Source organism: Schistocerca americana, chromosome 4 (genome assembly GCF_021461395.2).
Source record: "Schistocerca americana isolate TAMUIC-IGC-003095 chromosome 4, iqSchAmer2.1, whole genome shotgun sequence".
Taxonomy (NCBI): domain Eukaryota; kingdom Metazoa; phylum Arthropoda; class Insecta; order Orthoptera; family Acrididae; genus Schistocerca; species Schistocerca americana.
In genome coordinates this window covers 653868643-653940731 of record NC_060122.1, presented here as the reverse complement: position 1 = coordinate 653940731, position 72089 = coordinate 653868643, and positions in this window count along the sequence as shown.

The window sequence follows — 72089 nt, the reverse complement described above, 5'->3', positions numbered from 1 at the left end:
GGACAGTGTAGCTACTTACACACCACCATTTAACAGAGTGAAATTCAGAGCCCTCTAGCGCCAGAGGATTGCAACTTGCGTCATCGAGCCTTTAAATTCGACCAAATAATGTGCATTGCATTAAATATCTCAACCGATGGTGAGAAAAGAATAAAAAGCTGCGAGGCATGACTTTTCAGCACGCCCACGTAGACCATAGCCACTGGACTTAAAATGTTATAAGCGTAACTGCTGCTGTCGATAATATGTATCACAACTGATTTTGTTGTGTTCTGAATGGACCGTGACACCATCACATCAGGCACTGCGTCTATACGGCTATGAGAGTTTTAGTCTGACAATTTTCGCCAGCCTCAGAGGACATACGTCCATCACGATACTTCCGGAAGTCGTTTGGAAAGACGACTTGGTACCAGCCCGTGGTATAGAGCTGTAGACGGGCACACTAATATCAGTGCACCGGTTTTGGTTGTTGCACGAGGGAAGCCCTTACAAAGATCACCGTGGTGCTCCAGACGCCCTTTCAATGTCAGTGTCGATACTGCCTTGTTGCCAACAAGCCAATTTATCGTATAAGGCGATGTTTATGAACGATCCTACAGTCGCGTTAATACGAGGGCTGTTTGGAAAGGAAGGTCCGATCACTCTCAAAATGGTAACCACAGGATAAAGCTGACGAGGTTTCGCAAAGATGTTTCGGACAGTGTTTCTAGTGTGACCGTCAGTCGCGTAGTGTTACTCTTTTCAGTTCTGAGCGCACAGTGAGCACATAATGATGCCTAAAAAATACCGCCATCCGCCAAGTGTAAGTGTCTATGAGAGATTTTTCCTGATTTCATACAATCCACACAACTTAACTTTCATGACTTTCCTTCTTCATGACAGTTCTCGGAAACACACTGCAGGGGCACTGAAGAGGTTCTTGCAGCGTTTTAGATGGCAATGTATGATCACCCACCGTACAGCGCGGACTAGGCTCCCTCTACTTTTCGTCTCTGCTCACATTAACCGCCGGCTACGAAGTCAGAAGGTTGGCACAGACAACCAGCTGCAGTTATGCGTAGAGAATCGACAGAAAGCAGAGGTAGCTGCCTTCTATGACGAGTTGGAAAGCTGGTACAATACAACGACAGATTTCTGTTGAAGAAGCGAATATGTAGAGAAGTAGCTGAGAGCTGTAGCTAACTGCTGCAAAGAAAACGTTATTGATTTTCACTGTGGTTTCCAATTCGCGATCGATCAGACCTCACATTATGAATGACCCACGTATTGTATATGTCCCCTCTGACACTAGTCACCTCAATTGTTAAGAGCCTACACGGCGCTGAGCATGGTCGCCCTGAAACTATCGATCCCATATTCACTTGACAGTCGTGGGATCCCCACTAATCTGAAAAGCAATGTCCCAGAACCAAAAACCGCCGTCTCAATGGTTGACGATCCTGGTACTTCAGAATTCCCACACCTTCTGACAGACATTCCTGATAGGTAAAACTGAGCTATGGTGGTTTAGAAGGTGTCCCCAAATGAAAGGACTGGAATGCCCACATGGTTCCTATAGCTTTCAACAGGTTTAGAACACAAAACTGTTTTACGAAGACCATTACTAAACAAATACTATCCAAACAGTTGCCATTATTTTAATTAATTACAATCAAATAGACATCAGGGTAGAGACCTTCAACAAACAACCAGCACTGAGTGAATAGTCAGCTGTAGAGGTAAGTTTACAGAGAAGTTAACTGAATCCCTCAGACATAGCTGCTATTAATTATAAAATCACTTGTCATTACGTTGAAACCAAGAACAGTTTTTCCCTTCCTTTCTTTTCCTTTTCTTCGGGCAGCAAACGATAAAATTCACAGGGAGGCATGTAAAACAACAGCCTCCAATAAGGAGTTACAACCAATTAAATCACTTAATGCAAGTCACCTAAATGCACAGACGTTTAGGGGAAATTCTCATATACAGCTACCATTAGTGAGAGAGGACAAGCTACCCTCTCACCTATTTTTCGCATATGGAAAATTATTAAAGATTTCATTACAACCTGATGCACCTTGAGCAAGACTCTAGATAGTTAACGGCCTGAGCAGATGTTGATGGAGCCTCGTAGGGCGCTAAAACCATGAGATATTTTTATGATTCTTAGCTTGTAGAAACGGCTTCTTGGGAGTTGAAAGCAGTTGACAGCCAGCCCATCCCTTAGTTAATCTTGTGAGACAGGTCCACATCCGTACTGGGCAGACAGGGCAGCCCCATTGTCAAGACAGGTCTTCAGCAGAACAATGCCACACTACCTGTCACAGTGCCATCAGAAGCCTGGGCTGGGAAGACAGTCTGATGGTACGCATCTACACTGTGTAGTCATAAACAGGGCACTGTGTGAAGAGCCACGCATAATAAACATTCATTTGTCTTCATGTTTGCTAATAGTGCAAGTAGGCCAGTGAACCACTTTCCCCAGGCGCCTCGGTTGTATAAGAAAAATCCGGCGTCTGAGAAACATTTGGAGATATAATCTTTATTACACATCATAGCTAGGACTAACAAGCTCCAAGGAACAGGTGATTTAGATAAAGGTCTTTGAGACTGTATCTGTTCCCTTGTTGATGCAGGAAGAGACACAACTTCAGAAAAAATCAGCTCTTCCCCACCTGCGAAAAATTAAAAGAAGCCAGTAATTGGCTGTTTCCCTCTCTCTCTCTCTCTCTCTCTCTCTCTCTCTCTCTCTCTCTCTATACACTCCTGGAAATTGAAATAAGAACACCGTGAATTCATTGTCCCAGGAAGGGGAAACTTTATTGACACATTCCTGGGGTCAGATACATCACATGATCACACTGACAGAACCACAGGCACATAGACACAGGCAACAGAGCATGCACAATGTCGGCACTAGTACAGTGTATATCCACCTTTCGCAGCAATGCAGGCTGCTATTCTCCCATGGAGACGATCGTAGAGATGCTGGATGTAGTCCTGTGGAACGGCTTGCCATGCCATTTCCACCTGGCGCCTCAGTTGGACCAGCGTTCGTGCTGGACGTGCAGACCGCGTGAGACGACGCTTCATCCAGTCCCAAACATGCTCAATGGGGGACAGATCCGGAGATCTTGCTGGCCAGGGTAGTTGACTTACACCTTCTAGAGCACGTTGGGTGGCACGGAATACATGCGGACGTGCATTGTCCTGTTGGAACAGCAAGTTCCCTTGCCGGTCTAGGAATGGTAGAACGATGGGTTCGATGACGGTTTGGATGTACCGTGCACTATTCAGTGTCCCCTCGACGATCACCAGTGGTGTACGGCCAGTGTAGGAGATCGCTCCCCACACCATGATGCCGGGTGTTGGCCCTGTGTGCCTCGGTCGTATGCAGTCCTGATTGTGGCGCTCACCTGCACGGCGCCAAACACGCATACGACCATCATTGGCACCAAGGCAGAAGCGACTCTCATCGCTGAAGACGACACGTCTCCATTCGCCCCTCCATTCACGCCTGTCGCGACACCACTGAAGGCGGGCTGCACGATGTTGGGGCGTGAGCGGAAGACGGCCTAACGGTGTGCGGGACCATAGCCTAGCTTCATGGAGACGGTTGCGAATGGTCCTCGCCGATACCCCAGGAGCAACAGTGTCCCTAATTTGCTGGGAAGTGGCGTTGCGGTCCCCTACGGCACTGCGTAGTATCCTACGGTCTTGGCGTGCATCCGTGCGTCGCTGCGGTCCGGTCCCAGGTCGACGGGCAAGTGCACCTTCCGCCGACCACTGGCGACAACATCGATGTACTGTGGAGACCTCACGCCCCACGTGTTGAGCAATTCGGCGGTACGTCCACCCGGCCTCCCGCATGCCCACTATACGCCCTCGCCCAAAGTCCGTCAACTGCACATACGGTTCACGTCCACGCTGTCGCGGCATGCTACCAGTGTTAAAGACTGCGATGGAGCTCCGTATGCCACGGCAAACTGGCTGACACTGACGGCGGCGGTGCACAAATGCTGCGCAGCTAGCGCCATTCGACGGCCAACACCACGGTTCCTGGTGTGTCCGCTGTGCCGTGCGTGTGATCATTGCTTGTGCAGCCCTCTCGCAGGAGTGTATATATATATATATACTCCTGGAAATGGAAAAAAGAACACATTGACACCGGTGTGTCAGACCCACCATACTTGCTCCGGACACTGCAAGAGGGCTGTACAAGCAATGATCACACGCACGGCACAGCTGACACACCAGGAACCGCGGTGTTGGCCGTCGAATGGCGCTAGCTGCGCAGCATTTGTGCACCGCCGCCGTCAGTGTCAGCCAGTTTGCCGTGGCATACGGAGCTCCATCGCAGTCTTTAACACTGGTAGCATGCCGCGACAGCGTGGACGTGAACCGTATGTGCAGTTGACGGACTTTGAGCGAGGGCGTATAGTGGGCATGCGGGAGGCCGGGTGGACGTACCGCCGAATTGCTCAACACGTGGGGCGTGAGGTCTCCACAGTACATCGATGTTGTCGCCAGTGGTCGGCGGAAGGTGAACGTGCCCGTAGACCTGGGACCGGACCGCAGCGACGCACGGATGCACGCCAAGAACGTAGGATCCTACGCAGTGCCGTAGGGGACCGCACCGCCACTTCCCAGCAAATTAGAGACACTGTTGCTCCTGGGGTATCGGCGAGGACCATTCGCAACCGTCTCCATGAAGCTGGGCTACGGTCCCGCACACCGTTAGGCCGTTTTCCGCTCACGCCCCAACATCGTGCAGCCCGCCTCCAGTGGTGTCGCGACAGGCGTGAATGGAGGGACGAATGGAGACGTGTCGTCTTCAGCGATGAGAGTCGCTTCTGCCTTGGTGCCAATGATGGTCGTATGCGTGTTTGGCGCCGTGCAGGTGAGCGCCACAATCAGGACTGCATACGACCGAGGCACACAGGGCCAACACCCGGCATCATGGTGTGGGGAGCGATCTCCTACACTGGCCGTACACCACTGGTGATCGTCGAGGGGACACTGAATAGTGCACGGTACATCCAAACCGTCATCGAACCCATCGTTCTACCATTCCTAGACCGGCAAGGGAACTTGCTGTTCCAACAGGACAATGCACGTCCGCATGTATCCCGTGCCACCCAACGTGCTCTAGAAGGTGTAAGTCAACTACCCTGGCCAGCAAGATCTCCGGATCTGTCCCCCATTGAGCATGTTTGCGACTGGATGAAGCGTCGTCTCACGCGGTCTGCACGTCCAGCACGAACGCTGGTCCAACTGAGGCGCCAGGTGGAAATGGCATGGCAAGCCGTTCCACAGGACTACATCCAGCATCTCTACGATCGTCTCCATGGGAGAATAGCAGCCTGCATTGCTGCGAAAGGTGGATATACACTGTACTAGTGCCGACATTGTGCATGCTCTGTTGCCTGTGTCTATGTGACTGTGGTTCTGTCAGTGTGATCATGTGATGTATCTGACCCCAGGAATGTGTCAATAAAGTTTCCCCTTCCTGGGACAATGAATTCATGGTGTTCTTATTTCAATTTCCAGGAGTGTATATATATATATATATTTTATTATTTTTTTTTTTGGAGAGAGAGAAGCATGTTCCTTGTCTTTTGCGCTTGTCCGACATGAGTTTGTGCTGTCGTGTGAGAGGGGAGATTTAGTAGCACCTCTCAAGCCTTGTGACTGGCTCAAGATAGGGTGAAGGCAGTGTCGTTCGTGCACTTTGCGGGAAAACCGAAATTTTTTTTCTGGAGAGGTGCAAAGCACTCGGGTGGGGACTTTGGTCTGGCTGGTAAGCATTTCTGGTCGAAGCTCTGACATGTGTGGTTGGTACTTGGGACCTGTCCTGAGACTGACTTCATTTGCGAGTAGTGTGGACTGAGGAACCTGTGGTGAAGTTTTTACTGTACTGACAGTGTGACTTCAAACGTCTCGGACTTCTCGTTTGGCGAGGGCACCGTTATTCCTTTTTTGTGTACCAGTTTTGACGTTTGGTATCCTTGTGCGCTCTGATATATAAGTGAGCCAAATTTGTCCTTGATACGACCAGCGAACGGGTGTGTCACACACTGAAGAAATCTACTTTAATTTCAGGGCTCTGGTACAGAGTAAATTGCGGTCCGTCTGTCTGATCGCTAGACCGTGAGATTTTTGCATTTCTTTCATGGCGGCGATTTATTCACAGGTGCAGCCTCCCCGTCTCACCTCCTCCGCACACATCTCGCCAGCTACAAATTACATTGCCGCACGAAGTAAACATGGCAACGCACTGCCACTCTGGCACTGTCAGGGCGTACAGGTCTCAATCGCTACTTGTTCTCAGTTGCACCTATTTAGTGAAACTTCAATAGATTTGATCAGGCAAAGTCTGTACAGCGTCAGATCAATTCAGATTGCGTTATTCACATTTCTAGGGCCAGAGTACTTGACTCACTCCACTAGTGACAAACAAGTACTTTTAAATTTGCGGGGGAGGGGGGGGGGGTGGAGCAGGCGAGACAGCAGCCTCATATAAACAGTTGTAGAATATAAATTTATTGTAGTCGGATTCATTATGCGTGAAGATAACAAAAAACCAGGCAGAAGATGATAGAGGAGTAGGAAAGGTGAGAGGCAAAGATAATTCACTTAGTTTGGACAGGAAGGGGCCATTTTACCGCTCCGCCTCCGCTGGGTCGAACCGGTCAGCAACTCCAAGTAGCCGTCGGCTCCGAACAATGGTAATACGCTCGCTAACAGAAACCAGTTGGAGGGACAGACAGTCATCGCTTGTGAACCAAATGCTTCACCGTCTGAAAGCATGTGAACCAAATGCTCCACCATCGTCAGGCTTGACCCTGTGGCCTCGTAGCATTAAAAACCTCAAGCTGCTCACCCTTCCAAAGCAAACTCCAGTTCCTCATCGATCTCATCGATCACGAAGGCTTCCGACATCGCGCTCTTATCGTTAGTGAGGTCCCCGCTAGCGAGGTCCAAAGTTAAAAGGCAAAAGACGATCCTACAGGGAAGAAATCGACTGAGTATCGAGCCCACACTACTCATTCCTGCTTCTTAAAGAGTCATAACACGATGGTCTTACAAACAACGAGCACTGAAACGTAAGTTATCAATGAGAAACTCTCTCTTTAATCTTCAATTTTACACTTGAAAAACGGAAAGGTATTGGCATGAGAAGGATTAAAAGATAATGTGTTCTTTACCTTTATATCTATGGAGTCTGTTCGATTTAGCATGTCCGAAAGAAGAGACACCAAATATATAAATACTCTACTGACCATTAAAATTGCTACACCAAGAAGAAATGCAGATGATAAACGGGTATTCATTAGAGAAATATATTGTACTAGAACTGAAATGTCCCCAGAACAACCACCTCTGTCCGTAATAAGGGTCTTGATACGCCTGGGCATTCAGTCAAACAGCTTGGATGGCGTGTACACGTACAGCTGCCCATGCACCTTCAACACGATACCGCAGTTCATCGAGAGTAGTGACTGGCGTCTTGTGACGAGCCAGTTGCTGGGCCAGACGTTTTGAATTGGTGAGAGATCTGGAGAATGTGCTGGCCAGAGCAGCAGTCGAACATTTTCTGTTTCCAGAAAGGCCTGTACAGGACCTGCAACATGCGGTCGTGCATTATCCTGCTGACATGTAGGGTTTCGCAGGGATCGAATGAAGGGTAAAGCCACGGGTCGTCACACAGCTGAAATGTAACGTCCACTGTTCAAAGTGCCGTCATTGCGAACAAGAGGTGACCGAGACGTGTAACCAATGGCACCCCATACCATCACGCCGGGTGATAGGCCAGTATGGCGATGACGTATACACGCTTCCAATGTGCGTTCACCGCGATGTCGCCAAACACGGATACGACCATCATGTTGCTGTAAACAAATCCTGGATTCAACCGAAAATATGACTTTTTGCCATTTGTGCGCCCAGGTTCGTCGTTGAGTACACCATCGCAGGCGCCCCTGTCTCTGATGCAGCGTCAAGGGTAACCGCAGCCATGGTCTCCGAGGTGATAGTCAATGCTGCTGCAAACGTCGTCGAACTGTTCGTGCAGATAGTTGCTGTCTTGCAAACGTCCCCATTTGTGGACTCAGGGATCGAGACGTGGCTGAACGATCCGTTACAATCATGCGGATAAGATGCCTGTCACCTCGACTGCTACGAGGCGGTTGGGATCCAGCTCGGCGTTCCGTATTACGCTCCTGCACCCACCGATTCCATATTCTGCCAACAGTCACTGGATCTCAGCCAACGCGAGCAGCAGTGTCGCGATACGGTAAACCGCAGTCGCGATAGGCTACAATCCGACCTTTATCAAAGTCGGAAACGTGATGGTACGCATTTCTCCTCCTTACACGAGGCATCACAACAGCGTTTCACCAGGCAACGCCGGTCAACTGCTGTTTGTGTATGAGAAATCGGTTGTAAACTTTCCTCATGTCAGCACGTTGTAGGTGTCGTCACCGGCGCCAACCTTGAATGAATGCTCTGAAAAGCTAATCATTTGCATATCACAGCATCTTCTTCCTGTCAGTTAAATTTAGCGTCTGTAGCACGTCATCTTCGAGGTGTAGCAATTTTAATGGCCAGTAGTGTAATGCTCTTTGACAACCATGAAAGATCATAATGTCTGGATGAAAACGCTAGGTTAAGATCGCTAAACACGTTTACTGATTAGTAGTTTCAGCTCATTGACGAGTCCTCTTCAGACAACAGAAACTACTACTTAATTCCATGCCACCAGGCATTACGCATAGCTGAACTGCTCTCGTTCTGATGTACGCACTGTAGTGGGTCGTCATGATTACATTAATGTAAATTTCACATGGTATTCTGGATAGCTGCACTGGGACAGAGTTGGCGTCCGAGCTGGTGCCTCACATGTTCTACCGGGGACGGTATGGGGATGTTTCTGGCCAAAGGTTTACCTCAACGTCTTTGGAACAGTTCATAGAGGCACGTGCCATTCGTAGACGAGCTCTGTCCACTTCGAACGGAAACGTTTGTGTCATGCCAAATTCAGTGAAGAGCCGTCATGAGAAGTGAAACGCGATATCATGCGCCAGTATACCTCGTCGAGCTCAAAGGGTGCTGTATCGGCTTGTATGACAAGTCTCCGTGAAATGGATTTGTCAGTAGCGCCACGCTTCGGTTAGTATGAAATACAATGTTGGCCACTATCCTCTCCGAATGTGTATTATGGACAGGAGATTCGTCCACTGTGTTGGCTCGATGCAGATGTCGGAGCGAGATGTCGCAGTGCTAACACACTGGACTCATGTACAGTAGTACGGTGGTTGCGATCACCATTTGGCCGTCCAAGTTTTTGATTTCGTGGTCGTCTCTGAATTGTTTAAGTCAAGCGCAGGAATGGTTGCTTTGAACAGAACGGGGACAATGTCCTTCGGCAACCATCTCAAATCCCTCTCTATCTCTGGTCCGTTTCTAACAGCCTCGTGTTTGACGAACTTCCAGACTCTCTTCCTTCCTTTGAAGCAGATGAGCCAGGTAGTGCTGCTGTAAGTATATAACTCGGTCCATAGTGTTGTTCTAAGCGTATAACTCGGTCCAAGACTTCGTGTTGTATAGAACTGGTGGTAAGCACAGTAATATGTCGACTCTTAACGCTCGCCTGGTTCCCTGGTAAAGGAGACCATCAGAGAACTACGTACTGCAATGTTTCTAATGTCTGTGATGAAATATTATCTGACATTGCTTACGTCGTCCATCGTATGCCGATATAAATTCGAAATATTCTGACCGTCATCCGACACATTCAGTGAAATAGCCAGTACAAATTCTCGGACCCTAATGGCACAAGGTGATTCCATGGCGATGTTACAAACTTTCGGGGATGATGGAGAAGGTTGAATGTATGAATCTGAGGAAAGGACTCTGATCCGAAACGACAGGGTCTAAATTTGTGAGCGGAAATTGTTCTGCTACCTATAACAGTAGAATATCTATACCGGTGATGTTGTTGCTACAATTGTGAGGTAGGTAACTTTCAGAGGCGGTAGGAAGGACCAAAACAAGTACCAAATGGACACTAAACGTAGGTTTATAGATTATGAATGCCTTAGGAGCTTTGAGCGCTTGCTCATCTTCGATACTATGAAACACGTCTCTTCTACTGAACAGGTGCCTATAGCTCTCAAAGTAAACGATTTAGAGCCGATACATATGTGGAATATTTTTCCTCTTTTAATCCATACTACTTACTCCATAAACAAGGAAACAAAACACCTTGCAATAGATGAGATGCGTTTCACAGTATCGAAGACACACAGGTGCTGACAGCTCATATAGTATGCAGTTTGGATCATAGACATTCAGTTACTGTTTCATTCACACTATCATTTCTGAAACGTTCGTACTCCATAGTCTTAGCAACAACAGTACTGATGCATGTATTCCACTTGTAGGTCGCGGGTTCATCCGCGACCGCCGTTTTTGCAGTAAGTTTTGTTACGCTATGACAAACAGTATTAGAAGGCTGCAGTATCGTAGCATCCAGCGGCGGCCGACTTGTGGCCTGCCGATTGCGTCATCAGCCACCTGCCCCTCTGGCCGAGCGTGGGAATGCTTTTGTGTGCCACGTATATAGTCAACTTATTAACCTCACCTAAGAAACTAAATAACTATGTTAAATATTATCTCTTTTATTCCAAAAGTGGTACAAGACCTTTTGTTATTCAGACGAACAGTGCGTCAAAATTTGATACTGCTACTCTTAACAGTTTCGAAGATGTGAAAAATCCACTAAAAAGTACTTGACCGATACTTAAGAAAGTAAGTTCAGATAGGAACCATAACAGTTTATATTTCTTTTGTGATGTGAAAACAGTAATAGCACTCTCAGTGTACCAATTTATTTTATAAAGCTTTTCAATGCTAAACTTTCGATAATTTTTCTTTCGTAATGAAAATAACAGTTTAAAAGATAATATTTATGTTTTGTATTAGGGTGAGAGTAAATGAAAGTGAATGTTGGTGCGTATGGGAGACATACGTCAAATTTGAAATTTATATTGTAATACACCTTACGTAACCAGAAACTGTTACGCCACCAGGGTGCCATGAAAATTGTAAATCCCCGTAACTGGCGGATAATGTAGGTCTATAAGTGTTTGCTTATGTAATAAGGCAGACAGAAAGTCGGGAACAATATAATAAGTTTTCTAAAGTTATCTCAAGATTAATTTTCTTTTAGTTTCAATTAATAAACTTTACAGTAATAATTTGCTTGTCTAAGCGACGTCAATGAACCTGATGTAGTGATTAGCTCAGAACAGTTTTGGCGCGAGTAAGATCTAGGTGTGATCTGATTGGCTGGCCTTTTCGAACAGCCAATCGGAAGTCAGTATGGATCCCGCGCAATGCGAGATACTTAGGTAGCATCAGTAGGTGGAGGAGGGGAGTCGTGGACTCGCTTTTCAGAAGTGAAGGTCATGTTAAATGGGTCCGTCCGTAAAATGTGTAAGATGAAGAAATGTTCTGTCCTTCGCGTTCAGATGGATTTGAAATGGTTTCTTTTGTTGCTACGAACGTTTTGTAACTGTTTGAGAGTCGTGGGATACTTTGTTCGGGAGATATACGCGTGTGACGTCTTGGACTTTCAAAATTGCGCGTGGCGATGTTCTGTGTTCTACTACAGAATATATTCGGCGAGCAATCTTTGTGAAAGAAATCCACTGAATGACTTATGTAAGAAATCAACGTTATGTGTAGAAAATGACTGTATATTCGCGTCATAATTTTGGTAATGGACGTAGGAGAATTCTGGTTTCTTTGGTTCAAATGGCTCTGAACACTATGGGATTTAACATCTGAGGTCATCAGTCCCCTAGAACTTAGAAATACTTAAACCTAACAAACCAAATGATATCACACACATCCATGCCCGTGGTAGGATTCGAACCTGCGACCGTAGTGCTCGCGCGGTTCCAGACTGTAGCGCCTAGAGCCGCTCGGCCACACAGGCCGGCCCGGCTACTTTATGTGTGACAAAACTGGGAACTTATAATAGCAGCTTTGCATATTAAATGTGTGCTGATGACACACGTTTAAGCAAAGAAAATAAAACCTACTATTACGAGATTTCCGAACTTTCAATGAAGATCAGGACTCCGTTTTTCCACCCGAAAATTTATTATGAATATTTTCAGGAACAATCACAACGAGATTTACGCGGCCTCAGTAATTGTAGATATTAGGTGCTGTTTTCATCAACGCTGCTTTTTCATCACCTTGTAAGTACCTACGTTGCAGAGTGAAGAGACACTGAGCAGACGTCGATCTGAGGTAGGTGAAAATCAATTTGCAGCTTGCTTTAGTGAAAGAGGACTAAGTGACAGTTCCGTCACACACTGTCAGAGGTATGAGAACGATTTTCGCAGACGAATTTCGACTTCGTCGTTTCCGTAGTATGTTACCTTAGATCAAACTGAAAGTTTGTAACATCATCACTGAATCATTCTACATATTGCACCTCACCTTCTTTAGAGATAAGCAAGGATATTAATGAATATAATCTTTGCAAGGACAACAGCAGTCCTTTGCTCTGAAGTTGTTTGCTAAGGTTTACAAGCGTATTGACGTGCTAAAACTTCTAATTCAATTTGTACAACATTTAGACATTGTCAGAAAAATAATATGGAAGACCGCAGTCGAAGGAACAGAAAACAAGAAATTAGCGCGTTCCTCTACATCTACATCTTCATATACATGATTACTCTGCAATTGACATTTATGTGCTTGGCAGAGGGTTCGTCGAACCACAATCATACTATCTCCCTACCATTCCACTCCCGAACAGCGCGCGGGAAAAACGAACACCTAAACCTTTCTGTTCGAGCTCTGATTTCTCTTATTTTATTTTGATGATCATTCCTACCTATGTAGGCTGGGCTCAACAAAATATTTTCGCATTCGGAAGAGAAAGTTGGTGACTGAAATTTCGTAAATAGATCTCGCCGCGACGAACAACGTCTTTGCTTTAATGACTTCCATCCCAACTCTCGTATCATATCTGCCACATTCTCTGCCCTATTACGTGATAATACAAAACGAGCTGCCCTTTTTTGCACCCTTTCGATGTCTTCCGTCAATCCCACCTGGTAAGGATCCCACACCGCGCAGCAATATTCTAACAGAGGACGAACGAGTGTAGTGTAAGCTGTCTCTTTAGTGGACTTGTTGCATCTTCTAAGTGTCCTGCCAATGAAACGCAACCTTTGGCTCGCCTTCCCCACAATATTATCTATGTGGTCTTTCCAACTGAAGTTGTTCGTAATTTTTACACCCAGGTACTTATTTGAATTGACAACCTTGAGAATTGTACTATTTACCGATTAATCGAATTCCAACGTATTTCTTTTGGAACTCATGCGGATCACCTCACATTTTTCGTTATTTAGCGTCAACTGCCACCTGACACACCATACAGCAATCTTTTCTAAATCGCTTTGCAACTGATACTGGTCTTCGGATGACCTTACTAGACGGTAAATTACAGCATCATCTGCGAACAACCTAAAAGAACTGCTCAGATTGTCACCCAGGTCATTTATATAGATCAGGAACAGCAGAGGTCCCAGGACGCTTCCCTGGGGAACACCTGATATCACTTCAGTTTTACTTGATGATTTGCCGTCTATTACTACGAACTGCGACCTTCCTGACAGGAAATCACGAATCCAGCCGCACAACTGAGACGATACCGCATAGGCCCGCAGCTTGATTAGAAGTCGCTTGTGATGAACGGTGTCAAAAGCTTTCCGGATATCTAGAAATACGGAATCAACTTGAGATCCCCTGTCGATAGCGGCCATTACATCGTGCGAATAAAGAGCTAGCGGCGTTGCACAAGAACGATGTTTTCTGAAACCATGCTGATTGCGTATCAATAGATCGTTCCCTTCGAGGTGATTCATGTGTTATTGTCATAACGATAATTCGCTCTCCATTTCTTAAATGGAAACATTGGCTATACAAGTTGTTCCTTGGAAACACCGACGACATATTTGAAGAGTTATTCCAGAAATAACATCGAATACAAAAGGTGGATGAGAAAGCAACGTTACGCAGTTCATGTGCCTGACGTTCATTATTAATACTGAGTGAATTATTAAAAGATTCTGAACTGGACAACAACGAATTCGTTGAACTGCAACGGCTCGATTCTAGGCAGGTGCCTTAAAGTGAGCCACGTGCTGCAGAGGGCCTACCCAGCGTTGCGTCACGGCCCTCAACGGGCACCGACGCCCACTTACCGTTCAATGCCCCCGCCTAAAATTCAGTGCCCGGGCATTAGCAACGTTTTCCACTTGTCATACGAGACGTCTGCATCCCAGCATCACGGAAAACCCTTTTAATTCAAATAAATACTGGCCGTTCGGGCAGGCTGGGCATCTTTCGAAGCAGAGAGTCATCGAGTCGTCAAGCGCCATAGAGCCAATCTCCACAAAGATCTCACTTCTGCTCTGCCGTCTTCGTGACAGGATCGCCTGCTAAGGCGGTCCGGCAGCCGCCTTATTAGTCAGGGGTCGAACTGAAATCCTCCCAGACACCCAGCCACAGTGCACCTGCCAGAGCGAGTCGCCAAAAGCCACCCATGAGTCGAGGTTCTCTCACTGCATGCTTGCGCCGGTCACTTGCCACAGCCGGGCGGGACTCAGTGTCCATACTCAGCGGGCAGTGACAGCTGCCACGATGCAGCTCTGTCGCTATACAAGATTGTCTACGATGCAGGGTCACATCACGCCTGGCTGTGCTGAGCATGGCAGCGGCCGGTGTCCTATACAACGCTTCACTGTCACTGAGTATGCCGGTCAAGATTCATCTTCTGGGTGCCGCCGGATAGGACTTGAACTTGGCATAAACTAATAAAAAACATCTGCTGCCTTCGAGCGGCTTACGTACACTGCGAACCACCATATTCCACAGGAAATTCCCACTAAAACGCACTGGATGTTCAGAATGCAAGCTGTACGTGTTCATATACGGCTTGTAGCAAATTTCTCTTGGCATGCGCCTAGGAGAAACCAAACGTTCCCAACTAGTCCACGTATCACTCGAGGTGTGTATTATCTTACTCCATCGGTCCATGTTCATGTACGACTACGTGTCCGCTGTACTAACAATTTGCGTTCAGGAATACACCGGTTTTCAGTACACATTTTTAGTAAACCCTCTTCAGCGGAATTTCTAGTATTTGTCCTCTTCGACAATCTGGCAGACATAAATATGGGCGGTGATAAAATTTTCTTGTTGCTATTGTTGTTGTGGTGTTTAGTCTGAAGACTGATTTGGTGCAACTTTCCAAGCTACCCTATCCTATGCAAACTTCTTCATCTCTGAATAACTGCTGCAACATACATTCGTCTGAATCGGCTTCCTGTATTCATGTCTTGGTCTTCTTCTAGGGTTTTTACCATCCCTCTCCCTCACTTCTCTCCAACACTAAATTCACGATCCCTTGATGCCTCAGAATGACTCCTATCATCCGAGTCCTGCTTTTAGGCAAGCTGTGCCATAAATGTCTTGTCCCTGCAGTCCTACTCAGTGCCTCCTCATTACGCGATCTACCCATCATATGAGGGGAATTCTTCTCTAGTACCACAGTTCAAATGTTTCTGTTATCTTCTTGTCTAAATTGTTTATCGGCCATGTATAACTTCTAAACATGGCTCCATTCTAGACAGGTACTTGGAGAAAAGACTTCCTATCATTTAAATTTATATCAGATGTTAACAGATTTTTGTTCTTTAGAAGCGCTTTCTTGCCGTTGCCAGTCTACATTTTATATGCTCATTACTTCGGCCATCATTAGTTACTTTCACGGCAAAATAGCAAAACTCATCTACCACTTTACGTGTCTATTTTTCTAATCGAATTCCCACAGCATTACCTGATTTAATTAGATTGCATTCCATTATCATTTTTTTGCTCTTCTTGCTGTTCATCTTATGACCTTCTTCCAAGACACTTAACATTCCATTCAACTGATCTTGTAAGTCATTCGTTGTCCCTGACAGAATTACAATGTCATCGGTAATCCTCAAAGATTTTCTTTCTTCTCTGTACATCTGTTCCTGCTCCAAATGTTACTTGTCTTTCCTTTACTGCTTACTCTGTGTACAAATTTCATAGCGTCGGGGATAGGCAACAATTCTGTCTCACATCCTTCTCAGACCCGCTTTCATTTTATGCCCCTGGACTCTTGTAACTGCCGTCTCATCTCTATACAAGTTGTAAATAGCCTTTGGCTCCCTGTATTTTACCTTTGCTACTCTCATAATTTCAAAGAGACTATTCCACTCAACACTGCCAAAAGTTTTCCATATCTACCAGTGCTGTAAACGTAGCTTTGATTTTCCTTAACCTATAATGTAACAGAAGTCGTAGGGTTAATACCGGCTAGCAAGTTCCCATATTTCTCCGGAATCGAAAATGATCATCCCAGAGGCTGGCTTCTAAAAGATTTTCCATTCCTCTATAAATAAGTCGAGTTACTGTTTTGAAACCTTGACTTATTGAACTAATAGTTTGGTAATATTTACACCTGTCAGCACCTGCTTTCTTTCGAGTTGGAATTATGTCATTCTTCTTGAAGTCTGAGGCTATTTTTCCCGTCTCGGATAGCTTGCGCACAGACGGATAGTTCGATCATTGCAGGCTCTCAGAAAGCTGTCAGTAGTTTTGTCGTCTAGTCCAGGGGCCTTTCAGTGTTCTGTCAAATTCTTGTCGCAGTTTCATTTCACCTTCATCTATGTTGTATTGTCTTTGTTCTATATTGCCTTGAAGTTCGTCTCTGTCGTATAAATCCTGTATATATTCCTTCCACCTTCCTACTTTCCCTTCTTTGCTTAGGATTGTTTTTGATGTGGATTGGCAAGACAGCCAACCCACTATGAGAGGAAGCCGAAAGGCACGCGTTTTAGCTCACGCAGGCTGGCGTGAGGTCTGGAACAGGTCCAGGAAATGAGACTAACAAAAAACGTACGTAGCTGCTGGAATACTTAACTTTCACCCATAATTGGTGAACATCGCTCTTGATGGTACATGTTTTACAGCCTTGCTAGGTCGTAGCAAATGACCTAGCTGAAGGCTATGCTAACTATCGTCTCGGCAAATGAGAGCGTATATTGTCAGTGAACCATCGCTAGCAAAGTCGGCTGTACAACTGGGGCGAGTGCTAGGAAGTCTCTCTAGACCTGCCGTGTGGCGGCGCTCGGTCTGCAATCACTGATAGTGGCGACACGCGGGTCCGACGTATACTAACTGACCACGGCCGATTTAAGGGCTACCACCTAGCAAGTGTGGTGTCTGGCGGCGACACCACAGTTTTCCTACCTGAGCTCTAGTATATGCAGCTCCTTCTCTCTTCTACAAAGGCTTCATTAATTTTCCTGTTGGCAGTATCGATATTTTGTCTTACGAAAAATGCTTCTAGGTCCCTAGTCACTCGTGCTCAGCCATTTTGCGCTTCCTGCCAATCTCAATTTTAGTCGTTTGTATTCCCTCTCGCTTTGTTTATTTGATACACTTTTAGATTTTTTCCTGTCATCAATTAAATTCAATATCTTCTATGATAAATAAGGTTTTCTACTAGGCCTTTTTTGTTCACCTATTTGATCTTCTGCTCCCTTCACTATTTCAATTCAGAGGAATACTGTTTCCTGTCCCCAGTTCCAATCAATCGTTGCCTGATGGTCCATCTGAAACGCTCAACAACATCTGGTTCTGTCAACTTGTTCAAGTCCCATCTCCTTAGTCTCCTCCACTTTTGCAAACTGTTTCAGTTTTAATCTTCCGTTCATAACCAATAAATTGTCGTTAGAGTGCACTTCTGTCCATGTAAAAGTCTTACAATTTCAAATCTGCTTCCGAAACCAGTCTTACCAGTATATTATCAATCTGAAACATTTTCGTTGTTTCTTTCATGATTCTCTAAAGAAGTTTAACGGTGATTAAAAGAAGCTCTGGACCAAAATTCTACCAGGCGACTTCCTCTTTCATACCTTTCTTCCAGTCCATAATTACCTACTGTTGTCCTTTTCTTTCTTTAATTATTAACGAATTACAATCTCCCACCACAGTTAAATATTCGTCTCCCGTAACTCCCTGAATAATTTCTTTTAATTCAATATACTTTTATTGAATCTCTTTATCAGCTGCAAAACTAGTTGTCATATAACCTTGGACTATTGTATTGGGTGTGCGCTTAGCATCTATCTTAAATAAAACTATAGATCCTAGAATAAATCTGAGCACGGATGCAAACGAAATTGTTTAACTCTGTAGCACTGATAAAAATGCGCATTGCACTTTGTATATACATCCATTTCCATATATTCACGTATATTTTTGACTGAGGTATCGTCACAAATGGGATACCAGGAAATTAGCAAAACACGTTATTGCAACGAAAAGTAATTCAGTTTTTTTTAAATGAACGAATAATTACTGAAACGCAGACAAATGAAAACACTCTCTCATTCGACAGGAATGTAGTATTCGTTGGCTCATATTTCCTCTCTGTTCTCCTGAAAGCATCTGATACAGATACTTCTGCGATGAAATGGGTATTGTACGTCTCGGCGAATTGATCGAAAGCAGTCTTCCACCATAATTTTCACTGTGGAATCACAGAGACCATTTTCCCAATATATTGGCGTCTTCATGGTACAACGTACCTTAGGGCCGCTGATACCAACCAAATCTTTAGGGAAAAATATCTAAATGACACTTCCAGAAAGTGGATCATCAAGCTCATAAATCAGTTTATCTAAATTTCTCCAGTCTACAACAACAATGTAACGACGTTTTTTTTCCCGTTACCTAAGAGCTTAATAACAGTCTTTCTGAACAATATGCAAGGCTTCTTCCCATTCAGTTTTTTTATACAGTATTGACAACGAGCGTGATTTTTCCAATGTCAGGTACAACAAATACACCTTCTACGAATTTCACTTCTATATAAGACCGAAATTCTGGCAGAAAAACTTGAAGCATTCCCGATCCTTCAATAAGGGTTTCACAAACTGTTTAATTAGGCTCAGACTAACGTAAATGTAGACGAAGTAATATAACTGTTTTTGCACGTAACGCTCTTCTTTCCTGGCTTAATTTTTTTTTTTTTTTTTGCAAATCATTTAATGCTATCCCATACACAGATGATTCATATTGATTGAAATTTTATATGAAACATGTATCATTAAAACAATTAACATACACTTTTAAAAATATTGAGTATTAACTGCACAATATCGTGAGTGATTTTACTTCATTTCTGCAATATTTGAATTGAGTACAGTGAAAACCACAAGAAATAGAGACTTTCATTATAAATCTTCTTCTACATCTTTGATTTGTGTAATTAGCATTTGAAAGGCGTGACGACACACATTGGTCGAAATGATATGAATGGCGAAAACATATTGACTTGGGCATTCATCTCAAAGAAACTACCTGAAACGATATGTCATCGATGGACGTTTGCAAAAAGAGAGGGAGAGGAAATTGTCTGATAACACTAAATGACATTAGAAACGGACTAAGCTAGAAGCTAGCTAAGGGAAAGGTACAGCGAAGTGCAAGGTGGGGTGCGTCCTGTCGATAACTGTCATAAGGCAGGTGCACCAGCGAACAAGGAACAAGACAGTTGCTAATTTTATTTCTTGGAATAGGATAGTTTGCTTTTAATTACGCTGAGATAGCAGCTTAGATTCAATCAGACCACACAACGCAGACCCAACTGGCAATGGCGCGTAAATACACATGAGAGTGACAAAAATATGGAAAGAAGTGCAGGCTTCAACATAAATGCAGATTATAGCAAAGCCTGCAGAGTGCTCTGTTGTATCTGACCACGAACGGCACCTGGGCAATTTCCTCAATACGGCGCAAGCGTAATTTGTGTAGATGAGAGTGCCTTAAGACGGGGCTAAGTGAATTCGAACGTGGGAAAACTTTTGGTGCACGTATGGTGGGTGCTTCCATAACCAAGGCAGCCGAAGTGCTTGGTACATCTAGAAGCACCGTTTCGAAGATTTATACCGCATACGAAGCAAAGAAAGCTGAAAAACATAATACGGTTAGTCACAACGTGAACAGAAGTGCGCGTGTTGAGTGATTATGACAGACGGTTGTTGAGTATGCTGTATGCTGTAATTCCATAACTATTCCTCAGTGATTCAAATGCCATTAATAGGGAAACGTTGCCCCGAAGCCATAAAACCTGGGCTAAGGGGCAGTGGAAGATAATTGTTTGGTCTGATAAGTCTTGTTTCAAACTGTTTTTAGCTTCTGGTCAAGTATCCGCCTCAGGAGAGAAAATTGGCGCCGGTTCGATAATGATTTGAGCAGCCACATGGTGGTATTCCATGGGTCCCATGGTTCCTCTGGATGGTCGCATTATAGTACCAAGGATAATTTGATTATTTTCGTTTATAGAGGCCATCCATGGCACAATGTTTGTTCCCCAATGCAGATGTTGTGTTCCAAGACGACAAGACCCTCATTCATACAGTCTGCATAGTCCAGTACTGGTTTCGTGAACACGAGGATGAACTGCCGTATCTTCCCTGGTCATCACAGTCATCAGATCTGAACTTTATTGTCATCGCTACATCCTTCCATCATCGATATCTGCACTGGCCTTTATTTTTAAAAAGAATGAGATAAGGTTTCCTTGGAAACCATGTTACACTTGTATTTATTTATTCTGGGACGCCTGTATCGGGTTTCCTACACCGTCTTAGGTATGGTAACGTTTCGTCCTTTTGGTCTTTCCCCTGTATATAACGCATTCAGAATACCATTATGTCCCACGGACACTTCCTCTGTGCGAAAATGAAATCACCGCCCATCCTCTTAACTGAGCGGTATGTTAATAACAGGTCTCTATATTACATCATATTAAATCAATCATATTGCATATATTATACAGAAATAAATCTCTCCTGTTCCTGTAACATCTTTAAAAAAATCATGTACTCCTATTCTGAGCGGCTTCCTCTGAAGATTTTGGGCTGATATCAGCGACTCATATATTTTCCTCCAACTACAGACCTGCTAATCCAGGTTATATTGCATTACTCTTTTGCATTTGTTCTTCTGCTACCAATCTTTTACAGAGATGTCGCAACATCCCTTTCAGGGAACGTATGAAGACTACACGTAAAAAAGGCTTGATTCACATTTCTCATTGACTCTACAGTTTAGCAGATCATCTTTTCCCCGATATACATGCACGTCGAAAGCTGTTAGCTGTTGTGTAAAATCGATAGATAGGATTTAGAGGAAGCTAGACTTACTTAGGGTCTGTCTCAAACGGATCTCAGAATTAAGGGTAGGCCCAATTGAAAGCTTAGGCAAAGCTGATAAGCCGACACTGTGTCTTCCCAGCACAACTTCAACGGCTAATTGTGTAAATAAAGTACGCTTCTTTCGGTAGCAATTCTTGATCACTGTTGAATTGCCTATTTCACTTTTAACACCCATAGATGAAAGGATTATTCATTTAGGAGAATGAAAATGCTGGCAGTGAGGCTCGATGGTTGAACGGCTTGATAAATACACTGACTGCTGTCTGTCTGTAGTAACTCCAAACTCATACTAGATGTTGGTGTCTCTGTGAAGTGAGTTCCCAGAGAAAACAGTTTTACAGACTAATAGTAAATGTTAAAAAGCAGAACAAATTAATTTCTATATTTTTAAATTACCTTTGGCTGTAATCAGGCTTACAGCCTGTGCAGGAGCATTAACTTACTTCTTTAAACCTAAAGTGCGTGATTACCAAGTCAAGTTTGAGTTATTACAAAATGGGTCTGAGCACTATGGGACTTAACATCTAAGTTCATCAGTCCCCTAGAACTTAGACCTACTTAAACCTAACTAACCTAAAGACATCACACACATCCATGCCCGAGGAAGGATTCGAACCTGCGACCGTAGCGGTCGTGCGGTCCCAGACTGAAGCGCCTAGAACCGCTATGCCACTCCGGCCGGCAGTTATTACAGTCACAAACAGCTAACTCATTCTAACTCTCGTATTTCATCCTTTAACCATATTATAGCTGAAAGACCTGGCGCTGTATTTACAAAAACAGTGTCTTACACTACGTAATATCAAATCTTAATGGTAATCTACAGCTTCATATACACTCAACAAGCCACTGCACTTAGAATGAAGGAAGGCACATCGCACCAATGTCACCTACTTTTGACATAGTCTGTTCCCTACCCAAGCCGAAGAGAAATACCTACGGGCGTGTACTAGTTCCTCTTATACTCTAACTATACCCAATCGAGACATATGATGCTGGCTACATAATGTGTTATTTTTGTTGATATCTAAATTTCAACAATGGACCAGACGTTTTCCTATTGCAGATGTCTAACTTGCAATATAAACCGAACATTATCTGTACACTAACAAAAGCATGTTTTCCGGATATTTTCTATTTTCTTATTCGCTTGTATACTTGTTTTAATCACATTAGAATGTAATCCAAGAGTGTTAACTAAAAAGTGGCATTCATGTTAATATTAATAGTATAATAATGACATACTTTGCAAATACTTGTAAAATATGCTTACCTTTCAGGTATCAAAATAATTGTATATAAAACTGTTGGGTAATTCTTAAACATTTGACATACAATACGTTTCTTGTTCTTTCTGTCAAATTTAACTGTTAGTTGACACATACTCAAATCGTCGAATCACTTATTTTAGAATTTTCTGCATCTTGGATAAATTTCTGCGGCCGCCATCATTGGTACTGAGACAAAAGAAAAGATATCGGCACAGCATCTGCATCTAGATCTGCATAGATTCTGCGGAAGCCACCGTATGCTGCGTGGCGAAGGTCAGCCTGTATCACTACTTGTCATTTCCGTTTCTGTTCCAAGCGCAAATAGAGCGAGGGAAAAACGACTATCTGTACGCCTCCGTATGAGCCGCAATTTCTGTTATCTTATCTTCGTCGTCCTTACGCGCGATATATGTTGGTGGCAGCAGAATCGTTTGGCAGTGAGCTTCAAATGCCAGTTCTCTAAATTTTCTCAATAGTGTTTCGTGAAAAGAACATCACTTTCCCTGCAGGGATTTCCATTTGAGATCCCAAAGCACCACCGTAACACTTATATATTGTTCGAACCTGCCGGAAACTACTCTAGCTGCCCACTCTGAATTGCTTAGATGTCTTCATTTTATCCGACCTGGAACGGATCTCTAACATTCGAGCAGTACTCAAGAATAGCTCGCACCAGGGTCCTGTATGCGGTCTCCTTTCCAGGTGAATCACTCTTTCCTAAAATTTTCCCAATAAACCGAAATCGACCATCTGTTTTCTCTACCACAGTTTCCACATGCTCGTTCCGCCTCATATAGCTTTGAAACGTTACACCCAGATATTTAAGCAACGTTGTGTGTCAAGCAGGACACCAGTAATAGAGTATCCGAATACAACGGGTTTCTTCTTCCTACTCCTCCACATTAACTTACATTTTTCCATATTGAGGACTAGGTGCCATTCGTCACACCAATTGGAAATTTTGTCTGAGTCGTCTTGTATCTATCGACAGGCACTCAACTTCGACACCTGCCGTACACAACTGCATCATCAGTAAACAACCGCAGATTGCTCTCCACCCTGTCCACCAAATAATTTATGTATATAGAGAACAACAGTGGTCCTATCACAGCAAGACGTCTGAACCCATACTTCTAAAATAATAATCTCAGTTTCTACAGATATTTTGCAAAATTCATGGATTTAAGTAAAATTCCATAACATGTTTGGGATATGCGGCTCGGAATATACAAAAAATTGATGACCACATAGCGTTCTTTATTTCAGGTCCCAGCTGGTTGACTTCCTTCATTTTCTTCAAAAAATTATCCTACATCTTGCTTACGAAATACTATTTTTGACATGTTTCTATTCTGATTTCACCTAGTCTGTTATTTATTTGATTCAGCTTCGATGTGAGATTTGAATTCCTCGGTTGCATCTCAGCCCGTTTATCTTGAATGACAATTATTAGATGGAGGGTGATCTTTCATCAGATCGTCTAAGGACGCGTTGACTTCTCGTTAAAAACGACAGACTGTCACTCGATTTCCCAGTTGACTATGTTTCTACACCACACAAGTCTCTGTGGTCTGTGGCACGGTACCAGCAGTACGCGACGCTTGGCAGTTCAAGATGACTTCGAGTATTTCAGTTGGTGGTACCACTCTGCGTGTAACTTTGGCCTGGATTTTAACTGTTGTCATCCGTCTATTCGCAGGATGCGGCCGAACAAACCGTCGATCTTCTCGTGGTACAATCTTTTGTGGTGCACCCGTACCTACTCTTTTTGCCAGAATGTTGTAATGAGTCCATTTCCCCACCAATCCATAAGCAGTCTGCAACGTACCGTCGGGCTTCACTATTTAAACATCAGTGTTTATACAAAATGTTAATCGTACGTCAATCGGACACACAGCGCTATGCCACAGGACACACAACTGAGGCACACATTGTGGGAATACAGTACTGTGCTTTCGCGTGTGCATTTTTAAGTCAAATGAAGTCACATGATGTAAACAAGGTTGACGGTGGAGTTGTCAGTAATTTTATAATTTACTGCACTTACGAGGTGTGGCTAGAAAAAAACCGGACTAGTACTGGTGAAACAATAAAACGAATGCAATAAGGCTGAAAGTCGCGTGGCCTGTCACGTGACTCTCGCTCCGCCTACTGCTCGAGTTTCATCTGCCTCCTGCACTCAGTCTGCCCGTGGCGTCTGTTTTAAGTAGTTGACGTTTTGTCTGTGCGTCGGAAAATGCTGAGTGTACAGAAAGAACAGCGTGTTAACATCAAATTTTGTTTCAAACTAGGAAAAACTGCAAGTGAAACGTTTGTAATGTTACAACAAGTGTACGGCGATGATTGTTTATCGCGAACACAAGTGTTTGAGTGGTTTAAACGATTTAAAGATGGCCGCGAAGACACCAGTGATTACACTCGCACTGGCAGACTATTGTCAGCAAAAACTGATGCAAACATTGAAAAAATCGGTAAACTTGTTCGACAAGATCGCCGTTTAACAATCAGAGCAGTGTCTGAGTTAACAGGAGTTGACAAGGAAAGTGTTAGGCAGATTCTTCATGAAAGTTTCAACATGAACAAAGTGTGTTCAAAAATGGTTCCAAAGTGTCTCACAATTGAACAGAAGGAACGCCGAAGAATGATTTGTTCTGACATCCTGGAAAACATTGAAAGTGATCCCACCTTCTTACAAAATCGATGCATTGGAAAACTCCTGGTTCTCCACGACAAAAAAAAGCACGAATGTCAAAATCGAAATTCAAGGCAATGATGGTTGTTTTTTTTTTTTTTGGCATCAAAGGGATTGTGCACATTGATTGGGTACCAGAGGGACAAACAGTGAATCAGCATTACTACATTAGCGTCCTGGCTACCCTACGTGAGCGAGTACGGAGAAAACGGAACGATTTGTGGAGAAAAAAGTCATGGATCCTTCACCAAGACAATGCCACAGCTCACAGTGCGTTGTCAGTGAAGATGTTTTTGGGAAAACACAACATTCCCATCTTAGATCATCCACCCTACTCACCTGATTTGGCCCCCTGTGACTTTTCCCTAAAGTCAAGTCAGCTTTGAAAGGAACTAGATTTGAGACTGTTGAAGCAATAAAAGAAAAAGCGACGGAAGTAATGTATGGACTTACCGAAAATGATCTGCAGCATTGCTATGAACAGTGGAAAATTCGTATGGAGCGGTGTAGAGACCGAGGAGGAGAGTACATTGAAGGAGATAACATGAAATTGTAAATAATTGTAAATAAATGTTTTTTCCAGCATCAGTCCGGTTTTTTTCTAGCCGCACCTCGTACTTAACATGTAACTTGAAACAGCCACATGAAAGCCTTCATACACTCACTCATTAGGCATGCACAAGTATGACGTCATAAATTTTTAGTACAACACAATACCGAAATACTTATGCAGCTGGTGCAGTACCGTGGAAAGCTTAAGGTGACACTTAAATACCAAGTACTATTTCGTTAAGCGAAAATATGATCTCTCGAACGGGAGCTGTACTGTCAAATAGCATTACTGAGCCTACATGATACTACTCAAAATTACCATTTCATTTCATCGCAATAGGTAATTCCTTTTGCCACAATTCCAGTAGGGTATAACACCAAAAATCTTATTTTATCTTTGTGGGTATGAATGTCATTAAATCTCTGAACTACGGTTTTATCATTGCCAAAAGTTTCTTATAAAAATTAAAATCGTTTAAGAAACGTCAAAAGATAGCACTTCACAAAATTTTCAGCACTTACATGTGTTGCCAGACAAACGCATGTGTATGATAATTTAGGTGGCGAGGTGGCATTTTCCTCCCGCGCGGTGCCTCCAGTACACCTCTGTAGGTAATATTCAGTGGCATTAAAGGAATTTCTCCATCCTCACAACATACTGCCTCTTAATTTATAGCGAGCCAGCTCTCTTCCGCTGAGCACCGCCATTACACGCCACACCTGTTCTCAGACCTCACCACCCGCTGCTCAACAACAAACCATGTTTCTGTAGGCGGCGCTTACTAATGTTATCTAAATACAAATACTTTCTTTCGTACATACATTCTACTATTGGTGTACCGTTTAAATGTTTAACGCACATGTAAATCTGTAAGTCACAAATTTGCAAAGACAATACAAAAACAGAAATGTTCACCACGCCACTAACAGGGAGACTGGTTCTGAGTTTTGTAATACTTTGGCGTACATAATCATATGCTTCTCATTAAATTACATGATAAACTCAGAAAGAAGGGGCAGAGAAATGAGTTGTGCGTCTATTTCTCGAAATTACTGTGTCATTACCTGACGTCCCCCTAAAGCCAACAGTATGTGCGATTTGTCGATGTGATGCTCCCATGTCCCTCGTACTAGTGATTCAACCTTTCACCAGCTCCAGAAGCACTCACCGTCATATTATCAGATCCGAAAGCTGGCTCCACGTGGACGTCATCGGGCGTGATGTATTCCGGTTTCAACCTGAAGAGCATCAGTAACGTTAGACACACCCATTAGCCACCATGTACTCAGACCTTCTTTTCTCTGTATTCAGAATAGGCTCACATAGGAATGAAATTGTATTTGACTTGTTCCACAGGCGTGGAAGTGCTAGAGTACATGTTTTCTAACGTTCGCTCGAACTGTTCATGGTGTAACACTTTCTATCTCCGTCAGTGTAATATATCCATGTACGAATACATGTATGTATGAGAAACCCTGCCAGGATAGAAAGCTATTTGCCAAGAAAACTTCTGAGATTAATTTACGTGACAGGAGTCTATGTGAAGCCAATACTAGTAGACTTTGTGTCCTGTATAAGATTGGAATTTACCTTGACTATACGCCCTTAATGTTCAATGCCATTACTTATCCGAATCGAATTTCTATGTGTATGTTAATGTGCTACATTATTTCCATCATGTTGGGTCGTGGCCACATGGCTGACTTTCAGTTATATTCAGTTCTGCTGCTGTTCTGGAAAAGTTTTGTCCCGTACTTATCCACTGCTCTTCCTCTGCTGTCCAAGAGCTCTGTTTCATCATTGTCTGCAGTTGATCTCTGTATTAGTTTTGATGACTTGTGATACGAGTATAAAGCGAATCTCTTTCATCTAATCTATCTTCTCGTACGTCTTCTCCGTGATCCTAACACTTAACCTCTCTCTGTTACACGAGTAACAATTCCGACTACCAGCAGGAAGTGAGAGTCGATATACCTTTGCAGCCTGAATCATTAGTAGAATTCACGGTCTTCTTCAGTTTTGCTTCACTTTCCACAGAATGGACTGTAGTAATACGCCAATAGAGTCACAGCTACGTAAGAGGTTTCATTTTCAACGGCTTTCGTTTATTTCAGATAATATACATATTGAATATTAGTCAAAATTATAAAAGGTACCGTAAGTGCTCGCAGTCTCGTTTTACTCACAGAAAGTATAATAAAGAAGCAGAGATAACAGTCTTGTCTTCATCCCCGGTACGGGACTACAAGTCCCACTGCCACACCTTCACCTGCCCATGTTAGGCAAAATTTTTCTGCCTGACTCATGTAGTACTATCACCGTCAGAGGGTGGTACGGGACTACAAGTCCCACCGCCACACCTCCAAAGTGAATTGCAGAGACGCAGTCACTGCCCTGTGGAAATTTACTGCCTCACCGACACAGTTAGACCGCAATAGACCGGTGATGCTGTAATGTAACTTATCACCCCGGACTACAAGTCCATTTAAAAAAAAAAAAAAAAAAAAAAAAAAAAAAACAGTCTTGTAAAAGAGTACATCTACTGTCCCAGTAAAGTGTAATTAGAAAATTCCAACCAAATCTTTGTATAGTAAAACCTACGACTATTCCTAATGTCACTAAGTATCATGAAAATGATGTTAAACTCACAAAAGCTCACATTGTGGACTGTAAGCAATTATTTCTCAAAGACTCATTTAATTAAAGTGAGGTAAAAAAGGGTTAATGCACAGTACGACAGAAATTAGTCTTTTGAAGGCAGTTCATAATATTTTGCAGAGTGTAGACCAAAGTGTAGGTGCAGATTTGTAGTGTTCACCTTATTTGTCAGCACATTCGTGGTCTGAAATCTTCGAATCTCCGTTATTTAAATATAGGGGAAAAATATTTTTGTTTGTTAAACTGAAGAAATTCACATACAAACTGTGTAAACGTTATACCGACTGGTGCAAACTTAACTACATCTACAGCTATATTATTACTCTCTAATTCACAATTAAGTGCCTGATTGGAGGTTCATCGACTCCTCTCATCGAGAGATTTAAAAATTATTTTCGAAATTAAGCATCTCGCTTTTGATGACGGAGAAGGTTCTTTGTATATTCTACTTTGATAAAAGCAAATGAAAAAGAGGTATACAGTAGAAAGGTAATTAGAGTTGAGTTTATCTTCACAAAAGAAATGTTTCGCAAAACAGCAGTGGCTTTTTCCTACCACTATCATTTCCACCCTTCCCTCCTCCGTTTGCGAATAGTCTGTGGTAGACTCACTCGGGGTACACTCATAATTATCTTTACTTCTGTCAATTTTTCCCATTAGGAATGACGCGTTGAGGTTAATATACCAAGCGTTCGTACCTCTTTCTCTGCTTCTTGCTTCAATCTCAGTGCTATTCCAAGACTGGCATTTTTATGATCCATAATAAATTAAGCCGTGGAATGAAGTATATGTGTGCATAACGTTACAACAAAAGATCTCGGTAGCTTTTGGATCAATTTTATCTCTCTTTAAATGTAATAGATGTATAAGGAGGTATTTCCAGACACAAGGTATTTCTTTTTTTCTCTAGGTAAAACCTATAACATTAAATATATTCTTTGCAGCCTTCTCCACTCCAATTATCTACATTTATACGATTCTCAGGGTTTCTCCACGTAGTTCACTGATCGCAAGTTCTTTGATAATATTTTTCAGTTCTGTAACTCTTGATCGCTTTTATGCAGGGTGGATATCTATTGGTTTCTATAATTTCTGTAACGTTCACCAATCTCAAAAATTTCAAAACAGCTGATCTACTTTCCTTGTTTTTCAATTCGAGAGATCTGTTCTTTATTTTCAAACATAAAACTTTGTTTTTTGGTAGCGTAGTGGGCCCCCATTAAAAATAAGTCGTACTCGATGGTGTAACTTGTCTTGACGTCATTTTACTGTTTTAGCGAACCGTTTTCATTAAACCTACTTTATTCTCCTCTGCTGATCTATAGGGCGATTTACTTAAATTTGAACAAAGTTTTTCCATTTCTTCATAGATAAGTTAGAATATAGTTGCTTATTCTCTTGTTTGATAGGTTTCTCCTCAATTTCTATCTGTTTGACGACTACTACCTCCATACCTGGTTTCTTTCATGCTTCGCGTTTCTGTATCTTTCGTTTCGAAAATTTACAACATATTCCAATATACAGTTTCTAATCAAATTAATGTCTTTAATTTTTACCTATACGTTGTTAGAGGCGGAAGGGGTGGGAAGGTAATACCAATAATAGGTATGAACTTAAGCGTGAACTACTACTTACTGCGATAAAAATAAGGGACACAGAAAGTTTGCAAACCATAATTGAATGTGGATTGGCAAGAGGAGTAATGTTATATCAATGAAAAGGAAAATCGGGTACAGGAAATCAAGAAGACAGCAATAGCAAAGTGTTTATTGAACTAATCTTGAAAGTGAAGAGCAAGAGATCATAAATCTCTAGGTACAAAATTAACATTTTCTCTTAGTGTGTTCACTGTGCGGCTGGTCCCGGCGGAGGTTCGAGTCCTCCCTCGGGCATGGGTGTGTGTGTTCGTCCTTAAGATAATTTAGGTTAAGTAGTGTGTAAGCTTAGGGACTGATGACCTTAGCAGTTAAGTCCCATAAGATATCACACACATTTGAACATTTGAACATTTTTCTTAGTGTGTTCATTAAGCTTCGTTAGCAAGAGTGGCAATATAATTCCATGTAGTATACCTGGAGATTAATGAAGCTAGTTATGATAACATTACCACCACTTTACAAGCGGGTCACATAAAGCAGTTTAAAGTACCATACGATTTTGTATTTAATCATACAGTGGTACAAAAATCATTCTTCTAAAATTGGTTTAACTGGGAATTGTGGTAACTCTATAGCTATTTTCAAAAATGGCCCACAGACAGTAGTTTAATGGGAAGCAAGGGACAGTGATTAATATAACACGTATTTTGTAATTATTATAATTGTTTAAAAATCGCTGCTTCTGAAAGTATTAATACATTATATTGAAACATGTAAAAAAATTGTGTTTCTTCTTAGACTCTTCATTGTAACGGAAATCAACTGTATTCCTTTACTATTTTATGCGCTGTTGGCTGCAGTATGATCGTAGAGTACACTATGAAAATTTGAACTACATTTAACCCTAAGAGTCCAACAATATGAAAAATATATAACTTTAAACCTTTACATAAAATTAACCTTTACTGCGGTAATAAGCAACGAATTAAAGAAGAAATTGGAGAAAGTAATCAATAAGTTGTTTTAAGGAATGTTTGCACTTGGAATTATAAATGTAAAATTTTTCATAAAATTAATTTTTGTTATCGTAGTAAACAGAGAATACAGAATGAAATTGGCAAAAGAGAAACAATCAGTTGTTTTAATGGGGTGGTTTCACTTCGGAACCACTGGGAAATACAATTTTGAAACACCCATCACTCCATAATGTATATTTAGAAGTATTTTCGCATTTTTCCTAAACAGAACCCTATCTCTCGAAATGTCCCTGAACTCACACTGTCTAAAACACATTATAATGTCTAAATAACAAACAACAATAAATTCTGTATCAAGGCTACATACTGTCCCTGCAATTTTATTTCGGTAATACTCATAAGAGTAGTAGTACAAACTGAAAGCTACGTTACAGTAACACTATATATATTTCCTTTCTCTGTCAGTGATCTCCTCAGTATGGCAACTACAAAAAACCAGCATATCGGAATCTCCTACCACCACGAAGCACTATATCCGAGCGTACTGTTGCTTTGAACTCTATAAGTGTCTCCTAAAATCTACTACATTCGTAGAAGTACATCAGAGTGCCAGTAGAAGTATCTGCCTTGCAGTAGCATTAGTGGCTTCAAGTGAAAGGCACCGGTGCTTAGAAAAATTAAGAAGATGGTAGTTTCAGCCAGAAACAACTGGGACTCCAATGGTTAAAAAGCGCATTCATTTAGGAAATTGGATACTAGATATCCACTGCAGCTCCGTGTCTTACATCTTGAGCAGATACTCATCGTAACTGTTGCTTTAGGTGTGTAGTATGTAGTAAGAAAACTTGATGGAGAACAGAAAAATCTAGAGATTTTGTGAAGTAATTGAAATATGTGAGATGTGATGGCTGGGATAATGTTGGACGGAATACTGGCAGCAATAATAGTAAGCTTATATATGCAAGATATTTATCTAGCAAACAGCTTGAATATGAGAGTGATTAACCATTTTATTTTAACGAGCACTGTGTACTGTACAAGAGCTAGACAGTATTTTGTGTAATAAGACATGCAAAATTGTTACTATCAAAGAGTTATCAATGACCGAATGCACTGAAGCGTTCTACTACAGTTTTAAAAAGTGAACAATATTAAATTATCAATTTAACTGTGTGCTGAGATGGGGAGTGAAAATTATAATAGCTGGAAAACAGAGAAATGTGATACCTAAGATAACAATTAGTCGAATCATAGTGTTCGCTTTGTGCGTATATGTCATAAGGATGCTATCCGATTCTCTATGGGAGGTTAAGAAGAGAAGGAAAATAGGATGAGGGCTTTTAGGAAGCTGGAGACAACAGGTATTCACAAAACACTGTTGAACTGATGTAGAAATTAAATATTTCATTAAAAAATTTAGCAATTCACACAAAGGAATAAATTATGTTTTCCTACGCAGACAATTTCAGATAATACTTTCATCTGTCCTTCAACCAAATTTACTGACCACGTAATTTATACAAATTAATGACGATGTAGAACATTCCGTTTATTATAAGACGAACAAGGTAGAAACTTGTGTAGGTGGTCCGAAGCAACGGGACGGCTGTTGATACATGTAAGTATTATCTAGCCTTTCTTTTGTAATTTGCTGATTGTCATTAAATGCTATATTCGGGTACACAATAGTGCAAAGAGAAAAGTCAGTATAGAGTTTAGTGTGAAATCTGTAAGATATATTACCTCTCTGGACCGCCATATATGATTACACTGCAACGCCAGTTGTGCGTTAAATACACAGACTGAAATACTGAACGTAAAAGGCCCATCCATCACTTAAATGTTTACTACAATAAGCTGGTGCTATCAGTGATAGCTAAAAAATGTGTTCATCCCTAGGGGGCACTGCTGGAGATAAATCAAGCGCGAGCAATATCCGAAAAACCTGGCGGTCAGTTGTTTCAGATAGGCAATCGGTTGTGTGTTCACGTAATAACTATTTGGCGCCTAGGGTGGAGGAGGGGATTGTGAAGAATGGCCATAATACTCTTCCAGCCAATGGCTAGTGGCCTCTCCCGGACGTCCCCAATAAGCTTAATGGCTTGAAATACGAGAAGATGACACAGCGCTGAGACAACATTGCGATTGGTACTACGTTGTATTTTGTGAAGAATGTCATAGGACACTTACTTCTATTACAGAATGAAGAAGAGGCCATCACTGCAGGTCCTGTACAATGCCAACATCTTAGGGTATACATTCAATTTCCTGATTAGTTCTACGACGCCAGTGTTACCCTATGGTCTCAGTTTAGTGGATGAATTTGTATACTCAAAAGGTGCTGTCCCTTCGATTTTCAAACGACCCAAGAAACTGATGGAGGTACCAAACATCATACGAATGCACTATAAATGGCAGCTACCGCTTAAGTATTAGTGACACAGAACGCAATATATACTATTACAGTCTGCAACGTGCAGCATTACAAATAAAGGTAGAACAGAATTCTGTGGGAAGAACTGATTTGAGTTTCACTGCGCCGCGTGGAATATATTAGTTATAGAAATGAGATACTATAATCTTTGGTCACGATTTCCAAACACTCTCCAAAACACGAATTTCTTCCTAAATTGACGTCAGAGTGACCAGAAAAAATAGCACAGGACAAAATGTTACGAGCTATTTATATCTTTTTTATTTCTTTGCTCGTTTCACTGTTCCTGTTTAACATTGGTTTCTTTCTTTACAATTTCAGACTAATGCTTACATTAAATGAGTAGTTACAGCGCCATAATTAACTCACGTTATTTTATTCTAGTACCCTGTTTTGAAGATCAACCGTGGGCAAAAATTGCTGTCACCTTCATGAGATCGATGACGATGGCAATCAACTTCAACATGAGAAGCATCTAAGAAGGGTCCCGAAAATGGTGTATTGTAACGCCGGAACCGGATGCATATGAATATACCCAGTAAACACTTACAATGTATACGATAAAAGAATTTAATACAATTCCGAGAACAGAAAGCTTTACGAGACCAACCAACTCCAACGTGATACTGGATGTCTTTTACTCGTGTTTGGTATTTGAATATTAGGTATTAATTCTCGAGGACACCAGGGAAACATAGGAAATGAAAATGTTTCAATTCTTCGTGCTCGGATTACGAAACACTTCTCAAAATACGATTTAAAAAAAACTCTGAAATCAATAACTAGTGATTTTATCTCATATTCATCTGTTTTGCAAATCCTCAACCTTTTGGCATATCTCGATTCACTTGACTGTGTGACTGTACCTCTCTTCCTCAGAAGTAGCATTTTGTCCTATCAACTCCAATTCCAAATACAAGAAATTTGTACTAAATTGCCTAGAAGTGTAATTTTTTGAATTCTTTCTGTCTAACTATGTGTCTTGACCTTTCTGGAAACTGAGCTTCTCCATGTTCACTATTACGCAGTTCTCAGTTTTAACAGTGTCTACCCTTACACATGTGTGCAGAGTCCAGGCAATTCATAATAGCCATTCATCTCTGCCAACCCTTTCTCTAGCACATCGTACATGACACGCTTTTCCACTCACCGTGGATTATGTCGAGCGAAAGACGGAGTATCCCAGGGCAACGTACCGCACCTCGGTGCGACGAAATTCGTCACCTATCCAACTGTAAAGATTCATGTGTAAGCTTAAGACATCCGTGACGTTTTCCTTGCCGTATTGTTCCTAGTTACCCATGTTAACGATTTCACAGACACTCATTCATTTTAAAAGAACCTTCCGTGCATAGTATAATTACAAATATAGATACAACAGGTCTGTTGATATAGTTTATCACGTCAAACATCATTACTAAAAATAAAATTTAAAATAGATATAACTAGTCCATCTGTTACGTTATTGAGGCACTGTTCGCACAAACCAAAAACCGGTTAGTTTGTCACTGAGGTTTAGCAAATATCAGCTACTGTGCCAGCACGTTTAATATCTTCCACACAAAGTGATTCGCCCTGAGTCTTGTTGACACCCTTAGCGAACGAAAACCTCATGAGAAACTGCAATCGCTTTATATTGAAGGGCATATTTAACCACTGAATATCAGCTGAATGAAAGGAATGATTATGTCTTCACCTGCGGCATACTCCGTGAAGATGGTGGCCTCTATCACTTTCGGCAATAGATTGTTCAAGGCCAGCTCTGTTACTTTGCATATGTAACAACGACAACTAATCTACAAATAAGAGTTAACAATCGCGATTTTGTCATATTCTCAAGACTTCGCTTGAACTGCGATATATTGACGTCTGTTGGAACTATCTCCAAGATAGGTATTGCCGCTGCAATTTATTCTCGCGTTAGGAATTACAGCGAGTTTACCGCGACATATTTCGTTTGTTAGGCATTTAATTATTTTCTTCATTGTTCCGGCTGAATAGAGAAATTTCATGCAAGTCTTCCAAGAACGCTGAAGTAAATCTCTGAAGTCGTTTTCATGATGTTTGGTAACAACATTCCTCCTTTATATATTTCATATACACTGATCAGACAAAACATTTGGCCACTACCCCCGCGACTTTGGGTTGAAGGCACGTGACGCCGTAACAAAAGTATGTAAGTGGAGGAGACACGGACGGGGGATCACCCTATCGAAAGCATGGGATGCAAATGCGGGAATCCATTGAGATAGATTATTATCACGCAAGGCCCGTGAACGAGTATCTCGTAAACGGCGAAGTTGGTTGTATGTTCACGTGCTACTGTCGTGAGCATCTACGAAAAGAGGTAGAAGGACATTGAAACTACAACTAGGCGCTAAATGGTTGGACGTCCACGTCTCTTCACAAAATGTGTTTCTGAGGCTTATTTGCTAAGTAAAGTAGGACAAATGGTGATCTGTAGCATTTCTGCCGAAAGAGCACTATGCTGGTGCACACGTTAAGTGTTTGGAATTTCGCCGTTTATAGTACATTATTGAACATGGAGCTCCGCAGCAAACCACCCCTACGTGTTCACATATTGACTCAGCGACATCGTCAATTACGATTGGAGTGGGCACAGAACCATCGAGATTCGACAGTCGGTGGCTTTAAATGTGCAGCGCGCCACGGATTCTGCCTGATGGGAGCGGTATTATACTTGGGAGACATTCTCCTGCGCTTGCATGGGACATGTGGTGGTAACCGAAGACACGCTGAAGTTGCGTGCTATATGCATACCTTCACGCTTGATGACTTCCCCGACGGCGATGTATAACTGTCCGTATCTTACCACAGCGTCACAGTGAGCTCACGTTTATGTCCTGGGGCCCAAATTCGTCTGATGTAAAACCTATGGCACCCGTCGGTATCGGTACCGGGCGCCGTCACAGACTACGCGTATCAGGGGCCCGTTATTTACGCGAATTACGACATGTTCTCAGAAATCTACCTCCAAAAACCTACCAAAAAATTATCGGGTCCCTGATACGGAGTATCAGTCATGTATTTCATTCTAAAGACGGAGAAATTAGCTATTTAGCAGATGGTCATTTCGTTTTGGCTCATCAGTGTATTCTATACGTATACGTTTGTAGGCAGATTACGAAATCTTATGTAGACAGTGATCTTCCTCTTGTCGTGAAGAGAAAGTGTGCAAAATTCCATCAATGTCAGAATAAAATTGTAGATTTGTGCGAATTACAATCAGACAGACAATCTTGTATATTGTCTGTGGATAGATACACCATATACCATACGCCGTATTATCGTCTTGCCCGTATATTTCCCTTTGTTTGAACTTATATTACTGTTTCCCTAATAAGACAAATCCTCCAAATGCGTCCACCAATAGCAGCTAACTTCTGCTACTTTTTAAACTGGCAACGACTTACATCACCACGAACGTGTCCCCACTACAGCCAACAATTATGAAACTGCGAAGGCCGTATCGCAAGTAAGTTTCAATCATTGTTTTCCACACGGAAATTTTATTGCCTGAAACAAGTACACCACCGCACCATTAACTACACACCTTGGACAATTTTTCGACATAGTCGCCATCGAGATTGAGACATTTGTTGTAGCATGCAATTAGTTTGAAAAATCACTCTGATAAAACTCGGTGCCCTGTGACGCAGGCACTGTCTCACAGCCTGCTTCACCTCAGCACTGTATTGGTAGTGACGTTCCAAGAATGTGGCTTTCAGTGCAGGGAACAAGTCCGACGGCGCTATAACCAGGTGATCCAATCCCTCTCATCCGAAGTGGTGAATCTGTTCCTCTGTGATCCTTGCTGTGCGTTGTTTGGCGTTGTCGTCCTAGTGCACAACACTTTCACAACACCTCCACTCAAAAGCCCTAGTCTCTTTTGTCGAATGGCATATCTGATTTTGGTGGGGTGTCGCAGTAGCGTGCCGCATTGGTGATTCCTCGCTGGAGCAAATTGAGGAGAATCAGACATTGCGCATCCCAGAACACTGTGGCCATAATCTTTCCCTCGGAAGTGGAGCTTTCAAACTTTTCCTCATTGCTCTTTCCACATCACCGAGGCGGCCTCGGATTCGGGGTTGCAGTGGTGGACCCACATCTCATTGCCTGTGATGAGACTGAAGAAGAACTTATTCCCCTCTCACACGCATCTCATCATGTAATCGAGGCTGGTTTCCAGTCTCGCACTTGTGATCCGGCGTCAGGTTTCTCGCTATCCATCTTGCACTTCCCGGTGATGCAGCACATCATGGAGGATGTGATGGGCCTGATCCCGGTCAATACATGTTTACGCCACGTCTGACACAGTCTGCCTGTCTTCTAAACCATGTCCTGTACTCTAGCAATACTGATTTCACTACAGGATGTGGAGGGACGCCCACTTAGACCTTACATCTTCATCCTCCACACTCTGCCTTCGTCCTCCGAACTTGCAACACCAACAACCAGTCATTTGAGTATACACGAGCTCTTCACCATACACAGTCTATAGGCATTCTACACTAGCCCCACGTGCCTATTCACCGGAAAACCGTATACGATTTTGTCAGTACACGTCCGTCTGTCATCGTGAGGTGTACTCATATAAGCTCAGGCGCGCCAATCTGCTACTGCTCTCTCTTCTTTGGCGCTCTGCACGTGCGTCATTCCTGCTCCACTGAGTCCCCTTTTGTCGATGAACCAGGAACCGATATGGATTCATATGGCGTTCGCTTGTTTGACCTGGTGTACCAACTTCTTTTTCAAAAACAATAATGAAACTTACTAATACTTTCGGAACGTCCCTCGTACATTAATGTAAATTGCATCCCTGACACCACAGATACCCATAGAGAAAAATAGTGGACCTTTGATAGTATTCTGGGAAGTATTTTGGGAAGTAAATACTAACTCCCCTGTGTCTTGAGCTGCACAGTCATCCACGTTTAAATAATGTTCATAATACAAGTATCAAGATCTACTAGCGGATAATCTCCTGTTAGACGATGAAGAGCCCATATTTCTTCACGAATGGTGAAGTATAGGATTTAAAAGATTCACATTGAAAATTTTAGAAGAGACAAAAAGAAACACTTCAGTCAGGACACAATAAATGCCGCTGGAACAACGTATCCCGCGACGGGTCCTTGAAGAGTTTGATGCTGAAATTTCTTTAGGCTGGCTTTCACAGTTGTTTGGACTGTTTCGTTTAGAACACGTTGACACTGTAGCCTGATTGGTATGCAGTTCCATCGTACAGCTAGTAAGGGTAAGTTTTCATTACTTTTAATAGAGTCTACGACTGCGTTAAACAATTACATCGTTATTCATTACGTTTGGTGTGTTTACACGAAAGTTTCTGGTGATAGTTACAAGTTCTCGACGCCAGATTACACTCTAATGATATACAACTCAATTATGGACAGGCACGATGCAACTGTCAAACAGCAAAGCCTCTATTTTCAGAACGATTTCCTAGGAGAACACGTAGCTATAACTTGATGACTGTCTTCATGAAACAGAATCCATTACAACGGACCGACGAAAAACCTGAAAACGTCTTAGTATGCGAACTGTACAATTTGGCGAAGCTGTGGTACAGTGTACTGAGAACAATCCCGCTGCACAACACGATACATAACAAGGAACTAAATATTTCCAACACTTCACATGGGCGCCTTCCAACAGAAAGTACATGTCCTATCAGGTGATGACTCCGTGCGAGGAATTGTGTCAGTGGTGTCTGTACCGAACTGAAACTATCTCTGTGCAAATATGTGTTTTTATCACTGATGAGGCTGCCCTCAAAAGAAAATAAAGTTCGGTAGGCACAGAAGGCTTGTCTGGATATGGGAAAATGCTAAATCTACTCGAGTGTTCCGCCATAAATAGAGACGTACTATAAATATACGGGCCAGTAGTATTGTGACGACCATCTCCTGCCTGACACGCCAGTTGGCGGAAATTACCCTACCTTTTTCAGTAAAGTACTACTGGAAATGTTTCAGTGTGTCCCTCTAGCAGCCACGCAACGATTCCGTTTCCAGAATGACAGGATTAATCCACACTTTGCCGTTGAAGTCAGGTAATATTTAGACAACCTTTTTTCCCAATTTTGTTGTATTGGGAGCGGATGGCCAGTACAGTGGCCACGAAATTTTCCTGACTTCATTCCAATGGATTTCTTTTTGTGGGGGAAAGAGGAAGCATTACGTTTACGAGACACCGACAGACACTGCACAGTAGCTAGTCGCCTTTCTCACAGAAGCTGTAGGCATTATTCGTGGAACACTTGGTTGTTTTTGGAGTGTTAAACAGTCATCAGCATGCAGATGACATTTATTAAAGTAAACGAACGACGCATTCAACATCATCAAAATGATATTCATCACGCGCCAGTTTGAACATCGTCTCTGAATATTATCTGTGTCAAAATTTTCTTCGACCCCTAAAGGGAAAGGCTATCCATCTTGCATTTTTTAGCATCAAAATAATTTCTTTTTACCATCCCTAAACGCCCCACATTTTTGGGTACATAGCTTTTTTTCCATCTCATACACTGAAGCGCCAAAGAAACTGGTAAAGGTATGCGTATTCAAATATAGATATATGTAAACAGGCAGAATACGGCGCTGCGGTCGGAAACGCCTAAATAAGATAACAAGTGTCTGGCGCAGTTGTTACATCGGTTACTGCTACTACAATGGCAGGTTATCAAGATTTAAATGTGTCTGAACGTGGTGCTGTACTCGGCGCACGAGCGATGGGTCACAGCGTCTCTGAGGTACCGATGAAGTGGTGATCTTCCCGTACTACCATTTCACGAGTGTACCATGAATATCAGGAATCCTGTAAAACATCAAATCTCTGACATCGCTGCGGCTAGAGAAAGATCCTGAAAGATCGGGTCTAGCGACGACCAAAGAGAATCGTTTAACGTGGCAGAAGTGCAACCCTTCCGCAAATTACTGCAGATTTCAATGCTGGGCCAACAATAAGTGGCAGCGTGCGAAACATTCAACGAAAAAACATCATCTGTATGGGCTTTCAGAGCAGAGGGCCCACACGTATACCCTTGACAGCTGCACGACACAAAGCTTTACGCCTCGCCTGTGCCCGTCAACATCGACAATGGACTGTTGTGACTGGAAACATGTTGCTTGGTCAGACGAGTCTCGTGAATCCATGGACCCTGCATGTCAGCATGGGACTGTTAAGCTGGTGGATGCTCTGCAATGGCGTAGCGGGTATGAAGTTGGAGTGATATGGGACCCCTGATACATCTAGAGACGACTCTGACAGGTGACATGTACGTAAGCATCCCGCCTGAACACCTACAATTCCAGCAGACAATGTGACACCCCACACGTCGAGAATCGCTACTGGGTGGCTCCAAGAACACTCTTCTGAGTTCAGAGACTTCCGATGGCCACCAAACTCCCCAGACATGAACATTATTGAACATACCTGGGTTGCCTTGCAATGTGCCGTTCACAAGAGATCTCAGTCCCCTCATATACATACTGATTTATGGACAGTCCTATAGGATTCATGGTGTCAGTTCCCTCCAGTCGAGTCCATGACAAGTCGCATTGCACCTACACGATATTTGGCAGGTGTACCAGGTTCATTGGCTCTTAAATGAATAATGGCGTGGCTGATCACTTTTCTTGGTTATAGCTGGTGCTAGCGAAGCAGCCCTATCATGAATACGGGTTTTACTGCCAACATCCACAGTCCTAAGACTCGACTGTTAGACTACATCAAGAAAATTATTCCCCGCCATTGTGTAAGATTCGTATCATGCTTGCCTCAGAAAATTCACAAAGCACCTGCACTCATTAATTATGTTACTTGTTTTGTGTTCAGAGTAGAAACCGGGAAAATATAGTGATATGTGACCAAAACTGAATCTACGATTTCTCTTAGGGAAAACCACATACACTGCTGTTGTGAAAACCACAACACCAAGAACGAGACGTTGAGAATTCACTACGGTGTGAAGCCACCACGTGCTAGAATCAGAGCTCCTACATGTGAAGACACGCAACCAAACAGGGCGCAAATTGGATCATGGGGATCACATTGCCATGCAGTTCGTAGGCCCGTCCACAAAACACTGATAGTGATGGCAGGTGGACCACAACGAAAAAGTTATCGAGCGACCGTATATCCGCACCCATCGTCCTTAAAGGGAAACTTGCACATGGCTCGTCACATTTGACCGTTCAGTTTCATGCTGAAATGTGGCATGTGGAGCTGCCTGCAGGAAGTTTAGTGCCTCGGGCTCTAAAAACCCCCTGATGAGAGGCTGATGTTCAGACTGCTCTCACTACGCACGAGGCGAGATCGCATGTTATAGGCAATGGTGTCAGCTGCTAAGAAATGCAGTCTGCTCGAATGCGTTCACAATAGTAGCGTCTAAAACGTATGCGGGCTCCACTGTACGACTAGTTGGACCGGTACTCCTCCGAAAACACTACATTTTTGCCACTCAGTACACCAATGGAGGCGTTCACGAACGCACTGATAATTGCTGGTCATTGGTATGCGACGCAACGGCATTCGTGCCACCAATGGAGACCTCATTACATGGCGTCGAACTGTGGACTCATACGTGTCCACACCAGTTCCAGTGCTCCAGCGTCGAGCCAACTATGTGGACATTGTTGTTTCTTCGATTACAGCATGCGGGCAAGGTGGCGCTCATTGCTCGTTGCGATCACATTCTGTGGTCCATTACCCGCTCGTAACTGTGTGCGATCCTTTTGCTGGACACTGGTTCCACAAAGACACTGCTGTCGTTGCAGCGCGCCACATGCGAGCGGTACTGTCATGATATGAAAAAAGCATTTCTAGGAGCGTCATCATCACACCCTGTTCGAACTCACTGACATGGTCATATTGCGTTCTTTGACCTCGACGATTTCTCTGAAATAATATGACTTATTATGGTTCGGCTGTTCTACAAATGTTAGGACTGGTTCAAACATTCCTCTGGTCATTGCAATTTTCATAAACAGCGTATGTTAGAAAATGGGTCAGATGATTTTGACTGGAATATACTCTGACATTCTGAAGATTTTAAAATTTTTAAATGTAGGGACAGGTAAGTTCCCTACAACTTGTAAAGGAACCCAAGTGCAATTATAAGAGACGAATGTTATTGAAGGAATATCGATACACAGCAAGGGAATTCAGATGGCGATCACAATAAAGACACTTCGACTGTCAACATTTTATCAGTAAACAGTCGAAGCATTCTTAATAAGGTTCCTGAATCTACTGCTCTCCTCGAAAGGTATCGCCCTCAGATTACTCTTGGAACCAAGAGATATCTGTAATCCGAAGTAGAAAAGCCTGAGATGTTTAGCGAGTCGTGGAAAGTACATCGGAAAGAAAGGTTAGAGACCACAGGAGGGAGCAAATGATTCTGGAATAGTCCCCCATTCGGATTTCCGAAAGGGGACTGCCAAGGGGGAGGTGAACATGAGAAAAAGTTTGAATAACCAACGAAAGATAACGTTTTTCGAGTAGGGGCGTGGAATGTCAGAAGCTTGAACGTGGTAGGAAAACTAGAAAATCTGAAAAGGGAAATGCAAAGCCTCAGTCTAAATATAGTAGGTGTCAGTGAAGTGAAATAGAAAGAAGACAAGGATTTCTGCCCGGATGAGTATAAGGTAATATCAACAGCACCAGAAAGTGGCATAACGGGAGTAGGTTTCGTTATGAATAGGAAGGTAGGGCAGAGAGTGTGTTACAGTGAAGAGTTCAGTGATAGTTATTATCAGAATCGATGGCAAACGAACACCAACGATAGTTCAGGTGATAGAGAAAGTGTATGAGGACATTGAAAGGGTAGTATAGTATGTAAAGGGATATGAAAATCTAATGGTCATGGGGGACTGGTGTGCAGTTGTAGGGGAAGGAGTAGAACAAAAGGTTACAGAAGAATATGGGCTTGGGACAAGGAATGAGAGAGGAGAAAGACTGAGTTCTGAAATAAATTTCAGCTAGTATTGGAGAATACTCTGTTCAAGAATCACAAAAGGAGGAGGTATACAATGAAATGACCGGATGTTACGGAAGGATTTCATTTCGATTACATCATGGTCAGACAGAGATTCCGAAATCATATACTGGATTGTAAGCCGTACACTGGAGTAGGTATAGACACAGATCATTATGTTGTGGTGGTGAAGAGTAGGCTTAAATTTAAGAGATTTGTCAGGAAGAATGAATATATAAAGAAGTGGGATACGGAAGTGCCAAAGAGCGACGGTACACGCTTGACGTTCTAAGCTGTAGATACGGCAGTAAAGAATAGCTCAGTAGGCAGTACAGTCGAAGAAGAAAGGACATCTCTAAACAGGGCAATCATAGAGGTTGGAAAGAAAAAACGAAGAAAGTAACCGCGAAGAAGCCATGGGTAACAGAAGAAATACTTAAGTTGATCGATGAAAGAAGGGTAATTCAGGGATACAAAAATACAAGTCGCCAAGGAATCAAATAAATATGAAATTTAGGGAAGCTAAGACGGAATGGCCGTATGAAAAATGTGAAGAAATCGAAAAATAAATGATATTCGAAAGGACTGTCTCAGAATATAGGAAAATCAAAACAACCTTCGGCGAAAGCAAAAGCAAGAGTGGTAACATGAAGAGTGAAACGGGAATTCCACTGTTAAATGCAGAGGAGACAGCGGATGGGTTGAGAAAGTAAACTGAACCCCTTTATGAGGTGGAGGCTTTGTCTGACATGATAGAAGAAGAAACAGGAGTCGATTTGGAAGAGTCAGGGGATCCAGTATTAGAATTTAAGAGAGCTTTGGTGGACTTAAATAAGGCAGAAGGGATAGATAACATTTCATCAGAATTTCTAAAATAATTGAGAGAAGTGGCAACAAAACGACTATTCACGGTAGTTTGTAGAATGTATGAGTCTGGCGTTATACCATCTGACTCTCGTAAAAATATCATCCACACAGTACTGAAGATTGCAGGATCTGACAAATGCGAGAATTATCTTGCAATCAGATTAACAGCTCATACATCAAAGATGCTGACAAGAATAATAGACAGAGGAATGGAAAGAAAATTGAGGATGTGTTTGATGGCGATCGGCTCGGCTTTAGAAAAGGTAAAGGCATGAAGAACCAATTCTGAGGTTGATGTTGATAGTGGAAGCAAGACTAGACAAATATCAAGACACGTGCACTGGATTTGTCTACCTCGATACAGCGTTCGACAGTGTAAAATAGTGTGAATTCTCGAAATTCTGAGAGAAATGGGGGTACCTATAGGAAAAGACTGGTAATGTGCAATATGTGCAGGAGCCAAGAGGAAATAAGAGTGGACGACCAAGAACGAAGTGCTCCAATTGAAAAGAGTGTAAGACAGGGACGTAGTCTTTCATCCCTACTGTTCAATATGTACATCGAAGAAGCAATCATGGAAATAAAAGAAAGGTTCAGGAGTGGAATTAAAATTCAAGGTGAGAAGATGTCAATGGTACGATTCGCTGATGACATTGCTACTCTGAATGCAAGGGAAGAAGAATTACACGATCTATGAATGGAGTGAACAGTGTAATGAGTACAGTATAAGGACTGAGAGTAAATCGAAGAAAGACGATTGTAATCAGAAGTAGGAGAAACGAGAACAGTGAGAACCGTAACATCAAGATCGATGGTCACGATGTAGATGAAGTTAAGAAATTCTGCTACCTAGACACCAAAATAACCAACGACAGACGGAGGAAGGAGGACATCAAAAGCAGACTAGCTTTGCAAAAAAGTCATTCCCGGCCAAGAGCAGTCTAGTAGTATCAAACATAGGCCTTAATTTGAGAAAGAAATTCCTCAGACTATACGTTTGGAGCACATCATTGAATGGCAGTGAAACATGGACTGTGGGAAAACTGGAACAGAATAGACTGGAAACATTTGAGATGTGGTCTACAGACGAATGCTGAAAATTAGATGGACTGAGAAGGTAAGGAATGAGTAGGTTCTGCGCAGTATCGGAGAGGAAAGGAGTGTGTGGAAATCACTGACAAGAAGAAGGGACAGGATGATAGGACATCTGTTAAGGCATTAGGGAATGATTTCCATGGTACTACAGACAGCTGTATAGGGCATTGACTGTAGAGGAAGAGAGATTGGAACACATTCGGCAAATAATTGAGAATGTGGGTTGCAAGTGTTGCTCAGTGATGAAGAGGTGGACAAAGGAGAGGAATCGTGGCGTGCCGCATCAAAGCAGTCAGAAGACTGATGGCTCAGAAAAAATAAGGTGGTGGAGTGTCATTGCAGGTGATAAAAATATTGTCTTATTGAAGTACAATTTGAGTGTGACAGTGAAGGTATCTGGTCACGTGTAACAGGTGTAGGTGAAAACCAACCAATTGTTGGATGTCTTTACCAGCCAACAGATTCCGTTGTGAGAATTCTAGAGTAACTCAAAGAAAGTCTTTGGTCAGTAGCACGTAAATACACAGCTCATGCAATACTAGTTGGAGGCGACTTTAACGTACCTAGACTGGGATGCCTATGGATCCGTTGCGGGGGTACAGACAGTCCTGGGAAATCTGGAAACGTTTTTTGGGAACTCTCTTGAGTAACTAGCCCGGAAGCCAATATGCAACGCTAATATCTTGGAAATTTTAGCTACAACTAGGCCGGACCTTACCGAAAATGTCGCTATAATAACGGAGATTAGCGATCATGATGCAATTATAGCAACTGTTGTTACGAAAGTTAATAAATCAGTCAAGAAGGCTAGGAGTTTCTTCATGATGGAGTAGATAAGCGATTGTTAGCATCTCAATTAGACAGTGAACTGAAATCATTTAGTTCCAGTAAGATGAAAGTAAAGGAATTATGAGCAAAGTGTAAGCACATTACAAGTCATGTTCTGAAGAGTTAGGTGCCTAGTAAGTGTATAAAGGATGGAAAATACAACTATGTTTTAATAACGAAATTCGGAAGATGTTGTGGAAGCACAGGCTGCTGCAATCTCGGTTCAAAGGACAACGCACAAATGACGAGAGGCAAAGGTCTGTGAAAAGATCTATATGTGAAGCATTCAACCGTCACAACCTAGCAAAAGATCTGACAGAGAATCCGAGTAAATTCTGGTCCTAAGTAAAATCGCTAAGCAGGTCTAAGGCTTCCGTTCAATCCCTTGTTGTGCAGTATTGTGCAGCAGTTAAGATAACGAAACGAAAGGCGAAGTTTTAAATTTTATGTTCAAGAAATCGTTCGTAAAGGAGAATCGTACAAACATACCGTCATTGACCATCGGACAGACTGCCGCATGGACGACATAGTAATAAGCGTCCCTGGCCCAGAGAACAGTTCAGTTTTACTATGAGTACTCTACGACATTAGCCCCTTACCTAGCCTGCATTTATTGTGAATCTCTCCCCCAGCACGAAGTCCTAAGTGACTAGAAAAGAGCGCAGATGACTCCAGTACATAAGGGAGGTAGAACGATGAGCCCGTAAAATTACAGAACAATATCCCTAACTTCGGTTTGCTGCATTATCCTCGAACATATTCTCAGTTCATTATATCAAACTTCTTGACACTGAGAAGCTTACGTCCACGCATCAGCATGGTTCTAGAAACCATCGCTCGTGTGAAGCTCAGCTTGCCTTATTATGACATGACATACCGCGAACTGTGGATGAAGGTCAACAGGCAGATTCCATATTTCTTGATTTCCGGGAGGCGTTCGACAGGGTGCTCCACTGCAGGCTGTTAACGAAGGTACTTACATATGGAATAAGTTCATAGATATATAGTGGCTCGTAGACTTCTTAAGTAACAGAACCCAGTATCAGTCAGAGACAAGGGTATCGTCAGCAAAGTGTGATAGGACCGCTGTTGTTCTCAATGTAGGTAAATGATTTGCTGGACAGGGTGAGCAGCAATCTGCAGTGGTTTCCTAATGATTCGGTGTTGTACGATAAGATGTCGAAGTTGAGTGACGGTAAAAAGATACAATACGGTTTCGACATAATTTGTTGATGGTGTCATCAATGGCAGCTGGCTCTAAATGTGGAAAAATGTAAGTTAATGCGGATTAGTAAAAGGAAAAAAACCTGTAATTTTCGGTTACAATATTATGTCCTGCTTGACAGAGTCACGGCGTTTAAATGTCTGGCGAATGATATGAAGCGAGCATGTGAGAACTGTTTGGGGAAGGCGAATAGTCGACTTCGTATTATTAGGAGAATTTTAGGAAAGCGTGGTTCACCTGTAAAGGAGGGCCCATATAGAACGCTCGTGCGACCTATTCTTGAGTACTGATCGAGGGTTTGGGATCCGTACCAGGTCGCATTGAAGAAAGACGTCAAAGCAATTAAGAGGCTGTGTGCTCGCTTTGTTACCGGTAGCTTCAAACAACACAATAAGTGTTACGGAGACGCTTCGGCATCTCAAATGGGAATCCCTGGAGAGAATGCAAAGTTCTTTTCGAAAAACACTATCCAGTAAATTTAGAGAACGGGCATTTGAGGCCGACCGTCGATCGATTCTGCTGCCGCAACATGGAATGCGATTAAGGACCAGGAAGATTTTTTCTATTTCTTTTTTATCATCAGTCTTCTGACTGGTTTGATGCAGCCCGCCACGAATTTCTCTCCTGCGTCAACCTTTCCATCTCAGAGTAGCACCTGCAACCTACGTCCTCAATTATTTCTTGGATGTATCCCAGTCTCTGTCTTCCTCTACAGTTTTTGTCCTCTACAACTCCCTCTAGTAACATAGAAGTCATTCCCTCATGCCTTAACAGATGTCCTGTCGTCCTGTACTTTCTACTTATCAGTGTTTTCCACGTATTCCTTTCCTCTCCGATTCTGCGCAGAACCTCCTCATTCCTTATCTTATCAGTCCACCTAATTCTAAACATTCGTCTGTAGCACCACATCTCGAATGCTTCGATTCTCTTCTGTTACGGTTTTCCCACAGTCCATGTTTCACTAACGTACAATGCTGTACTCCAGACGAGCGTTCTCAGAAATTTCTTCCTCAAATTAAGGCCGATATTTGATATTAGTAGACTTCTCTTAGCCAGGAATGCACTTTATGCCATCGATAGTCTGCTTTTGATGTCCTCCTTGCTCCGTCTGTCATTGGTTATTTTACTGCCTAGATAGAAGAATTCCTTAACTTCATCTATTTCGTGACCTTCGATACTAATGCTAAGTTTCTCGCTGTTATCATTTCTACTGCCTCTCATTACCTTCGTCTTTCTTCGATTTACTATCAGTCCATACTGTTTATTCATTGGACTGTTCATTCCGTTCAGCAGATCATGTAAATCCTCTTCACGTTCACGAAGGATAGCAATGTCATCAGCGAGTCATATATTGATATCCTTTAACCTTGAATTTTAATTGCACCCCTGAACCGTCCTTTTATTTCCATCATTGCTTTTTCGGTGTACAGATTATTGAACAGTAGGGGCGAAAGGCTACAACCTTCTCTTACACCCTTTTTATTACAAGCACTTCGTTCCTGGTCGTGCACTCTTATTGTCTCCTCTTGGTTGTTGCACATGTTGTATATGACCCGTCTCTCCCAATAGCTTATCCCAACTTTTTTCTGAATGTCGAACATCTTGCCCCATTTTTTATTGTCGAACGCTTTTTCCAGGTCGAAGATCCTATGAACTTGTCTTGACTTTTCTTTATCTTGGTTCCATTATTAACCGCAACGTCAGAATTGCCTCTCTCGTGCTTTTACTTTCCCTAAAGCCAAACTGATCGTCATCTAGTGCGTCCTCAATTTTCTTTTCCATTCTTCTACATAACATTCTTGTAAGCAACTTGGATGCATGAGCTGTTAAGCTGATTGTGCGATAATTCTCGCACTTGTCAGCTCTTGCTGGCTTCGGAATTGTGTAGATGATACAGTCATTTCTCTTTCGATGTCTTCACATTTTTCCTGGATCCATTTCGTCTTAGCTTCCCTGCACTTCCTATTTATTTCATTCCTTAGTGACTTGTATTTCCGTATTCCTGAGTTTCACGGAACGGTTTTGTACTTCCTCCTTTCATCAATCAACTGAAGTATTTCTCCTGTTACCCACGGTTTCTTCACAGTTACCTTCTTAGTACCTATGTTTTCCTTCCCAATTTCTGTGGTGGCCCTTTTTAGAGATGTCCATTCCTCTTCAACTGTGTTTCCTGCTGAGCTACTCCTTATTGCTGTATCTATAGCCTTAGAGAACTTCAAGCGTATCTCGTCATTGCTTAGCACTTCCGTATCCCACTTATTTGTGTATTAATACATCCCGACTAATGTCTTAAACTTCAGCCTACTCTTCATCACCACTATTTTGTGATCTGAGTCTGTATCTGGTCGTGGGTCTATGACTGACCACGATGTCCTAATAGCTCTGAGCACTATGGGTCTTATCATCTGAGGTCATCAGTCCCCTAGAACTTAGAACTATTTAAACCTAACTAACCTAAGGACATCACACACATCCATGATCGAGGCAGAATTCGAACCTGCGACCGTAGCAGTCACGTGGTTCAGGAGTGAAACGCCTGGAACCGCGACCATGATGTAATCTAAATGAAATCTTCCCGTATCTCAAGGCCTTTTCCAAGTATACCTCCACCTCTTGTGTTTCTTGAACAGTGTATTCGCTATTACTAGCTGAAACTTTTTATAGAACTCAATTAGTCTTTCTCGACTCTCATTCCTTGTCCCTAACCCATATTCTTCCGTGACCTTTTGTTCTTCTCCTTCCCCTGCAACTGCATTCCAGTCCCCCGTGACTATTAGATTTTCATTTCCCTTTACATACTATATTACCCTTTCAATGTCCACATACACTTCCTCTATATCTGCATCTCAAGCTTGAGGTTTCGGCATGTGTACCTGAACTATCGTTGTCGATGTTGGTTTTCTGTCGATTCTGATAACTCCGTCATTGAACGGTTCACGGTAACACATTCTCTGCTCTGTCTTCTTATTCATAACGAATCCTACTCCTGTTACACCATTTTGAGACTTCAATGACCCCTACTATATCTAGATTGAGCCTTGCATCTCCCTTTTTAGATTTTATACTTTCTCTGCCTCATCCAAGCATCTGACATTCCACGGCCCGACTCATAGAACGTTATCCTTCCGTTTATTATTCACTCTTTTTCTCATGGTAACCTCCCTGCTGGCCGTCCCCTTCCGGAGATCCGAATGGGGGACTATTCCTTAATCTTTTGCCAACGGAGAGATCACCATGACACTTCTTCAATTACAGGCCACTTGTCCTGTGGATACACGTAACGTTTCCATTGCCTTCTGCATCCTCATGCCGTTGATCATTGCTGATTCTTCCGCCTTTAGGGGTAGTTTCCCACCCCAAGGACAAGAGAGTGCCCTGAACCTCTGTCCGCTCCTCCGCTCTCTTCGAAAAGACCGTTGGCAGAATGAGGGTGCCTTCTTATGCCGGAAGTCTTCGGCCGCCAATGCTGATTATTTATCAACATTTAAGCAGCGGTGGGATTCGAACCCGGGACCGAAGACGTTTTCATTATAAATGAAAGACGCCACTCTTTTTTGTGTTTGGTCGTCGCAGACGTCACATGACATCCGTTCAAGTTCGTTTGCTGATCCTTCGACTCAGTTTTTTTTTTTTATTTCAGAGGCCAACCGACACTCTGACCGAACACGCCGAGCTACCGTGCCGGCATCCGACCTCACGGGTACATACCATGAAGATGGAATTAGGGCTCATAAGGAGGCATGTAGACAGTCGTTTTTCCCTTTCTCTATTTGCGAGTGGAACATGAACCTAAATGACTAGTAGACGTACAGGGCGTTCTCTGCCACGTACCGTATTGTGGCTTGGACAGTATCTGTGCAGAAGTAGATGTAGCTGCGAACTGTGTGGGACAAGGTTGTAGATTGTCACCTGTGGCTTTCATCAGTAAACTCAACAAGAAGTAAAGAAATCTGAGAGGAACAGAGGAAGACTTTGTAGCACATCTGTGGAATCAAAATCAAATATTTTAAAATTTCTCCAGTTAAATAACTGCTAGATCTCTTTTATTTTCCCACTACAACACTGGGCAGTACACAACAGTTCATTCTCAGATTTCAATGCCGTCAATCACGTAGCGGAATCGACCAGAAAGCATAAAATTTTCTCGCCTGCATTTGTCTCATTCCTTTCCTTCCTGAATTTTGAAGGGAATCACAATTGATGAAACAAGTTTGGTATTAGTTAATTACCTGGTGATCTTAAGTTTAAAAGTGTGGTAAAAAATCGATAGAATATATTCTTAACTCTCAGAAAACTGAATCATGAATCTCCGTTACATTACTAAGCGCCAGCTCGCACATTTGCTTTCATCTTCAAGCACTTCCTGCGAAAGAACAATTTCAATATGGTGGCGAATTTATCAGCAAATGGAAAGAAAGAATCGATTGTTGTTGGTGGTTGCAAGACACCGGAAGAAATGGCTTAGTTGCCTGATCGAAAAGGGCTTCCTATCTCGACGCACAATGACTTCTTTGTGTGTGTGTGATAGTATGGGAACCATCGAGCTTAACATTCTCGTCCGACGGGCGGATTACCATCTACAGTGCTACGTGCCCTCACTCCACGAGACGCTACGGAGAGGTCTGGAATTTTGCCCTGGATATTGATGCAAAGTCTGGTGATCAGGAAAGCTAAGCCACAACTTCTTCCGTTTGCTAGTGAAATACGAGCTGTGAAAACTACTTCCATCATTGGGATTCTAACCAGCAACCCACTAGTCAAGCACCATTAGTGGCCTGCGCTGCAGAGCTCGGAAGGATAATCAACAGTGACAGTAGTTCAAACCGCTTTTGAAATACTGCAGGTTTTCGTTAATTTCGTGTTGGACCGTTCATCAGTATGTAAAAACTCTCCCTATTTTGAAAGTCAGCCCTTGCCTTCACAACCTGCAGTAACGTGGTACTTCGGCCATCATCTAAGCCTCTTTTTGGCAACACAGTACCCCAACTTCATCAATATGATCGCTGCACACACTAGTTTTCCCCTCTCTATAAGCCAGCCACCACTGTTAGGTTTCAGAGACTGGTTAGTCACCCTAGCCTGGTATCTGAAACCATTACAAACATTTAATGCATTATGTGCCAAATATTACATGCTTTATTACGTTTTTTAGTTTACTTGTTATGTATGTCATGGTTCTCACATCATTGCAGTTTTCAATATTCTTAAGTTATTTATTATTTTTAAAAACGTGAGATTACGATTTAAATTTCTTAAAACGTATCGTTATTTCCATCGGTGAGCTACAGTCACTTCCTGTTACCTTATTAGCTTATCAAACGCTGCTTCGCTCCCGTAGTTTGTGTGGTCTGCACAGATTTCTTTTCTACAGCCGAATTCATGTGTTGTTTAGAAATCGCAACACCTTCTAAACTTTTCTCTCTGAATACGGCGATAGAATCATGGTGTTTCCGAATGTATCTCTGACCATAAAGGAATTCTGATCGCTCTCTGGTCAGAGGCAATTTGTTTATGGTGAGACCTTTTTCGTTCCTGTGGCGCTGTTTTCGTAGAAACTTTCAGCCCCCGAGATATATTTCTTTGTATCCAAACTAGATGTGGAATGCCAGTTTTCACAGCTTTAACTTTAACTTTTTTTAATATAACGAAATATCTTCTTAAAAATTTTCGTATATAGAAAAAGAAGAGTGGAACACGTATTTTTATAGATTTAGCTTTGAAAATGTTTTCATAATTGTTCTGGCTTAATGATAAGCTCCGGCACGTCGGCCTGGAACGTTACAGCAGAGATGGCTGTGAGACGACGCCAGCCAATAGTACGCTGATTAGGACGACACCAAGACAAGAGCGGCGTCTACACGAAGAGAATGCAAGCGCCGCGTCTCCTAGGCGCTGCCGGAGCCGTCATACAAACGTTACAGCAGTGACCTAGGAACTGTTTTGTTTTGCTTGCGTTGTAATTGTATATACCAAAGGACACTGATTATTTGCATGTCACTATGTGCTTGCGACGCACCTTTGTGTATACGCAAAGTTAATTATTGTCAACTTAACTTACTGTAGTAAACTCCAATAAGATGATTTGCTTGAATTGTTGTCTAGCGATCCAAGAAAACAGCTTCCTGTGCACTCTATATTAGACGAGTGGGCAGGATCAGATGAAGAAGAGTTTCTCATAAATTTTTTGTCGTCTCTTTCACTCCTTTATGGGGTTGAATTTCCGAAAACCCAAACATGTAATTTTTATTTCTGTCTGATAAGTCAAATACCAGTTTCCACAGATGTAGCTTTAAAATGCTTTAGTAATTCTTTAATGATGATTTATTTTCAACAAAACTTTCACCGAATATTTCATCTCCTTAATGACTGAAATTTCTAAAATGCTGGAAGACATATCTTTTTATTTCTGGCTGAGAAACGAAATACCTTTTTTCATAGTTCTAGCTTCAAAACTGTCGTAATAGCGACATATTTTCAGAAGGCCTTCCATCATCTATTTCGCCCCCTCAGGAGTGGAATTTCGGACAGCCAATTCTTAAGCGATACCTACACTATAAGATCCATACTATCTCAAATTTCAAGTTAACATCCTTAGATGACTGGGCTGGGCGATGATGAGTCAGTCGATTACTCTGGTCCTATTTGACTCCCTTTGGGGCTGAATTTCCAAAAACAGTGCAAAACGTATTTGACACTTCTAAACGAGAATCAAAATACCAATTTTCAAATATTTAATTTTAAAAATTCTTTCACAATGAAATATCTTCATTTATCATTTCATCCCCTATTTCACCCTATTACGGGTTGAATTTACTAAAACAGTGAAATCTGTGCTTTTTTCCAACAGAGAAGCCAAGCACAAACTTTCATAGATTTAAGATAGAAAATGACTACATAAAAAAATAGTTCAGTAAAAGCTTTCTTCCCCTACCTCGCCCTCGTTGGAGTTATATTTCCAAAAGCAGTGAAACATATATTTTTGTATTTCTAACGAAGAAGTCGACTACTGCTTTTCATAGAGGTAGCTTAAAAAATAATTTAGTAATTATTTATTAATGACATATTTTAAAAACCATCCTCTATTTCACCTCATAGGGCTTAAATTTCCAAAAATGCTGAAATACGCATTTCTTTATTTCTGGCCAAGAAACAACATACCAATTTTCATAAGCCTAGCTTCAAAATTGCCTTAATAACGACTTTTTTCAAAAAATGTTTCATACCCCGTTTCATTTCCTTGGTTGTGGAATTTCGAAAAATCCCTACTTGAACGACCCATACTGTGTAAGATCAACACCCTCCCTAAATTTCAAATTTCTGTCCTTAGCGATTTGACTGGGCGATGATGATTCAGTCAATGAGAATGTTGCCTTTTGTACTGGTAAATATACATTTGATGCTGAACCTCGTGATCTAGCGTTGATTGGGCCAAAACTGACACAATTGCACAATGATGCGAAATATTGTCAGTGCTAACAGACAAGCAACACTCCGTGAAATAATTGCAGAAATCGATGTGGGACGCGCTACGAACGTATCCGTTAGAACAGTGCGGCGACGTTTGACGTTAATGGGATATGGCAGCAGACGACAGACCTGAGTGCCTTTGCTAACAGCACGACATCGCTTACAGCGCCTCTCTTGGGAGATTGACCATATCTGTTAAACCCTAGACGAATGGAAAACCTTGCCCTGGTCGGATGAGACAAATTGGTAATGGATGATGATATGGTTCGAGTGTGGCACAGACCCCACGAAGCCTTGGACCCAAGTTGTCAATAAGACACCGTGCAAGATGGTGCTGGGTCCATATTTGTGTTCTTACATAAAATGGACTGCGTCTTCTGGTGCAACAGAACCAATCATTGACTGGAAATGGCTCTGCTCGGCTACTTGGAGACCATTTGGAGCCACTCATGCACTTCACGCTCCCAAACAACGATGAAATTTTTATGGATGGCAATGAGTCATTTCACCGCGCCACAGTTGTTCACCATTGGCTCTGTGCAATTCGAGAGAATGATTTACCCACCCATATCGCCTAACGCGAGTCCCATAGAAAATTTACGTTACATAATCCAGGGGTCAGTTTGAGCTTTGTGCACAGGCAACACTTTCGCCATGATGGTCGGCTATAGAGGCAGTATGGCTCAATTTCTGCAGGGAACTTTTGTTGAGTCCATGCTCCGTCGAGTTGCTGCACTAGGGCCGGCAAATGGAGGTTCGACACGCTATGAGGAGGTATCCCATGCCTTTTTTACGTCTGCGTACATTTACAGCTGATACCCTAGTTTGTCAATTCTGCAAAAAATTCTGTTACCACAAAGAAAATAATTTTCTGCCACAGTTACAAACTGAAGCTCTGAATGTACCATAAGAAATACACCGGAATACACCCTTAAGTAAGTTAGCATATTTCTAAAAGACTTCAACAAGAGACTATCTCAGTCACTATTACCTGATTTTTTGAGTATTAATTAGGTACAATGAATATAGCACATCAAACAGCAGAGAATTACCAATACATCAATGCTAGCCAAGTTAATATTTATAGTATGTCTCATTCTTGTACCTCATTATCATCGAACGATGATGACAACATAAGGAATAGCTTTATACGGCATTTTAAAAACCGTATTTTCTAATTTGTTTGCCGACTTGGTGGTGTGGGGTGGGGAGTGGGAGGGGAACGTTGAAATCTGTAAGCTGCAGCCCTGCATAGACCCTTGCAAAGCGGTCCATTGGTAGCAAAATCTCCAATGCAAACCAGTAGGGAGGGCTGCATAAAATACGATAGAGCAGAGTCCCTTATAAGAGAAAGCGGACATCCTTTGCGTCCTATATCTACTACTTCACATAGATTTCGGAGCCGTGGTTTCGCATTCAGTGAGTGTATTCGGGATTCCGTCCAGAAGTTACTGCTTAGTATTCGCTGACTTCTGCAGACTGTATTTACGCTATATACCGTGTCCGTGCAAAACCCTGTGACGGGTTTATCGCGTGCAGATAGAAGTGCATCGCTCTAGACCCCGTTTCTGGAGTTGACGTTTAACTCCTGGCAGAATGTCATACATGTAATGAACGTGCGGGTCATACGTAGAGTGCTCTTGGGTCATCAGGCCGTAAGGGAAGAAATTTTACACTCCTTTGAATCTCCCCACCAGACCAAGTCCTTGCGAGCTATCTGTCAGAGATGCCTGATATAAGGAGGGGGGCACATGTTTTGTACAGAGCACAGTACTCAATCTATATGAGAATAACCGACAAAGGGAAATGGAAGTAGTGCAGGTAAGCGAAGATTCTGCTAAGCGTAAGACGTAATAGTTAGAAAAATTACAATTGCATAAAGTCAGGGGCTATTTGTAGAACATTTGTGGAAGAAAGCAATCGTCCCAAAGTGAGAAAGCGCTGTAAGTACTGTACTTTATAAGGAACTGGACTAACGAGAAACAAAAAACCAAAAACATATGGCGCATACTAATGTACAAGACATTCGTTAAAACAATGACACGTCATGTACATAAATCGTTAGGCTAGAATCAGGTAAGAGAGTAGGCTGGATTTTGAAATGAATAAGGCAACATCGACCATTTCGAAACTCGTGAAGGAAATCACAGGATTATCGAACAATGAGTATGAATTACAACTTCTGTCTGGTACGAGTTCATTTTTCGAATTTTTTGACCAAGTTTCAACATCATCTGTACTAGCAGTGCTTGAGAAACAACCTTCGTCGTTAGTATACTGAGGAATATTGATGTTAAGACTATAGCTTTTTTGCAACGTCATCGTGAAAGTGGGAGATACCATGACCTGACAGTAGATTTCTTACTACCAAACCTATTCTCAGAAGACACCGAGTACAGTTTTAATTCGACGAGTGGGAAAAATGCGAATGAATACGAGTTAATGAAACATACCCGATCGGTTTTTATTTTGCTGATGAAATTTTTTGTCTTAACAAAGAATGAAAGAACATACTAGAATAACTACTGAATTAGATTTTAAAATCAATTGTAACAGGACCAAAATTATGTCTAAGACATCGTGAAGATAATGGTACGCAGTAACGATGAAGTAATAGGAACAATGGATGAACTTTTGTGTTTAGGTCATTTGCAGAAAAGGATCGGATGTATCCGAACGTGGTTGGATTCTTAGTGGTAGAGTAGTACAGTACCGATCCAAAGGTGCGTGTTTCGGTGCCGGATAAACAGAGGATTTTGATCTGTCATTATCGCTTCATTCACGTTTACCAATGTTTGGTGATTGTGAACGATGCCTTGCTACACCGTGGTTCGGACTCAGCTTTAAACTGTGGGTTCCTCTATAATTGGTTGTCGAAAACAGGCGTAGGCAACTTCAAACAGAAGCAAGCCAAGTACACCAGTGTGGTGTTCAAATAAGTCTTCAGTCTGATCACAGTTTCATTTACCTGAATGACGTGGAAGCATATGGCTAAAGATCATAATACATGGAAAAGTCAAAAGATGACATAATCCGGCATAGAATGTTCAGTGACATGTTGATGATGATGACCATGCTGGCAAAAATAAGAAACATGCGAGCTTAAGTTTTTGTGATAACTTCAGTGCCTTATTGTCATTCTAAGTAGCAAAGCACAGTTCGCCCTCATTGTATTATATACAACAGCAATACAGCAATTATTAGTAATATTTACTACTACTATTATTATTATTAGAGTTAGTGTTATTTCCCTTATCGTTAAAGTTGTCGGTTTTTCTACTCCGAACACAACCGCCTTACAACAGAAACGAACTGAGAGAGTATTTATGAGTGGCGAAGCTCATTGCAGTATGCACTGCTGGGATAACGCCAGTTAGTGCAGTGTTTTCATATAGTGAGGTATTTGTGGCAATTACGAGTATTTTGCTTACGGTTTCCAAAGCCAGCGGTTCGTGTGAGCTGAGATGAAACTCAGAGGGAGACTGTACTGTGGGTAATCAAACATTCACAACGAATCAGGAGCATCTTCATTGCCCCTGCAGAATGCGGCTGAGAATTATCTTGAAGAAAACGTATGACTGTTATGTAATGTTTGCTGCATGGCTTCAGGCGAAATTTCTTACCATGCCCTAGTACTTGGCGTGAGACACTATTGTTCTCGGTATCTTTATGTGCTCCCTGTGTGCTCAGAACTAAAAAGAACGAAGTGATGTTATCGACGGGCGTACTAGAGACTCTTTCCAACGCACCTGTGTAAAACTTCATCGGATTTTCACTGTGGTTTCTATTTCGCGACCGATCGTTCCTTACTTTTCGAATAACGCTCGTATCCTGATTAGACAGTAATAGCAGACCGTGGTACCTGCAAGGGGTCGGTTCTTGAGGTATGAGGAAGCTCAAGGAGCTGTAGAACGACGTTCAATTTATGTACCTTCTCGCACTTACCAACGCAGCTTGGTGGCGGTCATTTGCGTAAATGTATTCCAATCCTCCAGCAAAACCTCACACGGCAAATCAATAGCTCTGCTGTTACTACGATATTTACGGAAAATGAGAACGTACATTTTTGTCAGGGACAAAATGAAACACGGTTACCTATTTCTGTTTCACTTAGGAGCATTTGTAATCCGCGTGTCACAGTGAAACTCACAAGCTTTCACTTCAACTAACCGAGAGCCATAAGACTGGTTATCTTAATACTTACCACGCTGCCTTTACGCTTTAAATCGCACCACACTGATACTCTAAGATACTTTTTGAAGACTAGAGTTTAACGAGAGTTGAATAAATCGCGGAAAACTTAAATCTGAATGGCTGGACGGGGATTTGAAACGTTGTCTTACTTGTGATTGAGTCTAGTCACGTATCGTTGATCGAAAAACCAAACCAAACGGATATTTTTGTTTTTTTATGCGAATTAAATTACATTTATTTAGGTTTGTCGTCAGACGCCGATCTTCATCGCAGGAGATGAGTACCTGCAAATCTCTCTGTATTTGGTAATATGGTTCTAACTTTGGCATCTCTCTGTACACAGTTGTGCTGTCTATTAACATTTATTATTTGTTTACTTATTGAACACTATGGCCTATTACGGTGTACTCTAAAAAAGGCCACAGTCCGCACCTGTAATTCTACGTTCACTTAAAGTTGACGAATAAAGCTTCGGTTAACATTGATATACAAACAGCTATTAGTATTACTAATACTATCACCATCACCACCTTAAAACGCTGGCCACGAAAATTGCAGCACAGTGAAAGTGACGTGCGACATATGTTGAAAATGGTTTAAATGGCTCTGAGCACTATGGGACTTAACATCTGAGGTCATCAGTCCGCTAGAACTTAGAACCACTAAAACCTAACTAACCTAAGGACAACATACACATCCATGCCCGAGGCAGGATTCGAACCTGCGACCGTAACAGTCTCGTGGTTCCAGACTGAAGCGCCTAAAACCGCTAGGCCACAGCGGCCGGGTCTGCCAACATACGTCAAATTTTGATGAGGTGTACTACTTGCTTGGATATGCAAATGATTATCATTTCACCGGGGAAAAGTGTTACTTTGACTCAGAGATCCGAAAAAATACACTCTCAGACAAGACAGAAAAAGAAAAGTGAAGCACCACGAAGGGATTAACCGAATGAAGCGAAAAGGGGTGGATGTGATGTGTATGTACAGGCAAAAGGAATGATTATGATTTCAAACAAATTGTACGATTCGTTCTAGAGAAAGAGCTTCACAAATTGGGCAAGTCTGCAACAGGCAGTTACTCGGCTTGGCATTACCTGATAAAGTTGTTGGATGTCTCTCTGAGGAATGTCGTGCCAAATTCTAACAGCTCAGCGGTATGCCGGCGATGGTCTCTGCCTAGACATAAGAAATGGGAGATTATGGGTCGCACTGAGGCATATAGCCAGTTGTTTTCTCCTCGCTATATTTACTACTGGAACAGGAAAGAAAATGACTAGTAGTGGTACGGAGCACTCCCCGCCACACACCATCCGGTGACTTGTGAAGAACGTATGTCAATGTAGATGTTCTGTGGTCTTCAGTAAGTACTTAAAATAAGTGCTGCGCTGCTTCTCTTGATAAGGATACGGCGTAAATCTTACCCCATCCTTCCCATGTGCGGCCTGTGGTTCCTCTCTAATCAATTCGTCTTCGACTTTAAACGCCAATATTCCTCACAGCTGAACATGAAGCTGTCTTAGATGGTTAGGATCGCTACATATCATGGAACGTACATGGGTCGGCGTTATACTAATAGGGCAATAACAAGCTCATATGCGATGCCACGACAGCACAGACTGGATACAGCTCGGTAGCTGCGGTGCCGTCAAGTATTGATAATCCAACTGTGTATTTCGGTAACATGTCCATACGTGGTGCGGTGCCTAAAACAATGGAGTCAAATTCGGGAGATCGACAACTCAAAATCCTACCTCATCATTCAAATTTAGGGTTCCATTGTTCTCCTAGACTGTTCATGGCAAATTCCCGGATGGTTCCTTTGGAAACTACTCTGCCTATTTCTTTTTTTCCCCATCCTTCCTCAATCCGAGTTCGTGTTCCGTTATTAGAGGTATCATCTTCTATGGAACATTTGAATCTAATCTTCGTTTTTTTCTTTAATAACTGCCTTTAGTAGTATTACTGTCAAATATTTGTATATGAGGTATACGATCTGTATCAAATATCCTGTTAACTACAAGCTCTCTATGCCAGTTCGCTTAATTTTAGATAACATTAAGCTGAAAACATAAAGACACTTACCTCATGAACTCTTACGGGGGTTAATGGCCTGCGCAAATAACATCTGTGGCCAAACAAGTGTATGTACTTTCATGAGTATTACGACTGAAGTGTTTCTCTGCTCATGAGGAATAAATCGCTGCTGATATCAAAAGCTGGATACGTAGCAATGTCACACACAAAAGCCTGTCCGCTCTTTCAGTTAAACATGTTTGTAGGACGCTTTTGATTCGAAGAAGAGGAAAAAAGTAACAGCAAACAATACTTGTATTCATAGCTTTGTGAACGAAAATCCTTTGATGATATGAAAGACAAAACAATACGAGCAGAATGCGGAAATCAACTCAGATACGTGGCGTATTGTTAACGGAAGCTACTGGAATATTTGGAAATATAGGGAATAAAACCTCGCACGCTTCGCTGTAGTTTCTCAAATCATGTTTCCGATAATTCCGCAACAACGAAATCAGTTGTTTGAGCGATTGAGCTTTCAGGTGCTGGAGCAGGGGAAGGGGAGGCCCTCGTGGTATTACAGTAACATGGGAACCAGCCAGGTATGTCAGAGGAATAGGAGAGCTCCATATATCTGTACATATCGCAAAATTAATTCTTTATATTCGCTTCCGTTTTTCACACACCACACGAACGAATGTGATTGTCTTCAATAAAATTCTTCAGGGTATCAGACCGCATCGTCATAATTTAAAATGCGCCAACGTTTCGGCCAGCGTTGCAGCTAGCCTTCATCAGGGCCTTACATTAACTCATTTGAATACTCTGAAAGCTAAAATGCAAGCTAAATGTACTATTCTACCGTATCTCCGTTATGTTTCCAAAGAAATTTAACTCAAGATTGCTCTTAGTAGAGAGAGGATTAAGCTTGGCGTCATGGACGAATGGTTTCTTTACATTCAGCGGTGTAGGTTGATATTACGTTCAAAGTATGTTGCCAATGGAATTAGTAGCTACGAAATTATAAATTGAAAAGTCATGCCCGATCTGGCAATTTTTCACGCATCTCATTGTTCATGACGTCATATCTCCTCAACTTTGTGTTCTACAATGAAATAATTTTGCAGTTACATTCAGTGCTATTTGTGGGTACTGTTTGCAAAATGTCACTAACGAAGTTACTAGTAAAGAAGTAGTAAATTATAACGTAATGCTTCGTATGGTACATTTACTGAATGAACAGCGCAAAAATAGGACCCCACCAACTTCCCCTACAGCTCCTCCTCTGACACGGCTCAATATTGCGCAACAACACATGAGCCACAACTCACAGAGATGCACAGAGGTGCCTCACACAGAATCCCAGGGTGCCCCTGACAGCTACAACACCAAGAAGAATTGCTTCTCGGCTTTTGGCAAGATCAATGTGTATTTATTTTTTATTTGATAAGGAATGAGGAAGGGAACTTTATTTAATTTCTATAGTAATAACTGAGATCAGCAGTAACTTTTATCTTGACACAGTTCAGTGCGCCTTTCACCCATACGCACACCAACTCCTACTCTTTTATTTTGCGATGGTTCCTCGTCCTAAGAACCAACGGTATTGTAGACGTATAATAAGATCTTCCCATGTGTCTGTTGTACACCTCACATATTTGAAAGGCGCGATAAGTAATAATGTCTCTATCATTAAAACTCTCCAGTCCTCCTACTTTGGACGCTTTGTCTCCTGGATACCGTACTACAGTCACAGTTACCCATCCATTACCATGCTGATTAACGTCTTTATTATCCAAATAAAAATTCAGTACACAACCACAAAAAACATCATTTTTAGGGGTTCCCAGAGAGAAACAATTTCGTACAGTGTTGAACTTATTTGTAAAGTTTATGGCAAATACCGGATGGATAAAGTCTAGGAATTCACATGTTGTGGCTTACGGTATTTTCTCAATCCCAGACCCACCCTTTTGGAAGATAGGTGGTTTTTCTCCCCAAGCGATTGTTGCCTGACAGTAAGGTAAATGTGAACCAAATTTGGTTGCAACCGGCCCAGAGGTTCAAGAAAAGACATGTTAACGCACACACACACACACACACACACACACACAGACGTGTGCGTACAACACATATACACACATCAATTATTATAGTATGTATGGACGTTGACGTGTTCTTCCTATCAGAATATTTTTTTTCTTCATACACTGAAGCGTGAAAGAATACATGCGTATTCAAATAGGGATATATGTAAACAGGTAGAATACGGTGCTGCCGTCGGCAACGCCTATATAAGGCAACAAGTGTCTGGCGCAGTTGTTAGATCGGTTACTGTTGCTGCAATGAGAGGTTATAAAGGTCTAAGTGAGTTTCAATGTGGTGTTACAGTCAGCGCACGACCGATGAGACACAGAATCTCCGAGGTTGCGACGGAGTGGGGATTTTCCCGCACTACTATTTCACGAATAAAATCAGGAATCCGGTAAAACATCAAATATCGGACATCGCTGCGGCTGGGAAAAAATCCTGCAAGAACGGGACCAACGACGACTGAACAGAATCGTTCAACGAGACAGAAGTGCAACCTTTCCGTAAACTGCAGCAAATTTCAGTGCTGGTCCATCAACAATTGCCAGCGTGCGAACCATTCAACGGAGTATAATCGATATGGGCTTTCGGAAGCGAAGGCCCACTCTGGTACCCTTGACGACACACAGCTTTACGCCTCGCCTGGGCCAGCCAACACCGACATTGGACTGTTGGTGACTGGGAACATGTTGCCTGGTCGGACGAGTCTCGTTTCAAATTGTATTGAGCTGATGGACGTGTACGGGTATGGAGACAACCTCATGATTCCATAGACCCTGCACGTCAGCAGGGAACTTTCAAGCTGGTGGAGGCTCTGTAACTGCGTGTGGCGTGTGAAGCTTGAGTGATATTGGGCCCCTGATACGTCTAGATAGGACTCTGACAGGTGACACTTACGTAAGCATCCTGTCTGACCACCTGCATCCATTCATGTCAATTGTGCATTCCGACGGACCTGGGCAATTCCAGCAGGACATTGCGACACCCCAAACGTCCAGAATCGCTACAGAGTGGCTCCAGGAGCACTCTTCTCAGTTTAAACACTTCCACTGGCCTGAGACATGAACATTGAGCAGCATATCTGGTATGCCTTGCAACGTGCTGCTCAGAAGAGATCTCCGCCCACTCTTACTCTTACGGATCTATGGACAGCCCTGAAGGATTCATGGTGTCAGTTCCCTCCAGTATTACTTCAGACATTAGTCGAGTGTATGCCACGTTGTGCTGCGGCACTTCTGCGTGCTCGCGAGGGCCCTAACGACATTAGGCAGCGGTACCAGTTTCTTTGGCTCTTCAGTATAAATGCTCGTAAGAAATGATTATCTAGAAATTAATAAAAAGCTTTAATTTTTTTGTTATCACTACTTGTCGCAAGCCTACGTTTTATACACGCTAGCCATTTTATGCTAATTACGACATCGTCGACAGTACTTACAGCGATCTTAAGTAAATGTGTAATACCCCAATAGTATGAAGTAATTACCCAATAAAATACATAAATATGAGGTCGGACAAGCTACTGACGTCTATGATCAAATAATCCCTATAGCGGACATGTTACGCTCGGTACCACGACGAAATAAAAGAAATTTGAAATATTAAGGCGGACGGGTAAATGAACTGACAACTACACTAATCGTTAATAACCTACTTCCTATCACTATACGACATAATCCAAATTCAGCACCTAGTAATGATGCTGAATGACAACAATAAAACTGCAGCAAGGAAAACTATGAGAAACAAAAATAAATGTCATTTCAACACTCATTCCCATAAAACACAAATTTTCGTTATGAGACAGGCATGTGAACTGTTTATGTCTATTTATGACTCATAAATGTTTGTGAAATGTGTCATATACTTAACTATGTAGTTGGCTGAAAATCACATACCTTCGTAAACGAATAAAGATGGAAATTAGTGACTGCAATAATGCTTTACAATCAGATTAACAATCCTGGTCACCTCATACAGGTAGGTGCACTGATGACATAAGACGCTTTAGTAATTACGTAAAGGTACTAGTTGCAATCAGAACTCGTTAATGGTGGTTCGCTCCGGAAAACACTGCAGAAACATTAGTAGCTGATATTTGAAGAGCCAGTTTTCAAAAAGTAAATAATACCTCTGCAATAGCGCCCCCATGTTTTTAAAAGAGCAGTTATCTGACATTTCCTGTATTTATTTATTTTTTTTTTTTTTAATTCTACCTCGTCTCTTACTTAAACATGGAGTGTAACTGCAGTGCAGGGTCCTTTAGGGAGTGCTAAAAAATTTTCTTCATTGATATAACGATGCGCTTTATTTACAGATAGCATTCAACAACAGACTATACATCATCAAATAGTAATCTATTGTGAACAAAATCACCACAGCTTAGTATCACTGGGCGCAAGTTACAGTATCTAGCTTAAGAATGAACTCTTACATTACGATTTTTGTTAAACAACGGAACATCTTTTAAGAGCGGCGCCATGCAGTTTTGAATATCGTCCAGAAAAAAATAATGTTACACGATTAAATTTTTGTGTATTCACAGGAACATATCGACATCCCGGCTCCACCGTACTGAAGCAAGCCCGTACAGCAGACAAAACAAAATTTTTCAGAACAGGGATACTCCGGAGTAGCGTACGGTAACTGAATTTTTGGATATGGAGGGGACAGCACTGTAACACTCTGTGGGGACACAAGCTCTATGGACTTCCGTCCCAAAGAATATCGCTGCAGAAAACAGTACCTCTGGACCTTGGACAGGGTGTCCTGCGACGCCAAGTGTTTAAGTTTTATCCATCCGTATAGTGTGTATACATAAATATTGCGTGTGTGAATCAGTGAATCTGACAGTCATTACTCATCATGGATATCGTGTTCGTTACCCAAATCCTACATTGGTGACCCCGACGTGTCATAAACATGCAACCTTCTAATCTGGCCATGTACGAAGTGGTGCGCTACTTACGCGACGGTGTTGAAGGGAGATCACGTACTGTCTATACAGACCATCGAGCATCAGCTGACGCAGTAAAGAATCCGTCTTGCAGCCCCAGACCACCCAAGTTGAGGCACTTGAATCGCATCTCACAGTTCACAACAGACGTTCGCCACTTGCGCAGAGCGGACAATATGGTTGCGGACTACGCGTTCCACCTAAAGGCCGTGACCAATCAACTGGACTTCGATAATCTCGCGGACGCACAGGCAACATATATTTATATACCTGGAACGATTCTTGTCAGGCGGCGAAACGGGATTGCAACTACGACATTGCCCAGTGCCCGAAACCAACAAACTAGTTTGGTGGGTGTCAACAGGGAGGCAACGACCTTTTGTCCCTGCCAACTATCGCCGAACAACATTCGACTAGCTCCATAACTTAGCTCACCCCGGACTGCGCACCACGAAGAAACTAGTTTCGGAGCGTTATGTTTGACCAAATATGAAGAGGGATTTTGGCACTTGGACACGAGCCTGCACTCCGAGCCAGAAGGCGAAGACAGGACGACACAACTAGCAACTGTTACGGAGCTTCCCTCTGCCGAAAGGCCGTTTTTGCCTAGCACATATAGATTTAGTGGGGCCACTACCTGAATCTAAGGGATTTCGTTATATCCTATCATTGATCTACCGAACGACTCTGTGGGTGGAGGCCGCTCCGCTCACGGATATATCAGCGGAGTCAGTGGCGAGATCTTTCATCGACTTACTGACATCGAGATTTGGCTGCCCTGAGTCGCTAACAACATATCAGGGCTGACAACTCGAATGTTTAGGGAGCTGTGCCGCCTCTGCGGCTGCCACCAATTCCATACCACAGAACACCATCTACAGTCGAACGGCCTAGTGGAACGGTGGCACCGCAGGCTGAAAACAGCACTGGGGTGCCACGATAACGAATGCTCGGAGACCCTACCCTGGGTGCTGCTGAGTATCAGAACGGCCCACAAAGAGGACATCGACGCCTCGCTAGCGGAGATCCTCTACTGTGGAGGGATTAGCCTCCTGGCGGAAATTGTCTCACAGACAACGGACGAAGGCAATGAAGACCTCCCAGGCCTCGTACGGGGGTCAGAGAAGGGATACGCACCATCAGAGTCCCACCGCTGTCGCACCACTCAACACCCACTGTATATGTGCACAGAAACCTACAGACTTGCACCCACGTAATTCTACGCACAGACGCGATCAAGCCAGCGCTGCACCCAGCGTACAGTGGACTGTATAAAGTACTAAGAGGAGGACCCAACACATTTAAAATCAAGCTAGTTGACAAACCCACTACTTTGTCCGTCAATAGACTGAAGCCACCATGTACTTTGGCGGAGACGCCGGGGAACAATACCGCCCCTTTGACCTCACGCCACGATAGTAGATGTCAAACACTGCCTTCCAGAAGATATCACAGTGCCTCTACATAGCACGACCGATCGTGGTATCTGCTACGTACGAAAACCGACAGGTCGGCAACAGTATGGTGTCGCGATTGTTGTACCACTCCACACCGATACCACAGTCATTCGATCCTGCTGCACTGTTATCTATGCTATCCAGGGACGGTATCCTACATGTGCCAGCCCCAGACCACACACGAAAAACCGGACACAGGATCAGCCTATACACCCCCCCCCACCCCCACCCCCCATCACAGGATCACTTACAACCTCCGACGGACGACCTAACGAGGGCAGCTGCGATACCACCTTACTTAGCCAGTACCGACGTCGCGAACAGGCAGACCGCTGCGCCGACCAAGACATCTTGACGAGAACGAGTTAGACAGCATTTCCAGAGATGACCTGCTCCATACCGCAACAGAACTTCAGCACACCATGCCTTTGGGGGAGGAGGGATGGGGAACCCCTGTGGAACTCTATGGACGTCCGTCTCCAAGAACATCGCTGCAAAAACAATTCCTTCGGACCTTGAGCAGTGTGTTTTGAGACGCCAGGTGTTTTAAGTTGTACATATCCGTATAAAGTGTATAAATAACTATTGTGTATGTGAATCGGTAACCGTGACAGTCATTACACATCACGAATATTGTGTTCGTTACCCTAATCCTACAAAGCCATGTTGAGTCAGAGGAAGCGCGTGGCAACAATTCATTCTCATACGACAAACAGCTAGTAGGTGGTATAGCTGGCGCAGACGCTCCAAATACGCTGGTGCGCAAAACGTGAAGAGTAAACTAGCTCTCGCATAATGTGTCACTGCGAAGTAACATACGTCGATGAACTTTGGGTCATACATAGCGAAAACTGCTACAGTGTAGTACAGAAATCAACTGATAGAAATATGCAGTGATACGCTCAGAAATGACACATTTACGAGAAAACTGTAATTACACTGAATTAATTATGTTTCCAAGATGGACCCCTGGGCGTTAGGGAAAAGCGGGACACGGTTCTTTGTAGAGTGTAGGATCATCACAGACGGCAGTGCATGCTCTGGCACGTGCTCCCATACTGGCCACAAGGTTGACAAGGAGTTGTTGTTGTAGAACGCTCCATTCTTCAGCAGCGCGGTTGACAACTGCTTGCTACGCTACCAAAGGGGTGTTCCACCCTGCCTGCTTTTCTTCTGGTGAAGGCCATCCCCACCAAAAATGCGCCATTCTTAAATTGTACAGAGATGATTTGACTCAACGTGACCACTTTCCAGAATTCTTGCGCAAGTGCGCTCATGTTAAACGACAACGGACTAGGTCTGCATGATATAAGCATCTTTTGGCCTTGATTTCAGTAATTCTGTCAGCTAACACATACGACTGACACATCTGACTGGCCGCTTCTTAAATTGCCATGATTCTTTATTAGCATTTTTAGTCACCACTTAAATGAATAACTGGAAAATTCATAACATATCTATTAAATAACTATACAATTATGACAAGATATAAGGTGTTCATGCTACATACATTCTCTGTGTTATTGTGGAGAATACGATGTTCTGACAGACATAACACAAAATATGAAAGGTATCTGCAAGTCAATAAATAAAATAGATACACATACATAGCTACAGTGCAATGTTGTCAAGTGGGATATAGCTTGTTGAAACCGCTAAAACCGTTTAAAAGTTGTTCAAGTAGAGGTTCATTGTGGAAATGTTTAGACGTTGTAGAACAGTAACTTCTGTAGTGTTAAAGATATTGGACGTATTGGTGTGACACTGGATGTGCCTCATTTTCCTGAGATCGCAGATGTATTCAGATTTGCTGTTATATTTAACTGCGAATAGATCTAAGAGTAGTAACTTTTCTGCCTTTGAGGTTGTCCCAAAGTCCACCATTGCTGGTGCATTCCGCATTCTGCTAAGCGAGCGACCACTGTCTATCTCCCCCTTCCGGGACTTTGCCCATTTCCGGCCATACTGGCTGGCCGGTACTAGTTGCTTAGGTAAACCGACCGCAGCAAGCCCTCGGCTGTATTGCTGTATAGCTTCACAAAGAAACTCAGTTCAACTCGTACCAGTTCTAGATGGCCCATCAACTCGCCTACTTACGTGTAACGTTACACATTGGATGGTCTTTGGTGCGTGTGAATGTGCTGTATCACGTCTTCCCAATACATCTCTCACGTGCTCCATGGTATTTAACTCTGGGAGGACGGTTAGGCCAGTCCAATCGCCGAATATCATATCGTTCCAAGAGTTCCTCCCCCTCCCCACCCCCCCTCACCCCCTCTCTGTGTAGTTAGATGTGGCTGCGATTTGCAATCCATAGAAATGAAGTCAGAGCCGAATTTACCGCTGAAAAGACGCACATGGCGAAGGAATACAGCATCAAAATAGTGTGTATACATCTTCCTGGCTGCATTACGTGTTCTGCCCTCCCGTCGTATAAACGTATGTCCAGCATTGTAGAACATAATCAGTTAAGGTGTCCAGAGGTGTAATGCGGCGTCATTTTTCACGTGACACCTTCAGTGTCCACAGGGATTCATTCTGTGAGCAAGTAAGAACAGGATATGCTGTAGATTAAGGATTATTTTGTGAATTTTGATGTATTTCTTCATATGTTGTATTCCCGCCACGAACCGTGCAGAGAGGGAATGAGCGAGGCAGTACTAATAGTATTCCGCTGTCGTAATGTTTTTCCTTGCTAAAACATGTAAGTAAATTTTCCGAAATGAGAGGGGCGCGTTTTCTGCAAGTTTTGTAAATATCCAGGTGGTTTTCTTTGTGTGAACACTGATAGTTGTTGCTCACGCCACGTGCTGTGTGAGAGAGGTTCCTGGCTTAATTGAGAGATGGGAACTACACTTCATCACTTCGCAAATTCATTAGCACAATTCTTAGCGTAACCTTTTTTATTTTCTCGTGTATTTTTTGTAAGTTTGGTGATAGTTGTATCCTTGCCCCTCGTTTACGATACTGGACGGTCTGACCACGTGTTTAGTTTGTGTTGTGCTTTGTTGGGATAAATACTCAGTCTTTAATTATTTCATATGACTCCCGTCCCGGGCGTGTTAAAAGCAGAACATTCGTCGTAATATTTCCGACGAGAGAAGCCTCTTTGCTCACTTCCGCCAACTTGTTTTAGAATTGGCTGAGCCGAGACGGTACAGATCAAGGGAATTGCTGTAGGAACGTACTTTAATTCGGTTTACAAATTAATAAGTTCTTTTGGGGTGGTCTTTCATTTTGCTTGTGGAACTCTCAACTTGCAGCCAGTTGCGTAGCTTGTCTGGTTTCTCGCATTTGCGATTTGCGTAGCCAACAGTATAGCGGCGCCTTGAATAAGTTTGTGTGTTTATGAATGTGTGCGCATGTGCGTGTGTGCGTGCGTATGTGTGTGCGTGTGTGTGAGGGTGGAGGAGGGTGGGAGGGGGGACCTTTTAAACGAAGTTATCGAGTTGGTTAGAGAGAGAAGAGAATATTAATCTCACAAACTTCCACTTAGTGTGGCCCACAGTAATAAGCAATAAGAGACAGTTCGCCAAGTTCATTTAGATTTTCAAATAGTCAAATTAATCAAATGTGTGTAGAATCAAATGAACAAGAGGTTTTTCCCGCCGGGATGGCCGAGCGGTTTTAGGCGCTACATTCTGGAACCGCGCGATCACTACGGTCGCAGGTTCGAATCCTGCATCGGGCATGGATGTTTGTAATGTCCTTAGGTTAGTTAGGTTTAAGTAGTTCTAAGTTCTAGGGGACTGATGACCTCAAAAGTTAAGTCCCATAGTGCTCAGAGCCATTTGAACCGTTTGAACAAGAGTTTTGTTTAAAGAATAAATGTATAATCTATCTCCATAGAAATTATGAAGTGCTAATCGAAAATGAGACCCCATTTCCTAACCACACCCACTTATCAAACAATCAATAAGCAATGAAAGATAGTTACTGCCCCCATAAAAGGTGTTCCGTTATAGTAATTCTCAGAAGCATTATTCAGACAGTAGTTAATATCCCTAGGCCAGGCATGTTTGTAGCACGCGGTTACTACCTCTCTCAACCCCTCCCATATACGTTAGTTTGGTGTAGAGGAATAGTTATCCGTTGCGCACATTTTCTTCTTTAAGAGTAATCGAATTTAACTTTATACGAGTTGCCTGGCACCCGTAATCTCAGTTACGGTACAGGAGATACTTTGTGGGGAAGTAGCATAATAAAAGAAAAGTAGAACCATCCAATGAAGATACAAGCGTTTGATGCATGTCTGGCAAATTAAAAATTAAGAAACACCGGCTAGAAGGTAACCGTGCAGAGCAAATTGAGAGTTATGGTTGTCCACAAGTTTTCTGTGTCAACAGCGTCTATTAAAT